Below are 65,568 nucleotides of genomic sequence, written 5' to 3'. Positions count from 1 at the left end.
CAATTATAGAGACAAGGAAATAAAGATGCCATAAAACAGCCAATAAAAAAGGCAATATGAGGTCAGGAAGGGGAGGATTGCCTAGGATTTTTCTGACAGAAAATTAAAACTGCTTTCCTAGTCTTATCAAACTGTTCTACACACAATTCTGTTTTACCACATCTCCATGGCCTTTATAAAAACATCCTCCTGAAACAGTTTTATTTTACACATTCTGGGGAACTATAGTACTGTGGACCAGGGCCACATTAAGACTTTGGTGGTCCTCTCCCACTATAAAAATATCAAAAATTATTTCTCATATAACTTTAAATAAATACATTTTTAAAATCTGTTTAAGGCAAAATTCAATATATTTTCATGGGTCCTAAACGTTTCATTTTTTTCTAATGTGAGGGGAGAAAAGTAAACATTTTATTCAACCTTAAAAAGTAATTTTTTTCCTTCTGATTTGAAAATAAATTAAAATATTTGGGGGGGGCTCTAAAAGTATAATGACCCTGGGCACTGTGCCTACTGGATGAGTCATCCCTGTGGGGGAGCCTTCCTGATCTCCTCAGGTAAGCCATTCCTCCACAACGGAGCCGCCATGGAGATGGGACATGTTGAAGCCAGGGCCTAAACCCAAAAGAAAAGTCTAATCCTGCACAGGGAAGAGTCTGGATGGAGAAAGAGGAGCCCATCTGTTTGTCAGACAGCCATCACCACAGGGAGATGACACATGGCAGCCCAAAAAGTCAGATTTTCCAAGGCCCACAGCCTTCCCTGAGGCGATCTTGGAGCAACAGAGCTCTGGCAGAGCTTCTGTCTGCAAGCTGCAGATGTTGTTATGAGGGAAAGTGCAAGGAGCTATATACAGTTTGCTTCTAGGGTTGACAGGTCCCTTCTGGCTGCTAGCAGGGGATAGGGAGTAGGGTTGCCAGATCCAGGCTGGGAAACTCTCTGAGATTTGGAGATGGAGCCTGGGGAGGACAGAGACCTCAGTGGGGTAGAATGTCACAGAACCCACCCTCCAAGGCATACATTTTCCCCAGGGGAAACGCTCCCTCTAGTCTCTAGATGAGCTGTAATTCCAGGGGATGCAGGAGATGAACTAGAATTCCGCCTGGAGTCTGCCATTCCTCTCTCCTTCACATTGTGTGTATATGAGAGAGAATTAAACATATCAACTGTGTCCCTAAGTCCATGTAAATTGAATGAACACATTTCCGCCTGTTTTTCTCCTCCTTCCCTTCCTCTGTGGTCTCTTCACAGCAAATTTTAGATTGTAAGTTTGTTGGGGCAGTGTCCTGTCTTCTAGCACTTTATCAAGCACCATGTGCAAAGGAACCACCGTATTAAAAAAAAAACCCTAATGAACAAGAATTAACAAAACACATAGCCATATACATTCAATATAAGGGAAGCACTCATTAACTGTTTATCATAATCTGTGTAGTTTTATGTAATAGAGACAGAAAAAGAGAGAACTGGGTTTTTTATACCAGTCTTCTCACGACCTGAAGGAGTCTCAGAGCAACTTACAATCGCCTTCCCTTCCTTTTCTTACAGCAGACACTCTGAGGTAGATGGGACGGAGAGAGCTCTGGAAGAACTGTTGTACGGGAACAGATTTAACAAGACTGCAACTAGCCCAAGGTCATCCAGCTGGCTACATGTGGAAGAGTGGGGAATCAAACCCAGCTCTACAGATTAAAGGCTGCCGCTCTTAACCACTACATCAAGCTGGCTCCCACCTTTAGTCCAAGTTAAAAAGGGAGACTTTCAAACATGTAAAAACAAATACCAATCTTACCCTGATATTCATATTTGTATTCTTGCTGGGTGCCCTTGTGCAAACCTAAGGTTTTTGCTTTCAGGACAGATGCAGAAAGTCTCAGCAAACATGTAGGAGACTTGGGGCCTTTTCGCACAGGGATCTTTGTTGCAAATTGTTTGCGGAATGAAAAATCGCCATTTAAAATAGTGGAATTCGTCGTTATGCATACCTGCCTTTGTAGTGGAATCAGTTGCGTTTTTTAGCGTTTCCCACAGGCTTCCGGTCTCGGCAGAAATCGCTAGAAAGGAAGCGCTATTGCCAAGCTCGTCCCGCCCCTGGCCGTCAAGCAGCCAATGGGCAGCCGTTAGCATGCTCCCAAACAGCCCCTTTCCCTTTAAGAAAGGTTTTTAAAAAAAAAAAACGACCCATAGCAACGAATCTAGGTAGATTCGTTGCTACGGAGAGACCCATCCAGCTGCCTAATGTGAGCTGTCGTTTGATTGTATGATTGTTTGCACGCTGCCTCGAGTGATAAAAAAAAAATCCCCCCCCCCTCTCACGGTCCTGATTTTCGGCTGAATTTATTTGTAAAAAATAAAGGGACTTTATTTCAGCAAACGGGCTTTTCAGTGGTTTGTGCTTAGTGACTAAAGGTGAAGGACTGAAGCCAGGGAAGCCTCTAAACAGAAAGAGGCTCGCCGGTGCGTTTATCCCCGCTCGCTCGGAGAAAAAAAAATGGCGATCGCTTCGCCGGAAGTTTGGAGGAGAGAGCCAGGGGGAGGGACTTTGAAGAACCAGCAACAATGGTAACGCACAGGTCTTTAGCGCTACTGTTGCAGATTGGTTGCAGGAGTGTATCGCTATCCGGAGGGTGAATCCACTTTTCTGGATTCCCCTGAAAGCGCCACAACGAAGCGCTTTTTGCTGATTGGTTTCAGGATTGTTGCAGATTGTCTACGACGTCGTGGGTTATGGCAAATTAGTAGCGTTTCCAAATAGCAACCATTCTGCTACTTTGAAGCCGTGCGAAATGGCCCTTGGTTTTTTTAAGAATTGTTCTCAAAGTTCTCTTCATTCATTCATTCGACTTATATCCTGCCACTCTCCATGGACTCATGGCGGGTTACACAAAAACAGATTAAAACCCCAGTAAAATCAATCATAAATCCCCAATACCATAAAAGCCCTAAAAACCCATAAATTGGCGGCATAATCCCCAGTCCTCCCTGATCTACAGTCAACCATCTCAGGTATAGGTTCTCAGTGGAATAGCGTTGGCCAGGGGAGGGGCCCCAGTTGTTCCTGAAACTGACCTCAACCAAATATCTGGCGTAGAGCTCCATTTTGCAGGTCCTGTGGAGCTTAAGACAGCTCTGTCAGCTCTTCTGGGAGCTCATTCCGCCAGGTCGGGGCCAGAACTGAAAAAGCCCTGGCTCGGGTCAAGGCTAGGCGTGCTTCTCTGGGGCCAGGGACCTCAAGCAGATTTGTACCCACAAAGCAAAGAACTCTGTGGGGTGCATAAGCAGACAAGCAGTCCCTCAGATAGGCAGGGCCCAAGCCATGGATGGCCTTAAAGGTTAATACTAGAACCTTGATCCCAATACAGGCCATAACTGGCAACCAATACAACTGCTTCAGGACAGGCTGAATCTGGGCCCTCCAAGATGTACCAGTGAGGACCCTAGCAGCTGCATTTTGTACCAGCTGTAATTTCCAGGTCAAAGACAAGGATAAGCCCGCTACCGTATAACAATGCAAAAAGTGGATGAGATAATCCTGGGTTGCATATCTCTATCTGCCTCTCTCCCTCTCCTTCCCATCTAACCGAGAGAAAGGGACTCTGGGAAGCAGCATGCTATGCAGACAGAATCATCCATGGAACAAAATCCTCCGGAGAGCTCTACGACCCATGCCCTGTTGAAATTTCCAGGCATTTCACAATAGAACAACAGTGCAGGAGAAATTTCCAACAGATTGTGAGTTGCTAGCATTTGTGTGTGTGTATGTGTGTGTGTGTCTGGGGTGTGTGTGTGGCTCTTTGGATTTTCCGCCTCAAGAACCAAAACATCAATAGCTGACCTATATGCTTAAACACATGTGCATGCGTGCTTGCATTCATGCAACATAATAAACACACCATGTGCTTATTCCTCGGATCACAAGAGACCCTATGTTTGTCTCTTGGTTCCTTTTAGATCAAAGCCCCATTTCTTATGAAAAGTTAATTTTTTAAAAAGCCAGCTGTTCTTTCTTCCACATTCTTTCCCCAACCTGTCTCAGCTCAGCCACAGTGATGACAGCTGGCAAACTTTATCAAACACTGCATGAAACTTTGGCCCTTTCTCCCCCCCCCCCCCCCCCAGCAAGTGCCAGTCGTTTAAGTGGGATCTGTGCAGCTCCCTGCGTAAATTGTGATGTTTGGGAGGGAACACCGCTTTGCTTTTGATGTGTGAAAATTGGAACCGGGTCACTGAATGTATATTGTTAAGCGCAACTATCTCTGCGAGGACCTGTTTGAAGGAAGATTGTAAGCTACCCTTTCAGGAAAGGGCAGAACATCAAAATAAAAGATTGCATTGTTTTTTAGAGTGTAGCATCAGGTGAATGTTGGGTTTCAGCCGTCATTTGGTGGAGCCAGGAAGAGAAACAATACAAGAACAGCATTTGTTTGTTGGTTTTATGATTCCCCTTTATCACTTGGACTCCAGAAGGATTATTATATAGAATAAATCAATACAATAAACAGGATGGAGCATCCTATATACAGTGCAATAGAATCCAACTTGCAGAAATCTGGGACCAATCAGAAATCTGAAACAGGTGAAGCAAAGCATAGCATGGTGCACTAAACAAAACAACAGCTACAGAGTAGAAACCTACCTACGGCCACAGATCCTATGAACCTTACACAGCAGCATACTCAATAATTTCTAACTCTTTACGCCATGGAATCTAAGAAAATAAATAGAGGTCCTTCTGAATTATTTTGTCACAGTACAGCCCTATTTCATCATTACTGTTAACATCAGAACAAAATTTGAGTCCAATGGCACCTTTAAAACCAATGAAGATTTATTCAAGATTCATTCTGTTGTTAACATCAGCGGCACTTTGCAAATCCTCTTTTTGGAAACACTACATGCATCAAATTTACATTATCACTAGATCACTTAAAATAAATTACACCTAACACGTTTTTATCTTCTCTCCTTCCTTCAAGGAACTCAGAGCTATATATATGTATATATAGTTCATCCCTCCTCCAGTTTACCCTTGCAACATCATTGTGAGGGAAGCTGGGCTGAGAGAGAGAGAGAAATAAGCTCAGGGTTACCCAGCAAGCTTCAAGGCAGAACAAGGAACTAAATGCACAGGGCTTCCCATTCTCTCTAACTGGTACATCACACTGGCTAATGTGGCACAAGGAGATTAATCCTGATGCAAACTTTGTATTGAACCAAATTAACGATTGGTGTCAGAATTATGAAAGGCATCACACTGCTCATACAAAGAAAAGAACTTTTCTTATTAGAAGTTCAGAAATTAAGTTTTGGAAATCAAGATGGGTTTGTCAAAGTCCTCTGATAGCCACAAGCGTTGAATGTTGCAAGTATTTAATGCAATAATGTCAGGGTTAAAGTCTGGGATGCTTCCCTTGTATCAAAACATATACGTTTGGATAAAATTATTAAATTTGTAATTCCAGCATTGTGTTGTGAACACACACACATACCAGCTCTTGTTATTTTCATTACAGCAGTAAAATGGGGATATGCCTAGGATTGCCAGCTCTAGGTTGGGAAATATCTGGAGACTTTGGGAGTGGAGCCGAGCCTGGGTGGGATTTGGAGCAGGAAGGGACCTAAGTGTTGTATAATGCTATGGAGTCCACCCTCCAAAGAAGCCATTATCTCCAGGGGATGTCTTTAGTCTGGAGTTGACTTGTAATTCCAGAGCATCACCAGGTGCCACCTGGAGACTGGCATCCCTACGTAGCCCCATAGTTTCCATTTCAGAGTTAGAAAGTTGAGGGGCTTTGCCTAAACTTCCAGGCTCCTGGACCTCCCAGACAGGAAGAGAGAAGATGGTTTTGAGCGAACTTTGGATGGAATGAGGATGGTGCAAGAACCTTTGATCTTGCAAGGACCTGTGTCCTCCCCCTCCCCCGCCCTGTTGCTCCAAGAGAGAAGCGGGAAGATGTGCAATGGGGAAAGTGGGTTGCTCCCCCAAGGACTAAAGCATTCAATGACAGCAGCAACGGCAAGATCTGTGCTTGGTCTACAGATTTTCTGCAGATTCACAGCAGACAACCTAATTAAACTACAAAGCACTCCTGGTATAATCTGAGGTGAAAACCAGCAAAAGAAATTCAATGCTGAATCCTAATTCAATTCAGTGTGCAGACTGGGGGGGAATAGATGTAAAAACAGCAATTGGAAGAAAAGAGGATAAACAGAATCCAGGTTCCAGCACTGCTATGGATCTCACCCTAAATGTAAGGATACAACTGGAGTACTGGGGCCAGGATAGCTTAACACAGGTCCTTGTTTCATGGGGCTATCCGAAAAGGAGCAACTGCTGGACAGAATGTCTCTTCCTCCCTCTTTCTGGGTACTCTCAGGGTGAATCACCGCCACTCTGTGTTGTGAGCCTGGGGACAAATTCTGGAGGGGGAAGTCATGTTAGTTGGCTGCAGCCAAAACAGCCATGATTCTTGTGACATTTTCAAGATGAGCAAATTGGTTGGGGATGTCTCTGCCTCCCTAGGTCAGTGCTCACTTCTTCAAATGCACAAGGGTAGCTGGGCAGCGGGCTCCCTGGTATAATCCTTGCCATGGCCAGGTCCTGGACCTAGCTGGCTGTTATTGTCCTGGCCAAGGCCCAGGTCCAAGTTAACCACTGTGCCAACACCACAGGGCTAGTTTGCTCTTGGTGCTCAGGGCAGCAGCCCATCTTTAAATTTCATAGGAAACTCAAAGGCCTTTCTGCCCCTGGCACCTGCTTTGCATGCAGGAGGTCCTGGACTAGGTTAACCAGCCTCCAGGTGAGGCCTGGAGATCTCCAGGAATTACAACTGAACTCCAGACAACACATACTAATTTCCTGAAGAACAGAGCTGCTTTGAAGGCTGGACTTCATGGCTGGACTTTGAAGTCTGGACTTGTGAAGACCCTTCCTACCTCTAGGAATTTCCCAACCTGGGAACTCTTTCCCAAATTCCATCACCAGCACCTCCAGTTAAAAGGATCATAGAACCATAGAATCATAGAGTTGGAAGGTGCCATACAGGCCATCTAGTCCAACCCCCTGCTCAACGCAGGATCAGCCCTAAGCATCCTAAAGCAACAGGACAGTCTGCAATCCAGCTACTCAGAGATGAGTAAAAAATCAACTGACCTTCCCCAGTCAGATGTGGCAGTTCACAAAGATGAGAACTCGCTCTCTAAGGTAGATGTGTGTTTCTATGTCCAAGAGCACAGATGTTGTGGACGAACGTCAAATGAATTTCCCTCCTAAAACACCCACTTAACTCAAGCGTGAAGTGCTGCACGAATGCAGGGAAGGCCAAGCATGGCTCCACTGCCCACGGGTAACACTGGTGATCTTTCTGATCCGCAGCAGAGAATATCTGTGTTTTCCCACTATTCTGAATTCTGCTTTCTAGCATCTTCAGTAGACAGTAACTGTCATGTTTCCTTCCAGAGGGTAGAGATGCTGCAAAGTAGGTCAAATGACATCTTATTTAACAGTTCCTCTGAAGCTGGCATGTTCCTACACCCGCTGAAATTGGCCTGGTAAAAAAAATACCATGATGTTGTGAGGCCAAAAAAGGCAAAAAAAAAAAAACCCCCACAACCCACCCCAAGCCTTCTCTTGTCTCCTCCATAACATATACATTACTGGAAAGGACATCAGTGATTAATATTTGTTTGCTTGTTTTTACGTGGTTTATAGTCTGCCTTTTTCACAGGGACTTCAAGCGGATTATACATAGCGAGTCAACACAATCAACAAAATGGAACGTTCAGTAGCCGATGCATTAGGGTTTTAGAAACCCCACGAAGAACTGAAGCATAGCAGAAGTATTCACATGACATGTTAAGTGGGACAGAAATTACATAAATAGAATCCTACTTACAATAAGCGGTCCACGTTAGCAGAGTCCACCATCTCTAACAGTTTATCTAAGCAAGGTTGGAAGATCATTTTGTACAGTGCCACCCTTTACCTGTGCAGACAAACCCTCCTGAATGGTTTTGTTTGGCATAGGAGAGTGAGAGCTTTCCAGACCTCCTTGGGCAGGCCATTCTACAGGGTGGGAGCTACAACAGGTTTATGGGCAGGTGTTGATTCTGTCCATTTGCAGGCTGGCACCTGACAGATGTCCTTGCTGACTTGAGTGAAGTTGTTGTGGTAGAACAGAAGAAAAAACACATTTTTGCCACTCCCTGCTTGGACTCACAAAGAGTGACCTCATGGCTGGGGTGTAGGCTGCCCATGGAGTTGTTCCTCAGAGGCTGCAGTATTGATGTCCAAAGCCTTGTTATTGACTTATTATTAATTAATTAAATGCATAGCCCACTTTCCTCTTCAAGACTAGTTATTTATTTATAATTATACTTGTATACCGCCCTTTCCTTGGCGGCTCAGGGCTGCTCACTTCAGATTAGAACAACATTAAAATACAGATAAATTAACCATACATTACGTAAACATTTCAATCAAAAGTACAATTTAAATTTAAGGTTTAAAATAATTTAAAAAGCCACTGCCTCTTCCCAGAATTAAGACTCACTGAAGGGGCTGATCAGATCTTGGTTTAGTTAATAGGGTGGATTCAAGCAGGGAGGCTGGCATTTCTTAATGTTATGGCCAGGCCTCAACCATAGGCATTCTGACTTGTGGGCTCTGTGGAACTGTAGAAAGTCCTGAGGGGCCCTGGTCTCATTAGGCAAAGTGTTCTACCAGGCTGGAGCCAGGACCAAAAAGGCCCTGATCCTGGCTGAGGCCAGTTTTACCTCTTTGGGGACGAGGATCCTGAGCCTGTTTTGATCACTTGATCTCAATACTTTTGGGGGGTATACTGGAAGAGGCAGTCCTGTAGATGTGAGGGCCCCAGTCCGTTTAGAGCGTTAAAGGTAGGAACCAGAACATTTAACCTGATCCAGTCTCCAATCTGAAGTCCATGCAGCTGGGAAACTACAGGCTGAATATGTGTTCTCCATTGTCAAGGGTACCCCTGCGTTACAGTAATTTAATCTGGAGGTTGCATTGATCACGGTGGCTAGGTTGGATGCTGACAGATAGGGTACAAGTTGTCATGCCTGGCAGAGATGGTCTCATAGGTAGGTATCCAGAATCACACCCAGGCTCTTCATTGGCCAAAGATGTCAATGGGACCCTGTCAAGGCTAGGAGTTGTACTACTTCACCTGTGGCATGCTGGCCCAGCCAGAAGACCTCCATCTCAGCTGGCTTTAACTTCAGCTGACTCCACTTGAGCCAGTCCACCATGGCCTCCAGACATCCAGCCAAAGAGTTTGGGAGTGTAGACGGATGGCTATCAGTTAGCAGGAATGACTGGGTACCATGAGTGTACTGATGGCAGCCCAGCCTGAAACTCCAGACCAGATAGGCAAAGGAGCAGATGTAGATGTTAAACATCAAGGAGAGAATAGCTTCCTGAGGGACCCCACATACCAGAGCTTGCCGCTAGGAGAGTCCCTCCCCCAGAGAGATTCTGGCTAGGAATTTAGGCTGGCTAGAAAAGGGCCTGACGAGGAAGCGCGCCTCCCCAATCTTGTCAGACTACATCTTACCACTGCACAGACTGCCAGGAATCTGGGAATGACCCTGAATTCCTCCTGTCTGGGAATGACCCTGGATTCCGCCAGGTCACGAAAGTAGCTCAGCTGACGTTTTTTCCTCTCTCAAGCCAACCTACTAGCCTCCTATCTGGCCCCAGACAGGCCTGTAACCAGAATTTTCTTCTTTTGGAGAAGCAGGTTTTTTGTTAAGAGGACAGTAAGGGGATTGACCCATATGGGGTTGACAAGCTCCAGGTGAAGGCTGGAGACCTCTGCCTGCATCTCGGCACACAGCCAGAGAAACTATGCCCCCAGGCACCTGGAGTTTCATCCTCCAGCATGGTGTGGCACGCTTTGCTTCAGCCTGGCTTCTGCCACGCATCTGCTGGCACCACTACTGGACCCCATTCTTGGCCTGGCCTCTATTGCTGCTTCTCAGGCCCCCCTGACCTCCCTGACTCCGCCCCTGCCTCAAACGCCATGTCTTTTTGCATCTTCCTTCGGCCACTCTCTGTCGGCCCTCAGCGCCCAGCACAGGTGGACCAGGGAGCCCTCACCGACTCAGAGGTGCCCATTGCAGCCCCTTGTCTAGCTTCAGGGCACTGCTGCCCAGTTGGATATGGGTCTGGCCCTGGAACAACTGGCCAGACATCCATGTCATGGTCTCCTCCAGACAGAACTTCTATAAGTCACTGTACACGGGCCTTCCCTTAGCTCTGATCCAGAAACAGCAACTGGGGCAAAATGCAGCAACCTGAGTTCTGACGAGGACTCTTGGAGGGCCCATACCCAACATGTTCTCCAGCAGCTACACTAGTTACCAATTGTATTCCGGGTCAAGTTGGACCTAGACCATATGTGGTCTAGGTCCTGCGTACCTATGGGAGCACCTCTCCCCAGAAGAATCTTGCCCTCAGCCAACACAAACAGGCTAGTGGTCCCCAGCCCCAACCTCAACCAGAACGAAGGCCTTTTCAGCCCTGGCTCCTGCCTGGTGGAATGAGACCCCAGAAAACATCAGGGCCCTGTTGGAGCTCACCAGTTCCGCAGGGCCTGCAAAAGAGAACTCTTCCACCAGGCCTACAGTTGAGGCCAGTAAAGCATTAAAACATCAACATCTATGTTCTATGTAAACCACCCTGAGCCTCAGGGGTAGGCAGAATATAAATATAATGAAAAAATAAATATAAGAATGAATGAATGAATGAATGAATGAATGAAACTGGCCTCCCCCCTGGTTTTTGCACCCAGAGAATATATATTAGAATTATAAAACTGTGCTTTTAATGTACTACGGACATACGTCGTTCAGCTCTGAGTCTGCTCAAGTGGAGAAGGTGGTTTATAAATTTAAATATCTTTAACCATTCCTAGCGGAGCGGATTAAATAAAGCAGTAAGGGCCCCGAGGGCGGGCCCTGTCCGGGATGAGGAAGGGTGCCAATAGGCCCCTTCCCCCAGACTGACAATCGAAGGGGCCAATCGGGAGGCGCAAAGCGCCTGCCGATTGGGTCCTTCGATTGTCAGTCCGGCTCACAATTGGTCCCTTGCCACCGGACTGACTAATCGGGAGGCGCAAAGCGCCTCCCGATCTGCCCCCTTCCACTCTCCCCACATTCGCCCGCCCGCCACCATTACTTCGCTCACCATCCCGACGGTGGCGGTGGGCCCAGCAGTGGCAGCAGCAGTGGAGACGGAGCCGCCGGAACCGACAGCAGCGGCGCCGGCGGCAGCGACAGGGACGGCAGTCGTGGCGGAGCTGGCTGTGATGGCAAAGGACGTGGCAGAAGAGCTGCCATCAGGGCCATGAACGGCGCCGGCGGCGGGGCCGCAATCGGCCGCACTCGCCAAGCCGCAATCGGCGGCGGCAGCCAGCTTGCGATCGGCGGCGGCGGCCAGCATGCGATCGGCCGAGCCAACAGAGCCGCGATCGGCGGCAGTGGTGGGGCCGCGATCGGTGGCGGCGGCAAAGCCGCGCTCAGCGTCCGCAGCGGGCCCGTGATCAGTGGCGGCAGCGCCAGAGCCACCAGCGTCCACCGCCCCGCCCCACCCTGCCCGCACACAGACCCGCTCGGACTCTGCTGGGTCAGGTAGGCCGCAGCGAGGGGGGGGCGCAGGACTAACAGCTAGCGCCCGCTGTATTAACACTACCGCAGGCTTATTTTCTAGTATATATATATTTAAAAATAGTACTTGGATGTGAAGCCACAGAGGTGCTGTACAGACCACCTCTGCATGTCTCCTGTGGGGACACCATAAGTCAGTTGTGACATGATGGTAGTTTCCAGCAGGGCTTTTGGGTTGAGGATAATTGATCATCCATTTGAATGAAAGGTGTGTAAAAATTACACTATTAATTTAATTGCATTATTAGTCATTATCGCACCACTGATGTTTTGAATGCTTTCAGATACTTGCGGTTTTCACTTTCGACTCTTTGTACTGACTGTCTCACTAATGGTTATTGTTTATTTTTAGGGAGTGTTTTACCTCCTGAGGATTGTTTTTGTATTGATTTATGTAAGATGTAACATTCCTCAGACGCCTTGAAAGTCATGTGGGAGAGAAATTATTTTAAATGAACAATAGGCAGATAACAGCACCGTTCTGTTCTCTATTAGGTCCAGGAGCGGTCGTTGTAATGCATGTGCCAGCACCCAGACTGCTATGAACTAGATAAGGGGGAATAACTGTCAGCTGGATGCAGATAAGATTCAGCCTAAAGAATATTTAATAAATCAAATCAAATAAGGATGGCTGAAGGATCCCTTTGATGTCAACTTGGCGAGTTCTTTTACCCTAGACGGGGTCACACTCCCTCCGAAGGATCAGATTCATCGCTTTAAGGATTTCTTGGCATCCCGCTTTGTAGAATGATCTGCGGTGACCAGCCGGGCTTTTCATCAACTTTGGCGGCTAGACTGACAAGCCAGTCAGCCGCCTTTTATGTTTTGATAATCTCATCTGGACCTCAGCCGATGGGCTGCCATTGAAGAGAACTTAGGAGCTGTAGTTGATGCTATCTTCTGTGACCTGCTTTTTGTTTAGAGAAATAATATGACTCATCTAAGCAAAGCCTTCCGAGCGTAATGGAAAAGACTGACACGTGTTGTGTTAGGGCTCCCACCGTGTGCAACGGCCTGCCTCAGGAGGTCAGGCTGCAAAATGTTCCAATGAGATTGCTTTTATAATGGAATGCGAGTCTATTGCAGTGTTTATTATAGGCAACTTATTTTCACTGCATTGCCTTCTACCTTTGAAACCAAGATTGTGTGTTGTGATGTGCCAGGCCTTAGACAGCTTTTTCTTTTTGTATTATTTTCCATATCTGTAATCCCAGTTCTGGAGAGAAGGCAGCATGATATAGCCCAGTCTTGTTGGATCTTGGAAGCTAAGCAGGGCCGGTCCATGGATGGGAGACCAAGGGAGGCTCTGCAGAGGACAGCAATGGCAAATCACCTTGGCATCTCACCTACCTCAAAAGTCCCTTGCTGAGGTTGCCATAGGTTGCCTGTGAGTTGACAGCACTTTACACATACAGTCTATTTCCTTGTACACTGGATGACTTATGCTGTCTGAACTACTTTTTGCAGTCTTTATTCTCCATTAGAAAAGCAAGCTATAAAGAAAGAATATATTCTTGCTCACCTGTACTGGATACCAGTTACCTTCCAGAACCAATCAAGGGCCTGTGTGGCCTGGGTCATATGTGTATCTAAAGAGCACCTGCTCTTGTACTATTCTCCCTGACCACTAAGGAGGAATCAGTTTTTATACCCTGCTTTTCACTACCTAAAGGCGTCTCAAAGCAGATTGCAATTGCCTTCCCTTCCACTCTCCATAACAGTGGATTCAAATGAGTAGCCGTGTTGGTCTGAAGTAGCACAATAAAATCTGACGAAGGGTGCTTGCACTCGAAAGCTCACACCTTGCATAAATCTTTGTTGGTCTTAAAGGTGCTACTGGACTCTGATTTTATTGTTCTCCCCATAACAGACGCCCTGTCTGACAGGACTGCTCTGTCGGCTGGCTGCATGTGGTGGAGCGGGGAATCAAACCCATCCTGCCAAGCTAGAGAGGCTGCAGTGCAGATTCCTTAGCTGTTCGAATTATGGCACTTTTCTCCTGCTCAAAGTGGCTCACCTAGCCAGGGGCGTAGACTATTTCCTTGGAGGGGGGATGGCGCTGAATCTGGACCAGGCTCACCCACAGTAATTTACATTATTTAAATATGACATTTTATTTTTTTTAAATGCCATCGACAATTTAAAAATATCATTTTTTTCACTCATACTCATTTGAATCTCAGACAAAGAAAACAGACTGAGAGAGGAAAGATGTCCAGAATTCCTTCACTGAGACAGTCTGAGTAAATATTCCATCCTTCCCCCCCACACACAAAATATGTTTTAATGGTCCATGTAAATGTATGAAATGTTCCATGTAAACTGCCCAGAACCATAAAGAATGGGTGGTATTTTAAAAAATCCAAATAATAGTCCAATGGCACATTCATGACCAACCAAGATTTATTCAAGGTGTGGGCTTTCATGTGCAGGCACATGAAAGTTCACGCCTTGAATAAAAATTCGTTGGTCTTAAAGGTGCCATTGAGTTGGTCTTAAAGGTGCCACAACTTTTGTTGTGCTACTTCAGACCAACACGGCTACCCACTTGACACCCCCCCCCCCCAGCCTATGCGCCAGGACATCGTGGCTAAGTGGGAAATTGCTCTCTGCAGATCTCCCCACTTGTTCTGGCCACTCCAAATGCACCTCCGACTGAGTCCACACTAAGTCCGTCCCGGCGCCTCAATACCCCTGCATCGTCCGCCGCCTCTAGAGGGTCAGGCAAGGAGTGCGCACAGCTTGCCCGGCAACCCTTTCCCCGGGGAAAAAAGCCTCTCCCACCCACAGGACCATCGCGCCACGCTTTCCTCTGCCAGCCAGGCGCACCACGCAGGCGCCCCGCGGGCCAGGAGAGCTCCAAGGCTTGGTCGGGCCGCAGGAAGGGCGGCGCTAATCTCCAGGGCGGGCGAAGGGGGCCCGCGGGCAGCGCCCGATGCGGCCAATGGGGCGGTGCTGAATGCGCGGTGCCAGGAGGAGCCAATCGGCGCCGGGCGAGGGCCGGAGCGGCGGGCGGCGTCTGGGGACCGTGAAAGCGGCGTGGGGCGCCGGGCGCTGCACACACAACCGCGCGGGCGTCGGCCTGCCTCCATGGCGGAGAAGCGAATCCTGTGCGTCGGCCTCGTGTGCCTGGATATCATCAGCGTGGTGGATCGCTACCCGGAGGAGGACACGGACACCAGGTCAGGCCACTGAGGGCTGGGGTGGTTGGGGGAACGGTGGAGGTCATCCAAACGGGCCTTAATCGGGACTGAACGCCCCCTCCTCCGGCAGTCCCGCGTTCGCCAAGGCTAATGCGGATTGGGCTTTTGCTCCTCTCCGCCTTCCCCGCCGCGTCCAGCCGGGACAGGGACAGGGGTGTGTGCAACGCCGGTGCTGCGGTCAGCAATCCGTGACGCAGGTGTCTCGCCCAGGAGGCCAAGAGCTTCTCCCAGTGTTCCCACAGTCCCAAATCTAGCGGTCGGTCCAGTTAGGGCTGCCTCTGCCCTGGAGGTGGCTTGGCTCGCCTCGCAAGTTGTGAGCTCTCCGTGTTTCCGGAAGTTTTGCCCCGACGGTTGCAGAGCTGGCCACTCCTCCTGTAGTCCCTACAACCAGAGCCTGTTGCTATAAATCAGATCCGACCAGATCGTTTCCCCATCGTTTAGCGCGGTGGTTCTCAACCTTCCTAATGCCGCGACCCTTTAATACGGTTCCTCATGTTGTGGGGATCCCCAACCATACAATGATGCAAGTGTCCTTTCACAGAAATTAAACCGACACTGACCAATGGTGGGAAGATCCATTGTTTATGATTGTATATCAATTGGCTTTTTTTCTGGGGTTTCTCAGTTCAGTTCTGCCTCTTGTCCCACCATGCCAATCTCTTTTTTCTGCTGCTCCAGACAGACGAGTGCACTATCTTGATCTACCCCGCAAGGCTGTTGTGTAGATGGCACCCCCCTAGCCAAGCTGCTTGCCCTGCTGTGGCCCCTGTGAAAAGGCCGTTAGACCCCCAAAGGGGTCCCAACTCCCAGGTTGAGAACCACTGGTTTAGCGTGACATGATAGTATTTATGCTTCAGTTCTGCTTTTGGATTTCCACGATCCAGTGCTATTGCATTATTTACTGGGCTGTCCCATCCTTTTGATTGTATCAACTTGCCTTTGGAGTCCTAGTGAGAAAGGTGTCAGAGGCACTGTTGGAAGCCATCAAGAACGTATGTTGTATTCAGCAAAATGTTTTGCTGGATTGATTGATTGCGCAAATGACTCTGACCTTTGGTGTGTTTCCAGGTGTCACTCACAGCGCTGGCAGCGAGGGGGGAATGCCTCCAACACCTGCACGGTCTTGTCTCTGCTGGGGGCACCCTGTGCTTTCATGGGCTCACTGGCTCCAGGCCATGCAGCCAAGTAAGTGCACGAGGGAAGGGGGGAGGCCTGCATCTTTTCTCCTTCAGGATGGGCAGTCCCTGGAGAAATAGGTCTCCTGTGGGACTTAACCAGTTTCCCAGCATATTTATGTCTGTACAAGAATACATGCACTGGGGGAAAGGGAGACACAACATTGATATGTGCTCCCTTGCCACAAACCTTTGTTCAACAGGAAGGGTGAATAGACCAGCTTGGGTTGGCAAAGCTGCTGCCATTTTGGAAGCAGCGAACTAGTTTGGGGTAGTAACTGCACTATCATGGATAGGGGGAAAAGGCCCCCATAGGTCTCCTCTGCCGTGAAGCACATGGAGGTTTCTGACACTTTTCTGGTTTCCTGCGGAATGGCCTCTCAGCACAGCCTCCAAGGTAATATTTAGGGTAGCGGCTGTGGAATGAATTTCCTTCAGGGGCCAGCTCTTCCCTTAAGAGCTGTCTTGAACCAAGAGGAAAGGAGGGATGCAGATACTTCAGTAAAGAAGTTAATAATGAATTGGATCCTCCTTTTTTTTAGCACCTTCCCCCCACCTCTGCTGTCCTGCCATAACCCTTGTCTCTTCTTCCTGGGGAAGCTCATGACTCTAGAACAGAAGCCTGCCTTGATCTGCAGCTGGGTCGGTTGGCAAACACGCCAAGCATAACACAAGGTTCAGGCGCCAGGGTCAGCTCCTCTCCCTCATTCTGGCCATGTTTACCATTTGCTGCTTAGCAGGGAAGAAGAGCTCTGTTGTGTTGCTGGGCTAGTGGGAAATGACAAGGCCTGGGACTCACCAGTCTCATGGATTCCAGATCTCGCTTTCGGTTTATCAGTGCATTCAGGAGCCCATTACATTAAACTATGTAAAAACAGAGCAAGCAGAAACGGTTAGGAGAGTGTCTGCACCTGTGCACAGTTTGTCTGAGCCATGCTCTTTTTTGGAAAAGTGGGAATGAACCCTGGAACAGGGGACTTAATGACGCCTGTGCCTCTGAACATGGACAGAATGCCTTCAGTCGCCACTAGGTAGATATAGCTTATTGGTTCTTTTATTTAATCTCCACTCTGCCTTTCACACTCCAGAAAATGTGAGTTAAGGAACGGGTAGGTGAAAGCATTCAAGCAGGTAGAGTCCAGGGCTCCTTTCACTTTTCAGTAACTAGCTGCAATTATTTGGGAGTGAAATTTCGCATCACTTAAACATTAAGAAATATCAAAGGATTCAAATTCACATTTTTTTGGTGTTCAAGACATGGACTCCTTTAAACCAGTGCAAACTGGCAAAGGAAGGGAAACAGACAGACTCTCGTTCCCTACCTTCAAAGCTGCCTACTTGCTTCATTTCCTGCTTAAAATAGAAGTCCTATCTGTTTATATCAGACTTGTTTGAGGAAGGGATGGAGGGAGGAGTATGACACCATTGCCTTCTATGGCAGTGGTTCTCAACCTTCCTAATGCCGCAACCCTTTACTACAGTTCTTCATGTTGTGGTGACCCCCAGCCATAAAAGTATGCCAGTGTTCTTTCACAGAAATTAAACCGAAACTGACCAATGGCGAGAAAATCCATTGTTCATGATTGTATATAAATTGTGTTTTTTTCCCCTGGGGTTTCTCAGTTCAGTTCTGCCTCTTGTGCCACCATGCCGATCTCGCTCTTTTTCGCCTGCAGGAGGAGTGGCAATAGGCTGGCGCCCCCCCCCCAGGGCCCAGATGCTCGCCCTACCGTGACCCCTGTGGAAGGATCGTTCGATCCCCAAAGGGGTCTCGATCTCCAGGTTGAGAACCACTGCTCTGTAGGGAGGACAATGGACTAGGTGGGAGCAAAGAGGCTGTTGAATCCCTGGGGAGATTTTAGCCCCCATGCCATGGAGACCACTGCATCCCATGAATGTTTGCTGTCGCTGTGTGCTTTCTTGGGGGGGGGGGGGCATTTCCTGTTGGCTACCTAGTCTGCTTGGGGACTAGGGCTCCTGGCTTCTGTTCCATCCCTACAGACAGACAGCGTTCTCCAAGACAACCCTGTTCTCTGCCCACCCAGCTTTGTCCGTGACGATTTCAAGCTCTACAAGGTGGACCTTGCCCACGTGGCCGAGCATCCGGCATGTGCGTTGCCCATCTCCGTGGTGATCAGCAACACGACAGCAGGCACGCGCACCATCTTGCACGCTGCGAGGTGCGTAGGCAGAGCGTTCCTTGTTTTCGTCTCTAACCCTCCTCTTTCTCTCCCCCTTCCCTGGCCCCAAGTTTCATCATGTCCGATTTCCAGCACCGCAACGTGAACGTGGCCCATGTGGTCTGGCAGAGCCAGGGGGACACACCGTGTGCCTGCTGCATCGTCAACAGCTCCAATGGTTCTCGGACAATCACTGTCTTTGACACGTAAGGCCCGGCCTGGCTGCTGCTTCTAACTCCCCCTGCCAGTGGGTGGCGCCAGAGGGAACCCTGCCATTTGCCTTAGGCCTGCTCTAGCAAGCCCCTTAGCTCTTTCAACCAGCCACTTCCTCACTTGGGACACTGGTGCCATGTGGGTGCTAGCAGTGATGTCACCAGTTAGATGCTTCCATTCCTTTTCCCACAAGGGAGAAGTTCACTCCCAAGCATATAATCAGCTTGCTCCTCCCATCCTTATGGAGAGATTCTCTGATGCAGAGGAGAACTCAGGTCTGCCTGAATGCTGAGTATTTTGCATCAAGAAGCACTAGGTAATGAGACCTGTGCTCCAAGTATATTTGCACTGCATTGCGCATTCAACGGCGTAGCTGAATCTGTTTTGTTTTTTTAGGGTTTTGCCATTTTTAAAGATGCTGCTGATCTTGAGGGAGCAGCAGGGAAATAAGCCAGCTGTTGAGAAAATCTTACTCAGCAATCCTATTTTCTTGCCCGATTCTACCAACGTTGCCTTTGCAGAAAGATCAAAACTCTGGAAGCAGAGGCTCTTGGGAATCGGAACTGTGAGGCCAAAATTATGTTTTGCTGATTTTTTGGTTCTTGTGTGGAACCACCACGTAGCTGGATATAAGAAGGTGTCATTGCCAAATCAGACTGATCAACAGGAATGTCTGCTCTGGCAGAAAGACAGACTTTTCTCAGCACCAGCTATCTGGACTCCCTTAGGTGGAGATGCTAGGGACCTTCTGCATGCCAAACATGTCTTTTCTCACTGAGCTCTGGTCCTCCCATTCAACAAGAGCAAAGCAGCCATTGGGCCCAGCATTGTCTGGTTTTCCTGGCAACCATTCTCTAGGGCATTTCCCAAGAGGCCTCGCAGCTAGAGATATGAGGGATTGACGGGCCATTCTGCCTGCAAAGCACATTCTCAGTCCTTGAGCTATGGAACCTCCAAAGGACAGGGGGTTGGAACCCACTCCTCACACAGCAGTTCCAACCACAGCCCCAGGAGCAAATGAATGCAGGTGGGACATTGGACTTTTCGTATTCTAGGATAACTGAAGCTCTAGTGGAGAGAAGTACAGGATAGGGCTGTCAGTGCTGCACCCCCCCCAGCTATGTTATGTTTTTAAGTATTGGGCAACATTAAGTGAAGCAAGGGTCAGAAGCCAAGCTAGAACTTTTGAGCCTTATTCCTGCACATGTGTTGCACTCTAGGGCCAGCTGCAAAGGAAGGCTGGACTCCTGCCCATCTGAAAGTTGTTTAAAAAAGAGAATTTTGGGAGGAACAGCCCTTCTTAGCTCTAAATAACAAAACCTGTATCTCCCAAAGAACAAGTGCATGTAAATCATTTTCAGAACCCTTTATACATCTAGTTTTAATCCACTCTTACAACATCCCTATAATGTAGAGCTCTGTTGTCATCATGCATTGCAGAGGAACTGAAAAGTGTGTCTTGCCTTTGTGGCAGAGGGGATATTTAAACCAGGATCTTCCTAGATAATGGGTTATTCGCTTAGCTGTTAGGTGAGATGCTTCGGCCTAACTATCAGGTTCTTTTGGTTATGTAAATGCTTGGAAGTGGGAACTAGATCCCTTCTCACCAGAACAAGCAGTAGCTAGAGTTTCTGGACTTTTGCCCTGAACAGGTAGGAGCTACTCTGGATTCCAACTTTTCTAATTTGTCCTGCCTTTGTGCAAATTATGGCAAATGACATGGAGAAAAGAGATCTGTAGGGTGTGTATTTATTCTCTCTCTCCATACCTCATATCAGCAATAACTAATATTAATTACCCAGCTAGTACACTTGATGTACAAAGTACCTTTTGACTGCTATCTTGTAGGTCATTGTACTGTTTTAAGGTTTCCACTTAGAATCATAGAATCATAGAGTTGGAAGGGCCATCTAGTCCAACCCCCTGCTCTACGCAGGATCAGCCCAGAGCATCCTAAAGCACTTCTGACAAACCCAAGTTCAGCATGGAAAACCTGGCATGCAGAAGATCTTTGCTGCATTTCTATTTACTGTGCAGCTATTAAAAGATGGTTGGCAACCTGACATGCTGCTCCCATTTTACAGCTTCAGACAACTGAGGCTCACGTGGCGGGATGCCACTCAGTAAGTCAAGTGATTCAGCAGCCAAGACATGCAAATTCAGATTCTGTCAGGGGTAGTCAACCTGTGGTCCTCCAGATGTCCATGGACTACAATTCCCATGAGCCCCTGCCAGCATTTGCTGGCAGGGGCTCATGGGAATTGTAGTCCATGGACATCTGGAGGACCACAGGTTGACTACCCCCAGACCATAGCCATGGCTGTGATGGAAGACACAAACCAAAAGATGCAGGGTTCCATAACCTCTAGCTGCTGATGCTAAGGCTCAAAGATAATGCTCTGAATCAGGATTTAAGTAGGATTTAACTTGCTTGAGAGAGAATCCCCACCAGCCAAGCAGGTTCCTACAGTGGCGCCACCCAGTGGGAAGGAAAATACCATGTGTGCATGGTCAAGAACGATCTGACTCCCTTAATTTTTGGTAGATTCACATGCTAATTCTACACAATGCAGCCAATCATCTTCACCAATGTTAATTCCTGATCATGCTTCTTGGTAATCGCACACCATTGTTTCTCTCTCCTTGTGATATTCTTCCCTCCTCACTGAGTGCCTCTGACTCATGGATTGAGAGTTGCAGGTGCAAGAGCCTCTAGAGCAGACCACACCTGGAATCTGGATCGTGGAAGGTGAGAGGCTGCAGGCTTACAAATAGGCTCATCTGGATCCCGTGATGTCAGCTGAAAAGGAAGGTTGCTATTGTTCAGGAGGAAGTGCTTTGGTGACTTCAGAAGGGCCTTTATGTGCCTCTTTATTTACTTGTGAGATTTTTAGGTCATCCTCTCCTGTACAGTCTCGGGGCAACTAACATAACTTAAAACTGTATACAGATTTGTCCAGAATTCAACAAAGCCTATAAAATTATTTTTAAATTCGTAGACACAACCACTCCATCATAAAACTCCCCATGATCAAGTAAGCCCAGAATTAGACTTGTAATCCCCAAGGTTCAGATGGAGGGGGTAAGGTGCAGGCAGGAGACCCATTTATTGATATCCAGTGCTGGCACTGGCCTCAACCATATGCCTGGTGGAAGAGTGCCATTTTACAGGCCCTTCGGAACTTTGACAGAGCCAAAAGGGCCCAGATCTCTGTGGGCAGCTCATTCCACTGGGCTGGAGCCGGGGCCAAGAAAGCCCTGGCTCTTGTCAACGCCAGCCAGGGTCCACTAGCAAATTGGTGAGTCAAGTCCTTTGGGGGAGATATTCAGCTATGTGGTCCCTCTTTCCCTACATGTGCTGAGACAGTGTCCCCCTTCTCTGATACTCTGCTGGAGGGCTTTTCACTCCTGTTCCTTAGGCAGCAAATGCTCAGGCTCACCCTTAAAATATGGGGCTGTGCTCAAGGGAACTCCTCCTGAGGGGGTTTCTTAATCTTTATAGGGGATGGGCTCCCCTCTTGATCCCAGTGGAGCGGCAAGCTCTGGTTAATGATTCGTAGGGGCCTGCACGGTCTGGGAATCTCTTCCAGGTAGCCTTTGTCCCAGGGGCAGGTTTGGAGGGTTAATAATTGAAATGGGGTAGAGTCCAGTTCCCCATCATGGGGGCTGTTAACCCTTGGCCTCCCAAACACCCCAGATGACAGCCCTTGAGACCTCCTTGGGGCATGATATTGTTCTCAAAAGTAGGGGCCCATGAATTAAAAAGATGATAGTTCTTCTATGCATGGGTGAAATTTCTTTTCCAATGCAATAGAATAACAGCAATTAGACCTAGAGATGCTAGACTCCAGGTGGGACCTGGGAAGCCCCTGGAACAAAAGCTCATCTCCAGACAACAAAAATCAGCTCCCTGGGAAAAAATGGCTGCCCAGGAGGGTGGACTCTCTGGCATTGCTGCTCACTGTCTTCCCCAGGCTCCACCCCCAAATCTGGATCTGACCACTCTACACCCCATCCCCCAATCACCTGCTGGCGGACAGATGAGATCTGGCAACCCTAGTTCTAACAAGAGGGACAGGAAATTTCTCCCATGCATAAAATTGCACTTTGATCAGCTTGGTCAAATTTTTTTAAAGGCAGCCATTAATGGAGTTTGTGATAGCAAGGATTAGAAAACCATATAATATAACATGCCAGTGGCCAAGTGGGCCTGGCAACCCTAATTAGGCCACGTATCTGGGTTTTGGACAGGCTTGCTCACTCAACATAAACCTCGGCCTATCTCTTATGGGAAACTGAACCTCTCTTGTACTTGAGGTCAGAGGTTTCCTTGCAGTCACCTCCAAAGCAGCCAAAGGCCAAGCAGATTCTGCAACAGCCAAAGTGGCTTACAGTTGCTTTCTCTTACCTCTCTTAGAATCATAGAGTTGGAAGGGGCCATACAGGCCATCTAGTCCAACCTCTTGCTCAACGCAGGATCAGCCCTAAGCATCCTAAAGCATCCAAGAAAAGTGTGTATCCAACCTTTGCTTGAAGACTGCCAGTGAGGAGGAGCTCACCACCTCCTTAGGCAGCCTATTCCACTGCTGAACTACTCTGACTGTGAAACATTTTTTCCTGATATCTAGCCTGTATCGTTGTAGTTTAAACCCATTACTGTGCGTCCTTTCCTCTGCAGCCAACGGAAACAGCATCCTGCCCTCCTCCAAGTGACAACCTTTCAAATACTTAAAGAGGGCTATCATGTCCCCTCTCAACCTCCTTTTCTCCAGGCTGAACATTCCCAAGTCCCTCAACCTATCTTCATAGGGCTTGGTCCCTTGTCCCCAGATCATCCTCGTCGCTCTCCTCTGTACCCTTTCAAATTTATCCACGTCCTTCTTGAAGTGAGGCCTCCAGAACTGCACACAGTACTCCAAGTGTGGTCTGACCAGTGCTGTATACAATGGGACTATGACATCTTGTGATTTTGATGTCATGCCCCTGTTGATACATCTCAAAATGGCATTTGCCTTTTTTACCGCTGCATCACACTGCCTGCTCATGTTTTAACTTACAATCCACAAGTACCCCAAGGTCTTACCTAGAAGCGTATCTCCCATCCAGTAGGCATGCTTTTCATCTTTCTGACTCAGGTGTAGAACTGTACACTTACCTTTATTAAATTGCATCTTGTTCTCATTTGCCCATTTTTCCATTGTATTCAGATCTTGTTGAACTCTATCTTCTGGAGTATTTGCCAGTCCTCCAAATTTGGTGTCATCTGCAAACTTAATGAGCAGTCCCTCCACCCCTTCATCTAGATCAGTGGTCCCCAACCCGTGGACCGCGGCCCAGAAGGCCATGGCGCCGGGCCGCGGCTCCCTCTTCCCGCCCCCCCCCCGCAGTAAAAAACTTCCTGGGCTGCAAGCTTGCAGCCCGGGAAGCTTCTTACTGCGGGAGGGGGGGAGAGGGAATCAGGACCGCGCCCGCGCATTGTGCAGGTGTGGCTGCACATGCGCACATGCGCCATGCGTGGCCAAAATCGCGCGTGCGCAAAAGTGCCACTCATGTGCGATTTCGGCCACGCATGTGCGCATGCCCGGCCATGCTTGTGCAATGCGCAGCCGCACTTGCACGGTGGGCGCAGGCAGTTGCCCTGCCGGTCCCCAGCCTCAAAAAGGTTGGTGACCACTGATCTAGATCATTAATAAATATGCTAAAAAGTACCTGGCCGAGCACCGAGCCCTGAGGTACCCCGCTACTCACCTCCCTCCAGTCTGATGAAGCACCATTGACAACAACTCTTTGAGTGCGGTTCTCTAACCAATTCCCTATCCACCTAACTATCTGAAAATCCAGATTGCAGTCCTTCAATTGCAGTCTTCTCCCCACAACAAACATCCAAACTGGCTCTCAAGCAGGTGATGATGCTGTTTGGTACTGCTTAAGGCCCATTCGGAGGTGTCTGGTCTGATGCATTGCATGCTGGGATGTCTAATAAGAGGGGGCTAGCCTCAGGCATCAAAGTTATTTAAATTTCTTATCCAGTACTGCTTCTTAAGTGGGCTCATAGCACAAGATTGGGAGTTATCGGTAGCTACTTTCTTACTAATGTTGTGTGCTGGCCCATTTCACCTTCCTTTCACGCTTGACTGCTCTCCTCTTTAGAGATTGCAAAGCGGAGAGTGAGGGGAATCTAGTCCTTGTTTTTGTTTTGGGGAGGGGGGCTGAAGCCTCTTCCAGTCATTCATATTTCTGTAGGCTACAGTTTCCTCTTCTGTGAGGTAAAAAACATGAAGAATTGCCTTACCCAGCCCAGCTCCTCTGCCAGGAACCTTGTCCAATTTATATCCTGCCTTTCTCCCCTCACAAAGACCAGCAAGGTGGCTAACTAAAACATACAGAAGAAGAGTTGGTTCTTATATGCCGCTTTTCTCTACCTGAAGGAGGCTCAAAGCGGCTTACAGTCACCTTCCTTTTCCTCTCCCCACAACAGACAGCCTGTGGGGTGGGTGAGGCTGAGAGAGTGCTGATATCACTGCTCGGTCAGAACAGTTTTATCAGTGCCGTGGCGAGCCCAAGGTCACCCAGCTGGTTGCATGTGGGGGAGCACAGAATCAAACCCAGCATGCCAGATTAGAAGTCTACACTCCTAACCACTACACCAAACTGGCTCTTGTGAAACCATTAAAACCGGCTAAAACCTCCCCACATAATTAAAACCAGAGCCAAAACACCAAGACATAAGGCAAGCAATTAAAACATGGGGCAGGAAGATGGGATCACTGAGAGAACACCAAACCAAACAGAAAAGGTCTCGCTGGAAAGAGAGTCCCAGGACTTGGTGCTATGACTGAGGCGGCTTTCTCCTGGGTAGTCAGGCAGTGAGGGCACCCACAGCGGGGCCTCTGAAGATGGCCATAGTGGTTGGGCAGCTTCATAAGGTAGGTATGGTGATCCCAAAACACGTCAGGCTTTAAAGGGCAAGCCCAGAATCTTATTTATTATTCATTAATTCCACTTCTACCCCGCCACTCCCATGACCAGCTCATGGCGGCTAACTATCCAGGTAAAACTACATTAAAACCTATAATAAAACACCTTAAAATAGCATCATATTCCTCCCCCCCCCCCCAAAATCCAGTTGGCAACCAATAACTCTCCCCGTCCCCTTGCTCATACAGGTAGATCCAGGGGGGATTAGAGGAGCCATCTGGGCCTTAATAAAATAGGGAAACAATAAGGAGGGAAGCCCAGATCTTATAGCCCCGGCCTCAACCAAAGACCTGGCGGAAGAGCTCCATGTTGCAGGCTCTGCAAAATTGCACCCAGAAACAACTCGGAAGCCAGAGCAGATGGGCCAAAATTGGGGTGCTATAGTTCCCATGATCCATTCCAGTCAAACTCCTAGCGGCAGCATTCGACACCAATTGAAGTTTCCGAACATTTCTTACCACAGCCCTGTGCAGAGCGCATTGCAAATGTCTAATATAGATGTAAACAGGGCATGCACCACATTGGCCAGATCTTTTCTGCCTAGGAAAGGCCACAGCTGTTCAATGCTGGCAAAATGCAGTCCTTGCCAGAACTGCCCCATGTTTATCCAGAGCTAGCCTGGGTCCAAGTGCCCTCCAGTAGTCTGTTCAGATTTTAAGCCATGTATTTCAGAGACCAGACTCCTTGGACACATGATGAGGACATCTTGAAAATGCCAGGAACAAACTCTTCAGGGTTCCCTAGATCAACACTTAGGAATGCTCTCTGCATACTGCTGGGGAGGGAAGCTGCTGCAGGGTTTTCCACAGGCAACGTGTAAACAGAACCCCCCTAATCAGAAAGAGTTGACCTCTGTGGACCGGCTTCTGAGGGCAAACTATAAGGATGGCTGCTGCTTAATGCCTTGGCTGCGAGCTGCCCAGAAGCACTGGATGGGTGCCATGGAAACACAAGCCGAGACCGACCAAACTCTTTGTGTTCAGTTGGCTTCCAGACAGGAAGGCAGAGTTGAAGAGGGCTGTTCCCTGTCAATTATTTTTCAATAGGTGTGCATCTTAATCATGGTTGCTTGCATTCCTGCCTTTTGAGAGCAGGCTGTTGATTTAAATGAATAATCTGGGGAGGGGACCCCGTAGCCTGCGTCCCCTGCTGTCTCACAGATTTTGTCCCCTCTACATCCCTCCCACCCCTCTCTGCAGCAACCTGCCAGATGTGACTGATGCCGATTTTGAAAAGGTTAACCTGTCTCAGTACAAGTGGATTCACTGGGAGGTGAGTTGAGGCTACAGTCCTTAAGCACAGTGAGTAGGACGGCCAGCTCTGGGCTGCGAAATAGCTGGAGATTTTTGTGGGCGGAGCCTGAGGACAGAATTTGGAGAGGGGAGAGAATTCAGTGGGAATTCTAGAGCCTCCATTTCCTCCAGGGGAACTGATCTCTGTTGGCTGGAGATCAGTTGTAATAGCAGGAGATCTCCAGCCACCACCTGGAGGGTGGCAACCCTAATGGTGAGCCAGATGTATGCCCCTTGAGTTGAATAGGACGTGCTCCCTAAGACTGCAGCCTGCTGACCTTTCCTGCCTCTATCTGCCTGTGGGACATGGGACGGCAGAGCTCCACTCGAGGAAGGCGTATCCTTCAGCTTGTCGGTGGGTGCTCCTTTGCAGCACTGAGTTGCCTGCTGCTGCTTAGGCCACCGAGTCTTGCGTCCCTCTCCAGATATCCTCCTCTGCTTCTCCAGAGCCAGTGTGGTGTAGTGGTTAAGAGTGGCAAGCTCTGATCTGGGAAACTGGTTTGATTCCCCAGACTTCCTCAGGCAGCCAATTGGGTGGCCCTGGGCCACTCACAGTCCCATTAGAGCTGTTCTCACAGAGCAGTTCTCTTAGAGCTCTCTCAGCCCCTCTTAGAGCTCTCCTCCAGCTGGTTTGCCTCTTTGTGCTTGCTGTTCCCGTTGCTGTTTCCCCTCCCTCCCCTTCTCTGTGGTTGGTGTTCCATCTCTCCTTTCAGGCTGGTTAAAATCCCCACTTAGGCAAGGTGGCTGCAGGCATGCTAAGGAGCAGCGTGGCTCAGGAGCTCTTCCTTTCTGCCATTCCTCCTTTCCAGCCCAAATGGGTATGCTGCCGTTGTGTCCCCAGGTGGCTCACCGTTAAAACGTCACAAACACCTGCCATAAAGCAGTTGCCAAAGCAATTGAAACCAAAAACTAAAGTAAACATTAAATATGGAGAAAACAATCCTTAAAGCATACAGCAGGAAGGAGGAATGCCAGATGAAGCAAAATAGTCTTCACTGACTGGTGGAAAACAGTGACAGCAGAGGACAGATGGATATCCCTGGGAGAGACCTTTTGTGAGTCACTGCTCACTACATTTTGGTCTCTTGCTTCTTTCTGTTGCTACAAATGGACTAACATGGCTACCCATCTTGATCTATCCTGAAGGAGAGTTGGTACGTTTTGTTTATTTAACCATTTGTTAGCCGCTTTCCTATCTTGTGGAACTCAGGACGGCTTACGACGTCAATGAAACGGCGATGATCAAAACACATTAAAACTCATATTCTGTCGTTTCAGTGCCATGGCCAGAAAGGCCCTCTCTGGGTTGTCACGTGCCTAATTGATTGATTGACTTTGTGGGGGGATGACCCAAAGCAGGGCCTTGTAAGATAATTTCAGCTGTTGGGTAGGTTCATATAGGACTCCGTGGTTCTTTTAAATGCAGAAAGTCTAGGTTTTAACCCCTTGGGAAGAGCCCTGCCTAAGCCCCTGCCAATGAGGGTTCAACCTTGGACCAACAGTTCAGTGGCCAGGCAGTATAAGGCAGCGTCATGTAAGCAGCTGTTGCCTCCAACTTGGCCGCAGGGCTGGTTTCCCAGGATGGTCAGGTTGGGCATTTGCCAGAGCCTCAAGACTAGAGAAAAGCTTAATGCCCTGATACTTTGCAGGGGAGACCTGAGGAAAGTTTTAAAAACTTGGGGGTGATAATATTGGCCTGCATTACAGGACTGTTATCTTGTAATGTTATCCTGGGGGTGTTAATATTGGCCTGCATTACAAGACCTTTATCTTGTAATGAAGGGGTAGTCAACCTGTGGTCCTCCAGATGTCCATGGACTACAATTCCCATGAGCCCCTGCCAGCAAATGCTGGCAGGGGGTCATGGGAATTGTAGTCCACGGACATCTGGAGGACCACAGGTTGACTACCCCTGCTGTAATGTTATCCTGAGATTACAAAAGTGCCAAGTGTCAGCCATGGGCAGGGTGGTTGCAGCCACTGCTAGAGAACTGGGAAGAGGCAGGCCCTCCCCTGCAGTTCTCAACAGCTGTTCAAATAAATGAGCTGGGCAGTGGGGTCTGAGCAGCCTGCCCCACTGAGCACAACTCTCTTCCCAGGGCAGGAACGCCTCTGAACAGGTGAAGATGATACGACGGGTAGAGGAACATAACCAAACCCGCTTGGAATCTCAGCGCATAGGCACATCCGTGGAGGTGGAGAAGCCACGGCCAGAATTATACCAGCTCTTTGGCTACGGAGATGTGGTAGGGAGCCCCAAAAGGTGGGAGCCGTCAAGAATCTAAGGGGCTGCCTTGGTGGAACTTGGGACAGGTGTGGCTAGTTAAGGGACAAGCCAAAAACAGGCATCCCAATCTGGATTAGGGCCTGCCCAACAGCTGTTGCCCCATTAATGGTGATATTGCAAAGCCAATGGTTGAGTCCCCAAAACTATAAAGCTATAGAGACCTGCCATCCTCCTAGGAAGAAGCCTAATGCTCAAGCTGCTTGGAATGCCAAAACACATTTCAGTGGCCCATTTGACTTTTTGCTGTTAACTGGTGGATCCAATTATTCAGCTACAAGTCAGGGCAACCAGCATGTTCAGATACCTGCTAGGTAATTCTAACAATAGTAGAAAAGAACCAGGGGTGGGGGATGGAGGTTGTGGCTCAATGGTAAAGCAGGCAGATCCCAGGTTGAGTGCCCAGCATCTCCACCTAAAAAGGATTCAGAGATGTGGAAGACCTCTAGCGCAGAGGTAGTCAACCTGTGGCCCTCCAGATGTCCATGGACTACAATTCCCATGAGCCCCTGCCAGTGTTTGCTGGCTGGGGCTCATGGGAATTGTAGTCCATGAACTTCTGGAGGACCACAGGTTGACTACCTCTGCTCAAGCGGAGGAGCCCCAATCAGTCCCAATGGGCAAGGCTGACCTTGGTGGAGCAATAGTACAAGAATCTAAGGGTAACTTGCTCTACGCGGGCCTACCCTTGTCCTTGATCCGGAAACTTCAGCTAGTGCAAAATGCAGCTGCTAGGGTCCTCACTGGCACATCTTAGAGGGCCCACATCCAGCCGCGGCTGAGGCAGTTGCATTGGCTGCCAATTGTTGCCTGGATCCAGTTCAAGGTTTTGGTTTTAAACTTTAAGGCCTTACACGGGTTGGGACCCACAGACCTGAGGGACTGCCTATCGCCCTATAATGCCCCGCCCCCCCAGGCAGGGCCTTACGCTCTGTGGGGGGAAATCTACTTGTCATTCTTGGCTCTAGGGAAGCGCGCCTGGCCTCAACCAGGGCCAGGGCTTTTTCCATCTTGACACCTACCTGGTGGAATGAGCTCCTGGGTGAGCTGCGGGCCCTGTGGGATCTGTCAACGTTCCGCAGGGCCTGCTAAACGGAGCTCTTCCACCAGGTCTATGGTTGAGGCTGGGGTCGGCGAGATAGATCTATTGTGTCCCCCCCCCCCCCGGTGTTTGAAGTGTACATTGTTCCTCCTCCATTACTCCGTTGCCTCAGTAGTGGGGGTGGGAGTGGGATATTTTTTCTGCCATGTTGGGAGTTTTAAGGTCTTTTAGTGGGAGTTTGAATGGGGTTTTAAGACTATTGTTACCCGCCACGAGCCTGTCAGGGAGTGGCGGGAAATAAATCAAATAAATAAACAAACAGTACAAAGCAGCTTCCTGTGTGTCCCCCATGCCCTTCGTGGCCTGCTTATGAAGCCCCTGCGCCCCCCAACAGTCATCTGAGCTGGGCTAGGCAAAGTAGCTTGAAGCAATGGTGATCTTGCCCCTCTTCTCTTTCTTCCAGGTGTTTGTCAGCAAGGACGTGGCTAAAGATCTGGGCTTCTGTTCTGCCTCTGAAGCGGTGAAGGGGCTGTACAGGCGTGTGAAGCCAGGGTAGGCAGAGGCCCACGTCAGGCCGGGTAGTTAGACTGGACTTGCTTCGTAGAGAGCCTTGGCCAGAAGGGAGTGTAGGGAATGGAGTCGGAGTGCAGAGGGGCCTCACAGCACCCGTCAGCAGCAGGAGAAAGTCCCCGACTTGACCTGTGGTCAACAGCTGTCCGGAGGAAAGTCAGTGTGGTGTCATGGTTACGGGCAACAATCCAGTCTGGAGAACTGGGCTTGATTCCCGACTCTTCCAACTGAGGCCTACTAGGTGACCTTGGGCTAGTCACAGTTCTCTCAGAGCTCTCTCAGTCCTACCTACCTCACAAGGTACCTAATGTGGGGAGAATAAGAAGGCTACTGTCAGCTCTTTGGAAACTCCATAAGGCCGAGAAAAGCAAGGTGTAAAAGCCTACACTTCTCTTTAACACTCTTCAGTGAGCATGCCAGAGAATGCAACTCAGTGGCCCTCTGTGGCAGTTCCCCCCACCCCCAGTTTGTCTGACTGGTTTGGAAATCTCTCTTGATCCCAACCTCAATATGCTCCCTTGGCTTCTGCCTGAATTGGTGGTGTGAGGGCACGTGCGTTTGCCCTGCAAAGGGCTTCCCCTGCAAAGACTGCCGTTGGAATACCTAAACCACTCCCTTCAGTTCCACGCTGCCAGTCTAGCTCAGGGCACCCCATTTTGTGACGCCCACCCACACTCATACTGCAGCGGGGTTCTCCATCCTACCTGAATGGCCAGGCACCTGGCTTCTGCTCTGCCCCTTTCGGTAGGAGGCAATGCTCACAGGTGGAGAGGGGCCCCTGCGTCCTCACCCCGCCAACTCCCTGCTTCCCTGCCCAGGGCCACCGTGATCTGTGCTTGGGCTGAGCACGGGGCCGATGCGATGGGGCCAGATGGGACACTGGTGCACTCAGATGCCTGCCCCCCTGACGACGTCGTGGACACTCTGGGGGCCGGGGACACCTTCAACGCGTCTGTTATCCTGGCCCTAAGCAGGGGTGAGTACAGCAGCCCTCCCCTCCTCCCACACGTCTGTCCTGTCCAGTTCCTCAGGCCTTGTCAAATAGCAGCACCAGGGCACAGGGCCAGATGCTCCAGACGCCTCCCTCTGCCCATTTCCCCTTCAAGTCTTCCCAGCAGATCCAAACAGGCTGCTGGCCGTGCCTCTGCCTCGTGGAGAGAGTTGACGCTCTGCTTTCTGCGGCAGGGAGACCGCTTCACGAGGCCATCGCTTATGGGTGCCAGGTGGCTGGCCGGAAGTGCGGGGTGCACGGCTATGATGGGATCGTGTGAGCTGCACTCCGGGAGCCGTGGCTGCTGAGTCTGGGACCCTTCTCCAAGCCAAGGACCAAATCTCCCGCTGCTGCACTGCGCCCACGCCATAGGATGCTGGTGCTGCCTCGATGCAACTCACAGCTAGCGGGAGGGGGATAGGCTGAGCATTTCTAGGCAGCCTGTATGCACTGTGCCCCGTGCGCTGGCTGGCCCTGGTGCTCTTGTCCCCAGTGGGGACTCGCTTGTGTTTCCACTTCCTGAGAACAGATCCATAATAAAAGTGCTCAGATTTGGAGATCATGGCTGGCTCTGTGTGCAAGTTCCATACAAGCTTGACTCTCCATGAGCGAGATCATGGAGCGAGATCAAGAGCTCACAGCCTTGACTCTCCATGATACAGGAGCATTTGCCTCATTATATTCAAATATTAACAAGGACGGACTCATTGCCACTGACAAAAGCCAGACTGAAAACGGAAAACAAATGAATCTAGAAACCGTTTTGACAGAGTCAACGTCTAAATAAAGAACAAGAGACTTTTTATCTTCTTATGCTTAATTAAGCCACTGGATAGATTCTGTCTCTCCTTCATCAGGAAAAGTTGGAAGGCAGCAGGAAGAAAGGGGAGACCCAACATGAGATGGGCTGACCACAGCAAAGCCCTCAGTGTGCCAGGCCTGAGCACGGCTGCTAACGATAGGCTGTTTCGGCAGTCATTAATTCTTAGGCTCGCTGTAAGTTGGATGCATCTTAATGGCACTTAGCACAAACATGAACACATGGAGAATAGGTGGTGGCTAACCCTAAGGCTACATCCAGAAAATGGTGGGGACTCACTTGGGCTACTTGTTGCCACTAGGGGCAGGATTGGGGAGAGAGTAAAGTGAAGAGCAAGAGAGCCAAGCTGCATGATCCGTTGATCAGATCTGGTACGGCAAGAGTTGAAATCCAGAGCTCTGCTGGTTCTATTCTGCTTAATGCTAGCCTAGATTTACTGTGAACTGGGCTGGCATCAAACATGATCCAGGCTGTCCTTGTGATCTGGACAGCTCCCTCCGAGATGTAGGGCCGTTTGTTTCTCCCTTCTGCAACAAACACATCAAGAAACCTGGAAGTTCCTTCCAACTCTATGATTCTAAGTTCAAAGACACTTTATTGGCAGGGTGAAAAAGAGAGCTGACCAAAGTATAGGAGACTGAGTTGTTAACCAGGGGTGATGCCATCAGCACCTTTCCTCTTATGGAACGTACCAGGAAGGAGTGAGTAGACAGCAGCTGCCCACTTGGGAGAGATGCCGTGGCTCAGTGGTAGACCATCTGCTCTGCATGATTAAAGATCCCAGGTTCAATTCCAGGCACCTCCAGTTCAAAGGATCAGTTGGTAGGTAACGTGAAAGACTTCCACTGGAGACCCAGGAGAATCGCGGCCAGTCGGCGTGGACAAGGCTGACCTTGACAGACCAAGGATGGACTAGAGAGAAGGCAGCTTCATGTGTTGGGAGGAGCCAAGGTGGATGCTGACCAATTCCCTAATATGGATTGAGTGGGAGGCATTGTGCTTCTTTACTTCACATCCTGAGAGTCTCCAGGGTAGGAGATGGGAAATGGGTCTTTGCCTCCTTGGCAGGGGGGGGTGGCGCTCAGGGGTGGAGAGCACTGCTGGCAATAGCAGCCCCAGAGCTGCCTGTGTGGTGCCCAGAGAGCTGGATAAAGCCACCTATGCAAAGAGCTGTTCTAAAAAGCATACCAAGCTCTGGTCCTGGGCACCTGATCCAGGCTGAGCCAAATGACATCCATCCAGGGGACAATACGATTGGAATTCTCAGCTGCACGTTGAAGGGAATGGTATGAGGAGCAGGCCAGGTAAGCAAGAATTTCTGCAGAGCCCTACAGCTGCACAGATGTCTGAAAAGATGAGAAACCTTGGTGGTTCCGGGAACATGGGCACAACAGGAAATGGTAGCAAGTGTGAAATGAGGGGATGCAGGGGGATTTTTCAGTTCAGGCATACCACCACCTTGTAGCCCCATCTAGGAATAGTTCTGTTCATCCTTAGGGCCAAGCTGCCCATCAGGCTTCTTCCTCTCCTGTATCAGTTTCCGGGAGCAGGAGGCATCTCGCCCCCTTGTCCTTGTGTGTGCAGTGATGCTTCCTGGGCAAGATCCCCTTTATGCATTTGTGCTCCAGGACTCAGGGAAGGGGCCTCCATGACTCCCTGCTCCTCCTGAAAAGTCTCTGGGGCAGACGGGGTATCTGCTGTATTTTGCTGGACTGGGAGGTCTGAGAGCCCAGCGCTTTGTCCGTCCAATCCCGGAGGGGCCCACAACACTGCCCCATCTTCTCTGCTGGGGGCAGCAAGCAGGGCTGGGGCCTGGTCCTGCCAGGGGCCACGAAACAGCTCAGAAAGCTCCAGCAACCCGTCTTGGTTCAAGTCCTGTGTCTCCAGGATACTGTCCACCATCAGCACCAACTGCAGAGGCAGATGAAGAGACCAAGTCCACGGTTGGCTCACCAGCAAATAAAACACCCAAAGACACTCTGTTCCCCCTGCCCCCCTGAATTGCATTTCTTTAGCCTTATAAAAATAACGGGATTTTATTTATTTATTTAGATTTAAATTTTTATACCGCCCTTCCCTACGGCTCTGGGTGGTTTACATAAAACATTTTGGAACATTTACATAGAACACTATCAATATAATAACAACAATAACATAACAACTAGAACAGTATTTCAACAATAACTGACACACCCTCAGTAGGTTCGATCTCTCAGTCTGGGGGGGTACCTGTAGATGTTATGGGTCAGTCAGCCTCACCAAATGCCTGGTGGAAGAGCTCCTTTTTGCAGGCCTTGTGGAATTGTGGAAGTTCTGGCAGGGCCCTGATCTCTTCGGGGAGCTCATTCCACCAGGTGGGGGCCAGGACTGAAAAGGCCCTGGCCTTTGTTGAGGTCCAGCGTGCCTCTTTGGATCCACAGCCTGTTGGAAGTGGCGGAGCTTAATGCTCTTCTGGGGGTATAGGCAGGGAGGCGGTCTCTCAGATACACTGGGCCCAGACCACGTATGACCCTAAAGGTGATTACCAAAACCTTAAGCTTAATTGATTTAAACTATACCTAACAGATGTCTTGGGTGCCTTCTAAGTATGCCCAACTCTGCATCTTTCTTGTAAGCCTTAAAGTATCAACATGTTCCACAACAATTTTGGGCACCCCTAGGCCCAACAAAGTTTTAATCAAGGCTTTTGCCAGAGTATAGCCTTATATGGGAGATCATGTGATGAGCGGCTGGATCAGACCAGTGGTCCATCTACTCCAGCATACTGCTTCACACAGTGGACAGCCAGGTGTCCTGGAGGGCCACACAAACAGGGCATAGAAGTTAAGGTCAGTGAAGCTGCTTTCTCTCTAGGCATATAATTTCGATGGTCCAGGCAAGATCGATCCCGCCAGATCTCAGAAGCTATGCAGAGCCAGGCCTGGCTAGTATTTAGAGGGGAGACCTCAGAGGGGCTTTGGGTGGTAGTTCCTCCAAAGAACACGAGGGGTCTTGATGCAGAGGCAGGCAATGGCAAACTGCCTCCGAATGCCCCTTGCCTGGCTGCCAGACAGTCCTTGGATCTCATGGCTATGCTACACACGTCATACGATAAATGAAGACAATAGTTTTGAAGAACAGATTTAGATCTCAAAGTGGAGTGATTATGTCACATGAAGGCCCCACTGTGTCCGCTTTTTGGATGATTTAAAATAAGGAAACTTGTCAGCTAAGAAGCTCTAGGGAGAGGGATTCTAAAACATCCAGAAGAAGTTCCTGACAGCAATTTCTCAGTGGAACAGGCTTCCTCGGGAGGTGGTGGGTTCTCCATCTTTGGAAATTTAAGCAGAGGCTACATAGCCATCTGACGGAGAGGCTGATTCTGTGAAGGTTCAAGGGGCTGGCAGTGGATGAGCAGTGGTTCAAGGGGCTGGCAGTGGATGGGTTGTGAGTGTCCTGCACAGTGCAGGGGGTTGGACTAGATGACCCTGGATGTCCCTTCCAACTCTGTTATTAAATGATTCTATAAAGTGTTTCAATATCCGTGACCTTTGTATGAGAAAACTGGCAACCAGCCTTTGAGGCTAAAGGGAGGCAAGAGAAAACATCCCAAGACCTGTTCTGGTGGTACAGTCTTTTGGGAACCAAGATTACTTAGCAAGGTTGTTGCTTAGAGGAGGGCAGGGAATGGTTCTTGGCAGCAGAGGAGAAGACCCACAGTCATGGCTTTAAACTACATGCAGAATGGTACTGACTAGATATCAGGAAAAACTTTCAGTACTTCAGCAGTGGAATCGGTTGCCTAAAGAGGCAATGAGCTCCCCCTCATTGGCAGTCTGTATGCAGCATGGACGCTTTAGGCTGATCCTGCATTGAACGGGGGTTGGACTAGATGGCCTCTATGGTCCCTTCCAATTCTAAGATTTCAATGTGCCCTCAAATGGGGAAGGAAAGCCACAAAAACTTGCCCAGCAGGGCGAAATGCTCAACACTCTTGCCTCTTGCTTGCTGTGGTGGCTTTCTATTTGCCAGTTTTTAAAACAAAGGGAAACATGCTAAATTGTAATCATTTACTGGCAGTGGTGCAGTCCACGCTGCATGTCTGTTCTAGGCCTCATTGTAGCCATCCCCGAAACTCAAGGGAGTTTCACTGAGGAAGAGAAAAATGAAAAACAGCAGGGACAGGAGATGAAAGATTTTAAGCAATTAGAGCTTTGTCAGGAGACTGTCACAAAAATGTGTAGGCAGTAAAACTGCTGCATTCACATGAACTAAAAGAAAAATAAACACGCTGTGTTCTTGAATTACTGCTATACAGCCAGTTTTTTCTGCCTGCTAATGGAGTCTAGTATAACGGCTTACAGGTTTTGTGGCAGTCAGTGGATGAAAGCCTAATGGCTCAACAAAGCTGCTTCCATCATAGTTGCTTCTTTGGTCTCTCCTCATGTTTTGTGAAGCATTTTTAACATTTTGCGATTGACCTCAGGCCGCCATTTTGTGACTTGAGTCCAATCTCCACAATAGCTGTTTCGCCATTGGTTCCAATTCCATGGCAGCCATTTTGTTGTAGTGGCCACTACCTGTTCTTTAAAAATTCCAGAGTGCTCACAGGTTCAACTAGGTTGGGAGCCGCTGCTCTTGAGAGTCACATTATGATAGGGAGCCCAGAGTGGCAGCCTCAGGGGAGCAACAAGGAATGGGATCCAGTGGTCCTAGCAAAGCAATTGAGGCAACAACCTGGGACAGAATGACAGAGTGTATTGCAGCGCTGGCAGAGGTGACGAAACACATGACACGAAAGTGTCCAAGGAATAAAACAGCACTTACTGAGTCAGGCAAAGGCTGCCTTTTGGCCTGTTCTTCCACCAGCTCAGTAAGCAGCCGCAGGAATTCAAGGCCGTCCAGTCGACCGCTCTTGTCATAGTCATGAAGAGCAAAGAGAAGCAGGAGAGCTGCAAAGACAGGGAGAAGACTGGGTCGGCCAAAGGGAAATCAAGAGGGAGTAATTATGGTGCAGATGGATTTTCATTTATAGTCCCCCTTTGTCATTGGGGTTCAGGGCAGATGGCATGGGATGATGCTTCCTTCTAGCTCAACACACCAATCGTACTTGCCATCTGACCCGAGTCCCAATGAGGCAGGCAGACTATTAAAGAAAATGCATAAAAACTTGGACTGCCCATAGAGACTACCAAGAGATTACAATAGCCAAGGTATTATGTTTTAATGGAATGGAGCTATCTTTTCCCATGTGGAATGCAGGGGCCTGCTGGCTAAAGGAAACACACACAGGTCAGTTTAGTGAGGGGGCCTGAACCGAACATGGCAAAGCAATGACATAAGCCTAACCACTAAATGTCATATTTCCAATAGCCAATGGACAATGAAAAAACTGGACAAGATAATCGATTAATTTGAACTCTGGTGTTGCAGAAAGCTTCTGCAGGTTCCATGGACGGCAAAAGTCACAAACAAGGAAATGCTACAGTGCATAAAGTCTGATATATCATTGATAAGCAAAATCACAAACACACTGGCTCACCTACTTTGGCCACGTCATGCGATCCAACTCAATGGAGAAAGCAATTATGCTAGGATTGGTCAGTGGAAAAAGGAAACCAGGCCAGCAAAGGGTGAGGTGGTTAGATGTGGTCAGGACAGACACTAGCCAGAGCATTGCATGACTGAGGCAGGCAGTGTAGGATCGAGGATCATGGCAGCAGCTGTGCCATGGGATCGCCAAGAGTCGAACACAACTGGATGGCTGACAACAACTATCATGACCTTCATGATAGGTCAAATGCAAAGGTGGCAGATTTGAACTGGGGTCAGGAAGCACACATGCGCATCTGGCTGTAGAATTGCTGATGTTGCAGCTGAACACAAGCAGCTGGATGGTATGCACGGAGCTTGCTGGGCCTGGGGTCTATGGGTTGCTTCCAGCAAATGGAATGGAAATTTACTCAGCACAGATCCACTTGCACAAGGGATAACATGTGGGTGCCTCCAACACAAACCAATTTAATTTTACGGAGGGGTTGTAGCTGAGCAGTAGAGCAGCTGCCTGGTATACAGAAGGGGAATGTTTTTTGACTGACATTCCCCACAATTCTTTACAGAGCCAGTGGCCTATTTATATATAAAAATTGGTTGGTAAGAGTATAAGGAATCAACCACTGAAGAAAAAATGTGAAAACGGAGTATATCTAGAAACCGTTTTGGTTGGTCCTTAAAAAATTATTGATATATAGAATTTATTGTACCAATTGCCTTGGAAAGGTTCTGTTTTTCTCTGTATATGTTTTGAACCTTTCTTCCTTTTTTGGTATACAGAAGGTCCCCGGTCCAGTCCTTGGCATCTTCAGTTAATTGATCTGGCTGATGCGAAAGATCTCTGCCCAGAACAGTCAAAATCGGCTGCCAGTCTGAGTAGACAGCACTGACCTTGATGAACGAATGGTCTTATTCTGCACAGGGCAGCTTCCATGTTCAAGGAGCAACCAAATGTACAACACGCGCTTTGCACGGTTTAGTTTGCTTTTGAAATTGTATCAGAAGAAATAGTTTATGTTATGGATGTCTTGCTCTCCCCCCAAAGGCGAAAGGTGTTCTGGCTGCCGGATTCAGGTGTCAGGTTACGGCTTTCCAAAGATAACAAAGACAGAGATTTCAGAAGTCTACTGTAATTCAGTCCAAGGTCAGGCTTCCAGGAATCGATCAGGCAGTGTCGGCAGTTCAATATTTGACGTACAAGTTGTGTTCATGCCCAGAAGTGCCTCTTGGGAGACTCTACTGGCGCATTCTCAGGAATTGTCCTGCAAAGACTTATCTTCCCTCTGAATAGACAGCTGAACTTTGCCGCCTCGCCAATAAATCTGTTCTCAGCCATCTCCTGCCACGTTCCATCGATGCAGGTGATCCTGGAGGGCTGGGGACAGCCAACTGACTCACCTGCTGAATGAGAGCTGGAGGGTGGAGGTGATTCTGAACCAGCTCTTGGCTGCAAGTCCTTTCATGCCTGCACCTAACTTCCAGCCTGGTCAAATTCTGCCAGCTCTCGGCTGGCTACACAGGGTCCCTCTTGTTACTGAACCCTGGCTGGTCCAGGGCCCAAAGACTGCTGCATATGTGGAAGTTTTCCTTGAGATACCACCCAACATCTCTTCATGGGGTCTGTTCCTAGGGGAGGATCTCTGCTAGATGCGCTGCTTGCCACAGCTGGGGATTTCTTGCAAATGGCATTTGTCAAGAGAGAGATTCCCCCGCCCCCTTCATAAATGTCAGAATTGTCCTTAGTTACCATTAAAGACCACCCTAAAGTGGGGGTGGGGGAGCAGAAGAATATGCTGCATACTAGCCAGACGTACAGCAGCATCCTCAGCCTCCACAGGGCAAGGCACCGCATGCTGCGGCTGGCTAGTTTCTTATTTTAGGTCTCAGTTATACTGTATAATTTTATGCCTGGCTTCTGTTGATCAAAGCTGACCACAAGGCAGCAGGCTGGAGACAGAGATGGGCCACGTCAAATCAGTCCACGTCTCAAGGCAGAGGAGGAACGGACCACTTTTTGTCTGGAGTTGTTGCCAACTTGAATGCATCTAGATCGGTTGTGTTGGCATCACTGGACCTTTGTCCTTTCCTCTGCAGCCAACGGAAACAGCATCCTGCCCTCCTCCATGTGACAACCTTTCAGAGGGCTATCATGTCCCCTCTCAACCTCCTTTTCTCCAGGCTGAACATTCCCAAATCCCTCAACCTACCTTCATAGGGCGTGGTCCCTTGGCCCCAGATCATTCTCGACGCTCTCCTCAATTTTATCCACGTCCTTCTTGAAGTGAGGCCTCCAGAACTGCACACAGTACTCCAGGTGTGGTCTGACCAGTGCCGTATACAATGGGACTATGACATCTTGTGATTTTGATGTGATCAACGCTTTAGAATAATCAATGAAGCATAGATAGATGGCCTTTTGATATTCATGTTTTTTTTCAAGAATCCAGCACAAATTTGCAATGTGGTCTCAGGTGCTACAACCATCTGGTTGCTGAGCATCAATGGTTGATTTGAGACGGTTCTGAATTATCTTCAATAAGATTTTATTTGCGTGGGAGATCAGGGCTATAGTTCGATAGTTTGAGCAGATGCGAGCATCACCTTCCTTTCGTAATGGGACAAAAATGGACCTTTTCCAGCCTATTGGTCATGTGCCAGTTTCCCAGACTTTTTGGCATAATGCTGTGATTGCTGCTGGTGGAACAGACCTGAGTAGTTCTAATGGAATGGTATCTATGCCAGAAGCCTTATTATTTGGGAGCTGTTTCAGGGCTTAGATCACTTATCCTCTATCCAAGCACCGGGTCATGTCTGACCCTTGGGGTGACGCCCTCTAGCGTTTTCATGGCAGACTCAATACGGGGTGGTTTGCCAGTGCCTTCCCCAGTCATTATCGTTTACCCCCCAGCAAGCTGGGTACTCATTTTACCGACCTCGGAAGGATGGAAGGCTGAGTCAACCTTGAGCCGGGATCAAACTCCCAGCCTCATGGTCAGAGCTTCAGACTGCATGTCTGCTGCCTTACCACTCTGCGCCACAAGAGGCTCTTCTTGCAGTATAGGCAGTTCCAATGCGTCTCAGGTGTTTTTGGATGGTGACTGAGGCACCTTGGTGTTTGCATATGATTCTTCTGCATATTGTCACCATCAATCCTTGATGTTGGCTTGGTCAGTCAAGTCTTTTCCATTCTTGTTTTTGATGGTCACTTTATGAGCAGTGAAGGTGCTCCAGACTTGTTTCACCTGAGCAAAGAGGCTTCTGGTGTGGTACATATACACACTCATATATGCTTGCATACTGCCTGCTGAGGTTTCACTTTGTGTACCTGATGAAGCGAGCTCCAGTTTATAGGAGCAAATATTTACAAGGGGCCACAAAACTCCTTGTGTTCACGTTGGATAGTATACAAAACAAAACAACCCCCACCCAGCAGAAGGGAGTGAAAAATGTTCTCAGACAATATTGGACAAGCAAACTTTGGTGTGATCTCTTCTGTACCCAGCACGGACTAGCTTAATTAAATCTGAAAAAACCCATCCTTTATTATGTTTGGGAACATCCGCCCCCCTTTCCCCTCCATTATGTTTTTGTTCTCACTTAACAAGCAGACCAAAGAAGAGTTCCAGGGAAATCAAAGACTGGCTCATTGCTTTAGCTGATCCTAATTTAGGGTATGTACTCTAATGTTGCTTTGGGGGAGTGTCCTTAATGGATCAGCAGAGCTAACTATGCTCCTACATACCTCTACATTGTTATTATTCTGTTTGCATTTTTATTTTTTTATTTATTTATAATTCAGCTTCTATCCCTCCACTCCCATTAACAGGCTCATGGCGGCTAACAATTTTTAAACACCCCACGTTAAAACCCACCATAAAACCATAAACCCCTTACATATTTTAAAATTCCATCAGAAACAATTTCCGCTGTTGATTTGGAATGCTTGATTCTGAATGTTGGTGCATTCCAGTTCCCTCCCCCTCCCTCATATCATTCAGTAAAGTTTGTTCTAGTCTATTAGTTGTATCTTTCTGTTGTGGGACTAGAGAGCCAAGGAATAAAATCCCAGATTTGGGATTCCCTAACTACTGATACGCTCAAAACAGCACCAAGCACTGAAGACAGACCACCCACTCACTCTGCCTCACCTAAGAGCAATCAACTAGACCCCAGACCAGCCTTTCTCAGCTTTTTTACCATTAAGAAGCCCCTGAAACATTCTTCAAGCTTCCATAAAGTGGCGCGGTGCAGAATATGGTTGGGAAGCACAGCTGTGTACACACCCATTCAGGCCCCCTCCCCTTCCCATTCCTCCAGGCCCAGCATTGGCTATGTGGAGAGGAGGACAGGTTGAGATGACCACATATGGTCATCTCAACCAATAAAAGTTTAATACTTTTTAAAATATATATACAAAATGTATTAACTCCCACCCATTCAGGAAACCCTTCCAGAAACCCCTGGGTTTCACAAAACCCTAGTTGAGAAAGCCTGCATCCAACCTTTTAGATGTGAGATCAGGGGCTGCCACCTACTGCCAGACTCTGGCATCAAACAGGAATGAAGCTCTTACCCTGTTCCCTTGTCATGGTGTCGGCATCCTTCTCAACCTGACCGACATTCTTCAAATAGTCCTGGAGCATCCTATGACAAATGGAACCACCAGTTGGTCCAGCCAAGGCTGGGACAATCCGGAGCACAGGTAAAGGATGAGGGGGGCTGGAATGAAAAGGGCCCTAGCACTGAGCCTCCCCACCTGGACAATGGGCCCAGCTGCCAGGAATGAGCTGTGTAACACGAAAAAAAATAGGAAAAAGACATCTCGGGACTCGGGTTTGCCTAGAATGGGAACAATGTGCTGGGAACTTTATCTTTAAATCCTATACATACGCAAGAGTCACTCATTGCCACACAGCAGTGAAGAAATAGCATTCTGCATATGTTCGGAGGGATGCATGGAGTGAATCCAAGCTCTAGACATGGGCTGTGCGGCCAGCAACTGGCTGAGTTATCCATTGGATTGCCACCAAATGCAATTGGGAACTTCCTGTCTGCTTTTAGGGCGGGAAGAGGTGTCGTCCCCACTTGGGGAGGAATCAGGGCTGAAGGGCTCCTCTCAGGGACTGGAGGGAAGGAGGTTCTGAACTTTATTATTTATTTACTTATTTATTGTATTAATATACCGCCCTCCCCAAAGGCTCAGGGCGGTTTACATGAAACAACAAAATAGTACAGGTAACATCATTCAAGTAACAGTAAGGTGGTAACAACAACAATAACATTTACATAATAACAATAACAACAATAACATTAAAGGAAGGTGAAACTGCAAGAGCCTTAGCTCAACTCGTACTGAGACCCAGGGGTTGGGTGGATTTGTTATCAGTCATGATAGGAGGGGAGGGCTTGGGGGCCAATTGGAAGTGATGGACAGGTCAACCTCAACCAAATGCCTGGTTGAAGAGCTCCCTTTTGCAGGCCCTGTGGAACTGCTTTAGTTCTGTCAGACTTCTTGTTTAGTTCAACTTCAGACTCCTTGTTTAGTTACACTAGTTAAAGATGGGCATGATTTTGTGGGAATAAGAGCAGGATGGGAAAGAACTTTTACCTCTCCATCTCTTCTCTCTTCCCCTGCATCTCTGGCCTCCCTCTGCCCTCCAGTCAAAAAGTGAAGCAAACCTGGTGTTGGCGAGGGGGGGGGGTAAGTGTGCGCACATGCATGCAAGGAACAATCACTCACCTCACATTCTCCTTCCCTGGATGCAGAGGGTTAAGAATGGGATGATCCCTGGAATCACTGAGGGACTCTGGCCTGAAGAGCACAAAAGCAAGGAAGGGGGTGAGATGCCGCATGGCCATTTACTTCACAGGGAAATTCCCATGGGCCACTACCCTAGATGGTCATTGGCAGCCAGAAGGAGGCAGAGTCAAGACCCAGCAATTCTAGGGACACTCAGCTCAGATCCAGCGATCTCTCTTTGACCCAGGAAGCCCCCTTAGCAGCAACCTGGAGCGACGCAGGGCCTTGTACTGCCCATCAACCATTTTTAGGTAACAGCAGTTATATTCAGCTCAGGATGTGAAGTGCTCTGCTCAGAAGGGGGGGGGACTTGGAGGAGACACTGCTTGACCCTTCATCAGTATCAGGTCACCTGTGGTCTCCTGCACTGCTGCCAGTTTGGGGGAGCCGGTGCCCTGAGCAACCCTTGCAGCCCTGGCTCACAGCAGAGCCATTTCCACTTCCCCGTCCAACCAGAGAAGGTCGCTCTTGTGAGCACTGGACATGGAGCAATACAGAAGCTGCCACCTCCACCCACCCACTGGGCTTGAGAGGACCACACACACACACCTGCAGCATCCCTGGTTGAAAGAAGCAGTTCAAGCCCCCCCCCCCATCATTTCCCTCCTTGGTACCTCTTACTGTCATCCTTTGGTGCTGCCCAGCTGACTGGCAGAATGAGGAGCAGGGTGGCTAAAAGGATCCCCTCTTTCATCCTGGCACCATTCAGGGGGTCGCCTGCAAGGAAAATGAAGGACCGGCATCCGCGAGGGCCCGGTTTGGGGCTGGTAGCACGGCAGGGAGACCTCTAGCGGCGGCTGCCTGCAGTGAGAGATGCGCTATACTGTACTCCAGCAGTGCTCACATGCTGCCCTGGCTCGGGTAGCTCCGTTCAGCATCTGACCTTATCAGATCTGGGGAGCTGAACTGGGCGGGCTCTGGACAGTCTTTGGATGGGAAGCCATCGAGGAAGCCCATGCAGAGGCAGGAAACGGCAAACCGCCTTTGCCTTGCAAACCCCTCGGGGTCTCCGCTGCAACTGGACAAGGAACCCAAGAAGGCGTAGAAAGGGGAACATTCCACAACAAGTGGCCTTGGCTCAATAAAAAAATGCAACCCCCCCCGAGCCCCCGCCCCTGGGAGGCACCACATTATCAGGCGTCTTTCTGCCCCCCCCCCGCCCGACCCCCTTTTGTTTCCAAGAGGGGACGGGCCGAGTCCCGCGCGCACAGGGGTGCCGCCTGATGGGTGCCCAGGCAGGCAGCCCGGCCTCGGTGCGTAAAGCCACACGACAGCCAGCCACGCAAACCCCGCGACTCATTCACACGGCCTTCTTCGACACGCAGCGAGGAGGCGCTCAGGAGGCTCCTGCCCATTCACGCCACGGACGGGCACGGAGGCGCGCTGCGCTCCGCCAAGGAAGCCCAGCCTCCTCCCTCGCGCGCAGGGCCCGATCCACGCCCGCCCGTGCCGCAGGTGCCGGCGCCCCCTGCCCTCCCCTCTCCTCGGCACTGCAGTGCGGCGCCCTCTCCGGCCGCTGCCCACCGGACTGGCTGCGCCCGCCGCTGCTCAGCTGCTGGATCGGCGGGGAGAGACGCGGAGGACGCCCGCCGAGCCGGCCTGCTTCTCCGCGCGCTTCTCCTGGCCGCCCACCCAGTCCCCGGGGCCACGTGGCGGGGCGGGGAAGGCGGGCGCCAACAGTCCCCAGCCCGGGCCCGCCCTGCCCCCCCCCCGCCCTTCGGTGGCGTCGCGTGCCAGAGGGCGCTCCCTGCCGCGGCTCTTCCCAGCCTTTGTTCCCACCCAGTCGCGCAGGCGGCGACACAAGGCAGGGATCGAACCGGCGCACACTTGGTGCATTCGACGCAGGAGACTTGGGTGGGGGGGGAGAGTCCCCGCTTCATGCCACAGCCCAGTGCGGACAACGACCCCGCAAGGAACCTCTAATCAAAGAGGCAGGATGGGGGGGGGGCGGGGGATGTGAGCGCCTTTTTGGCTTGGTTAGGGCAGCGCTCTAGGGCCGCCGTGAGCTTTCGGCTTCCCGGGATCTCTTCCGACTGTCGCCTCGGGCAGCGGCTGCTGCTGCTTTCGGCTCCGTCCTCCGCCTTTGAGCCCGGCCCCTCCGGAGACGCGGCCCTCCCTCCCTCCGACAGGCAGGCAAGCGGCCGCCCGGCGAGCATCAGAGGACTGCACGAGGGACTGCTAGGGGCGTTTATAGGCGTTTGATCTCAAACATGCCCTTAAAGGAGAGGGTCGGGGTCTGTGTTGATGCTTCTGAGACAGAAAGGATTTTTAAACATTGAAATAAAATGTCTGTCATGATTTGAAAAACAGGTAGTGGTGAGAGGAAAGCAAGAGTCCTAGGTTCGAATGTCCACTTTGCCAAGGATGCTCCCTGGGTAATGACATGAGTCAGTCATGTACTTTCTGTCCGGTCTACCTCACAGGGCTGCTGTGAAGATAAAATTGAGGCCAAAATAATGATATCAGCAGCTTTGGGTCCCCATTGGAAGGAAAGATGAGATATGAATGACATAATAATAAATGAATAAACTTTGCCCTTTGTTTTTTTTTCCACAACAAAATTTAGAGCCTGAGGGAAGGGTTGATGAGATGGCTGGTGACTCCTCAACCCTGAGGCTCTTGGATTGATGCTACAAGACAGGCAACTGTCAAAATCCCTTGCAAGATCTCAGTTGTCCAGCAACTCAGGCTCAGCACAGTTTCCTTGTTAAAAAGGACTTTCTAGCTATAAACGGGACTGAAACACCTGACCCCTTAAAACATGGACTCTGATTCTTAAAAGGGAAAGGAATACCGTTGCTAGTAGTGGTTTTATTTTTCAAAATGCTGTGGAAAGGGAGGGGATTAGGGAAGATTTGGGGTTGCTAACTCCAGATGGGGTAATTCCTGGATATTTGGGGGCAAAGTCTGAGGAAGGACAGAGTTTGGGGCAGGGATGTGAGGCCATAGAGTCTCAAAGTGGCCCAAAATTTTCTAGGGGGGGGATTCATCTCTGTGGTCTAGAGAGGGCATAATTTCAGGAGGGCTCCGCCATGGTTGGCGTGCTACCCATTTACACCTGGTAATAGCAATGCGCAGAAACTGGAGGCTCGCCAGGGACAATTTGTGTTGGAACCTCCACAGGTTCTCTGCTCTTTGAAGGAAGCGGTGGATGTAAATGCCCTGATTGGTTCAGGGACTCAAATTAGCAGGCCAGCCCCAGAAATGGGAGCAAAGGTTGCTTATTAGTGTGAGGAAAAATATTTTATTCATGCTCAGAGACACTTTCTGCTCGCCAGAGCCTCGGCATTCCCTCGAGCTTTGAACATTTCAATTCTTACCCGCCAGGGAAATAAAGAGCAAAAGTCTTCCGGATTCTCATGGCTGATTCCCCTCCTGGGTTCCAGATCACAGCTGGCAGGTTCCTGAGCTGCCTCAAGCCCAGGGCAAAGGCGTGGTCGAAATATGGAGACAAAGGAATCACAAAAGAGGCCAGAGTCCACGGGAATCTAGATTCCGTGTAAGAGGCTGGAAACAAGAAACTGGGATGTGTGTTTGTTTTTAAAGAAAGAAAAGGGTCTTTGGGCTGTTGGGGAAGGCAGAGGAGTCAATGCTTACAGAGAGCAAGTCTTAGCAAAAAGTGCCTTGAATCATGGTGCCAGAAGCTTTCTGGGCAACAGTCCCACTGGGTCAGCCGCCCAGCATGCATTTCCCCCCTTTAGCTGGAGCGGCCTTTAGCCAATAAAAGAGTCTGACGGTGGCAGTAAATCTGTTAACCGCTCCAGGGGGACAGCCGTTTAAGCAAAGAGAAAATAATGTGGGATGCTGTAGTGCCTAAAAAGCTAACCACATTTTATTTCAGTGTAAGCTTCTCTGGACTAAAAGCTTGCTTCTGAAGATGCTATGAATGGATATTTTAAGGTTGCCAAGCGCTCCAGGTGAGACCTGCAGATATCCCGGTATCCTGACCTCTGGAGGGCAGAGATTGGTTCCCCTGATGGAAATGGCTGTTTTGGAGGCTTGAGGGAAGCATTGTACCCTGCTGAGGTCCCAATCTGCCCAAATCCTGCCTTTCTCAACCTCCACCCCCCCACCCGACAAAATCTTCAGGAATTTCTCATCCCAGAGCTGGTTTTAGGTAGCTGTCAGTCTGCCACCAGAAAGACAGACTTTTGTAGCTCCTTGGAGATCAACAAGATTACCAGAACATACACTTTTTGTTGTGCTACTTCAGACCAACACGGCTAACTACTTGAATCATGCACTTTCTGGTATCTGGCAAGGGGAGCTTTGACCTTTGAAAGTTTATAGCACCCTGAATAATCTTACTTGTCTTTAACTCATTTCTGGATTCAAATCTTGCTTAGTAATCCATGAATCTGTTTGGCAGAAATCTTTAGTGGGTCTACCCAGAAATAACTCTCAACATTATTTAACAGAAAGAATGAATAGTTGAGTGGCACCTTTAAGACCAACAAAGCTTTATTTGAGGTATGAGCTTTCATGTGCCCACGCCCTTCCTCAGGTGCAATATCATGGAATGGAAGCAATCAGTTCATACTTGCAGTCAAAGTGGGAGAGCAAATTAACATACAGCATAATGAAAACAGCAGATTCCAGAGATGAATATGAATAACAAGGTATTAGGATTGGTTTGGATTCGGTTGCAAGAAACTGGATTTCATGGGAAATGTTTTGAGTTCCATAAATATGTCTAAATAGGAGTCCTGAGCAATTAGTTGACAGGAATGAACAGAGGCCTTGCCCTCAGGCTCCCTTCCTCCGCTCTCAAGCATGGGCTTGAGCACTTAGGGCAGGCTTTCTCAACCAGGGTTTCGTGATGACCCTGGAAGGGTTTAACACTGAATGGGTGGGAGTTTTTAAAAAACTTTTCAACATTTAAACAGTTAAACATTTATTGGGGGATATGTGGTCATATTGACCTACTTCCATTTCCCAAAATGGCCAGTGACTTGGAGGGGGTGGGGAGGGAGAGGGGGCGGGGGCCGAGGTGGACGCGTGCACAGCTTTGCTTCCCAACCGTATTCTGCACGATTTTGTCATTTCTGGGATTGCACAAAAGTTGAGAAAGGCTGGCTTAGGGCTAGCAGCGCTTCCTCTCAGGAAAGAGCCCTGCGTAAGGGCTGCAGCCTCCGCAAGACTCCTGCAGCAGCTGCTTGGGCAATGACGGCGCTACGACTCCGGTCCTGCCGCCACCCGGCTGTCCGCAGCGCCTTCGGCCGCCTTGGTCCTGCCCCTCCGGTGCCCGTTACAAAGATGGCCGCGGGTGGGCGGGGATTCGCGTCAGTCCGGCGTGGGAGGTGGGAGGTGGGCGGCGTTCGCTCCTGCCCGGGCGAGGCAGTGATTGGTGCCGGCCGCGGGCCGCGCTACTTGCCTGGCCCGGCGGACGAGCGCGGCTGGACGGAAGATGCTGGGGCTGTCTCTGCTGGTGGGCTTCAGCACCGGGCTGCTCGCCTACTACTGGGCTCGCGTCCCCAAGGTCAGCGCTGCCTCTCCGGGGACCGGGACCGGGCGGGCGGGCAGGCGGGAGGGAGGGAGGAAGCCGGCAAGGGCGCCTTCGGGGGGAAGCGGAGGGCTGGGAGGGAGAGGGCTCTTCTGCCCCGGAGCCCCTCCGGCTGCTGCCCGCAAGCTCCCGGGGAAAACGAGACGTGTGGCTCAGCTGCTGTCCCTCTCTGTCGCTTTTGCTTCCTGTGCCTTCATTCATCCCTTGGTCTGCTGAGCATGTGCAGAGTGTCTTCCTCTTGCCCCTGACGAACGGCAACCGTGCATGCCTCCCGTTCAGAGAGTTTTCCAAGGCCGACGGAGCGGGTTTAGGCAGGGGAGAAATTGCGGGGCCTTCCCGTTTAGAGACCGAGCCCTGCCCGGCACCTTCCTCTTTCGACTCGCTTCCTTGATCGGGATCCTGAGGCCACCCCTGGCCGGGGTGCTTGCGCCAGCTCCCTCCGGCTGCTTGCGCCAGCTCCCTCCTCCTCCTGTGCCCGTCTGTGGGTAATTATTTGCAGCGGCAGGGCTTTCCATAAAGTTTGAAATTCTGCCTTAGATTTTCCCAGATGTTTTCACGGGGTGGCTGTGTTGGTCTGCGGTAAAAGTTAGACTTGACTTCACTAGCACTTTGGAGACCAACAAGTGTTCCAGGGTAAAGGCTGAGTCCAATGACAGCTTTAAGAGGAGTCAAAGCTGTATACAAAACACAAGCATATGGCTTCAGGCAGAGATTTAGGGCAGAAGCTTCCAAGAGTCAACAGCTTTCTTTGCCAGATGTGTTTTTTCTTGTAAAGGAAAAAGATGCTTTGTACATACTGGGATATAGTATTTCCTTTATTCTTAAATCACATGTTGAAGGCTAATCCCTGCTACCACATACAGGTCTTGGAGCTCTCGCTGGCAATCGGATAGGCTGCTGGTTTCCATTTCCACCATTGGCTGTGTTTCTCTTGTGTTCTCTTCTGTGCTAATGCCTTTCCGTACAGGTGTTGTTTTCCACTCCCCTCTAAGCCATGCAGGTCCCTTTGCTCTGATGCCTCCCTGTGACTACACCCTTCCAATGAAACAAACAAATCCAGGGTGTTTTAGCATAAACGCTTTAGCACTGGAGGCAGGTCTGACTGTGGGTGGGGTCAGGAAGTGCCTGCATCCGAGGGCACCTGATTCAAAGAATAATAGAGCTGGAAGGGACCTCCTGGGTCATCTAGTCCAACCCCTGCACTATGCAGGACACTCTCAACCCTATCGCTCATCCACTGTAACCAGCTACCCCCTTGACTCTTCACTGGGCTGGCCGAACTGTGGCTCCCCCAGATGTCCACAGACTACAATTACCATGAACCCCTGCAAATTGGCCATGCTGGCAGGGGCTCATGATAATTGTAGTCCATGGACATGTGAAGAGCCATAGGTTGGCCATCCCTGGCATAGGCTCTGCTACTGTCCATCCAAGCAAAGATGCCTACTTTGAGGGGACATGTCACATAAGGAGAAGCACATGCAAGGCAGTGCCTGTGTTGGGGGGGGGTTGCCTGTTAACAGTTTCCTGCCTATTACTCATCCCAGGTGCTGCCATTTCTGGCAAGCCTGTGGATTTGGGTGCGTAATCTGGAACTGAAGCCGACTGACCCCTTCTCTCTACACAGCGCCCCCTGCTGGTGGCTTGTCAACCCCTCCGTTCCTTCCTGGAGAAGCACTGCCCCATTGTGGATGAGACGTTCTACCCCACCCCGTGGTGCTTCGATGGCCGGCTCCAGACCATTGTTCGGGTCTTCCTCAAGTCCAGCCCGCCTGTCCTCTACCGCAGGTAGGACTGGGAATGGCTTGGGGGCAATTATTCTTCCCTAGGTTGCATGAACAGCCGTTGGCACCTGCTTCGGCCGGTGAGCACCAAGGCGTGATGCCTTGCATTGTGTTCATCCATGCTGTGCCACGTTATCCTGCTTTTTAGTTCATCTCGCCTCTGAGTAGGTCACTGGTAATGGTAAATTTCATGCGTTGAATAGAGCAGGGGTAGTCAACCTGTGGTCCTCCAGATGTCCATGGACTACAATTCCCATGAGCCCCTGCCAGCAAATGCTGGCAGGGGCTCATGGGAATTGTAGTCCATGGACATCTGGAGGACCACAGGTTGACTACCCCTGGTATAGAGGGTTGGACTAGACGCCTCTTGGGATCCTTTCCAGCTCTGTGTTTCTACCCTATTCCCTCGTTCATTTCCCATTCAGCGAGGTGCTGCGGACTAGAGATGGAGGGCAGCTGGTGCTGGATTGGGCTGCCGATGGAGTCAGGAATACAGGCCGCCCTGACCCAGAGAGCTGCCCCATTGTGTTGTTCCTGCCGGGCCTGACAGGCAACAGTGAAGAGACCTACATTCTGCACATGGTGCGCACCACCCTGCAACAAGGCTACAGGTGAGAAAGCTTCCCTTGGCAGCCTGATCCAGTCTCCGCAAGTGTGAAGCAGGGATCAAGGACTCTGTGCGGAGCAGATTCCTCTTGCCAGGTGTACATTTCAAATAGTCCCATCCTTCCTCCGCGATCTGTGTACTTGGGGAGGGGACGGATACAGCGGGATGCTGTGCCATAGAGTCCACATTCCAGAGTAGCCGTTTTCTCCCCGGGAAACAGATCTGTCGTCTAGAGACGACTTGTAGTTGTGGGAGGCCTCCAGGACCCACCAGGAGGTGGGCAGCCTTTGGCTGGAGCCTCTTGGGCAGGCCAATATCAGAGTGGAGGGAGAGGCTCTTGTCAGTCAGCTCATCGTCCTCCTCTTTCCCTGCCAGGGCAGTCGTGTTCAATAACCGAGGTTGCAAAGGAGAGGAGCTCCTGGTGCGTACTACTGCGGCCTGTACCTGCGGTCCCTTTCCCCCCGCCCTTGGCTTGTCTGTTGCCAGGTATGGCGGATATTTCCGGTGCCATGGCAGGCGGAGGTGTTTATCGTGCCCCTTCCAGACTGGGCAGGGTGCTTCTCTCTCCAGAAGGGGGTGACTTTTCATCTGTTCCCTGCCCGCGGGCCAAAATCTCCCAGGGCCACTTCCCTCTTTCACACCTTCTTCTCCTCCTCAGACCTACCGGGCGTTCTGCGCCAACAACACGGAAGACTTGGAGCTGGTGGTGGCCCACATCAGGAGCCAGTTCCCTCGGGCACCACTGATGGCAGTGGGCGTTTCGCTGGGCGGGTGAGTCTCGGCTGGGGCAACCAGTTTGTGGGGGAAGATGCGATTGCTCAAGGGAACAGGGGTGAATGTTTGCAAACAGCCTTAAGCTGCTGGCGAACAAGGTCAGCATGGCCTTGCTTTGAGGGCAGCAGCTTCCTTCGCAGCCTGCAGGACTTTCACAACACCTCCTACCCGATACATTTTACTGGGGATTTGAACTGGCGGCCTTCTGCATGCCAAACAGAGGCTCCTCGCTGTGCCCTCGACCAAAAATGTCACACAAACACAGCAAACAAATCCCTGGACTTCACTCCTGTTCGCCTTCCAGCTTTATTTGGCCCAATCAGGAGCTCCCTTAGAGTTGTAAAATCCAGAAACCTTCCACGGGTCACATGACTTGCTAGTGTTAGTAGGGCAGCTCTGTGAACAGCCCCACCTCTGCTCCTTCCTGCTCTGCCAGGGCCCAGTTGCAGGGTGCGGTTCACAAGATAACTTCCCCTTTGTTTCCTTAATCTTGTTTCGGTTGTCTGTTGCCTCAGGCAGGTTTTCATGTTGACAAATAGGATGCAGACAAATAGTTTTTCTAAAACCCTCGAAGCTTTTGCCACAGTCATATCCTCCCCCCCCCCCCCAGCCAAACCCAGCAAGGTCAGCCCACTGTTTTTGCATCCTTTCCCAGTGATCTCAGTCCACTGTGTTTCCACCCCTCTTATGGGGCTGCCTGTAATTACTTCCCTTATTTACGCAGGTTGAGAAAGTGGAAGGAAAGGCAGCAGGTAGAATCAGTGTGAGGGTTTGCAATGTCACTCCGGGTCTCTATTTCGTTTGATGGAGGCAAAGGATGAACAGAAATGTAGGAGTGGCACCTGGATAACCCCACAGAACTGCAGCATGATTCAAGTGCAGAGTTCAGAGGACAGAACAGGCACACCCAGGAGGTCCTTTTAATAGCTCTTTACAATCATCAGGACTGTCCAGGTCAAATGTACAAAAGTGTCTGACCTGCTTTTGGGCTGTAGATACAGCATTTCCTGAGCATTAGAAGAAGGCTCAGGTCTTCAGGGATTTTTCCAGTTATAGTTACAGACGCCAGCTCCTTCCATCCACCCCAGTACCCCTCTGTGTTCAGAGTCTCCTCCAAAAACTCTTATCCATGTCTTATTCCCCTCTCTTTTTTTCCCCTACAGCAACCTCTGGAAGTTTTCAAAGCAAAAGATGTTCAGGGTAGTTTCCCATTGCTTGCCTCTGCATCATGCCCCTGGGCTTCCTTGGTGGTCTCCCCTCCAAATGCCAACCAGGGCTGACCCTGCTTAGCTTCTGAGATCTAAGAGATCGGGCTAGCTGGAGCGCTCCAGGTCGGATCCTTGAAATGTGCAACTGGCCACTGAATGGGCCACTTCCCTGTCAACACTCTAGCCCCTCCCCTCAGCCTTCGGTGTGAATGAACACGCCTGAGCTCCCGGATCACATTGCCTGCTTAGGAGGGTGACTCAGCACCACCAGGCTGCCTGACGGCATACATGACAGATGTCCGGAGTGACTCAGCAGAAGCTTGCTGTCAGTAGTATCAATGCACCAAGCTGAACCAGCTGGGATTTCCTTGCTTGGCGCTTTGTGGGGGTGAGGAAATCAGGGAAAAGTTGCAGGTCTTGTCAGAACCCCCCTCCCAGGTTAATTTGAGCAGCCATCCCTTGTATTTTGGGGCCATGTGGGGTCATGGCTAGAGGAGCGGACTCGGGGAGACTCGAGTTCAAATCTCCACTTGGAGACATGAAGCTACCTGATCTAGAATCAAGCCACTGGTCCATCAGGGTCATGGTTGTCTATTCAAACTGGCAGCAGTGGTCCAGGGTGTCAGGTGGAGGTCTGCCACATCACCAACAACCTGACCCTTTTCACTGGAGATGCTGGGGCCTGCACCTCAGACCCTTCTGCCATAAAACCTACCTGGGCCAGTCATTCTGCCTCAGGTTGACTTCCCCCACTGGCTTGTTATGAGGATGACGGGAAAACCTGCCAGTCCAGCCTCTTTGAAGGAGCTGTGGGATTTGAAACACTAAATAAGCAGAGGCGGGAATTGCAGTGACAACCGAAGGACGGGATGACATTAGAGTCTTTGTATGGGGAAGGCTGTACGGGGCCTTGGCTGTCTTTCACCACCAGAATCAGCCTCCTTGCACAAAACAAAGCAAGAGGGGGGCTGGCATCTCAGTAAGCAGCTCCACGTGACCTGCTGCATCTCGGCATCTCCTGCGACAGGGTAAGGATGCTACGGCTGCACTTGTTTTGGGAGGTGCAGCTTGGCTAGGGTAGCCAGATGCAGTGGGCTTGCCTTGTTAGCTCCTTTACCCTGGCCTGGCCTGGCCTCTGGCCTCCCTGAGCCAGGCTACTGTTGCCTGCACTGAAAACCAGCACCAAGAGTGGGGGATAGGATCAGGAAATGGACAGGAGCAGATTGACGCCCTGATCTGGATGGTCCAGGCTAGCCCGATTCTGTCCAGTCTTGGAAGCTAAGCAGGGTCGGCCCCAGTCAGTGCTTGGGTTGGAGACCACCAGGGAAGTCTGGGGTCGCTAGGCAGAGGCAGCCACTTCTGAACACCTCTTGCCTTGAAATCCCTCAAGGGTTGCGAAAAGTCCACTGCAACCTGACGGCCCTTTCCACGCCCACCAGGTCAAAGGGGATGGTGGGGCTGCGGCCAGGCTGGCAAAGGGGAGGCGTAGGTCAGACACACGCCCCCTTCCCTCCCACCAATGCTCCACTTTCTCTCTGGCAGGATTCTGGTGCTCAACTACCTGGGGCGGAAAGGCCGGGAGTCTGGGCTGGTGGCCGCAATGACCTGCTCGGTGAGCTGGGATTCCTTCGAGACCACCCACTCGCTCGAGAGGCCCCTCAACCTGCTGCTCTTCAACCAGCGGCTCACGGCCAACTTGCGGAACCTCATCCAACGGTGCGTGTTTTGGACAGAGCTTATCAGAGGGAGGGAGAGGATCTGTGGGTCTCCCGAGCAGGGAGGGCCCCTAGACGACCCTCCCCCAGAGCAAACGGGATCCTTCTCCCCCTCCTGCCACAAGATCCCAAAGAAAGTCTTCCCTATTTTCCTTCTGGCTCTGCCCCTCACCCTGACACTGACTTCCCCTCCAATTCCAGGCACAGAAGAGTGATTGCTGAGAAACTGGATGTGGACCATGTGCTGAAGGTACCATCCTCCCCCCATCCCCTCTTCCATCTCCCCTTGCAGTGCCTGATGCTCAGGTGCAATCTCGTCCTCTCACTCCTTCTCTTCCTCCCCCCCCCCCTTGCACCAGGCTCGCAGCATTCGGGAGTTCGATGAGCGCTACACCGCCATTGCCTTTGGTTACAACTCGTGCGAGGAGTACTACCAAGCGGCCAGCCCGCGTCACAAGGTGCACCGCTTCCACGTGCCGGTGTTGTGCCTTAACGCCTCCGATGACCCCTTCTCCCCTCAGCACGGTGAGTCCCGGGCTGCCCCCTGCCCTGCCCTCCCAGGCTGCTCTCCTTCCGGCGGGAAGCTGTCTGGATTTGACTGGGCTGCTGTTGTGGTTGTTGTTGTTGCAGCATTTCCTCTGGACGAAGCTCAGTGCGTGCCCACATTGGCCTTGCTGGTGACATCCCACGGGGGCCACATCGGCTTCCTGGAGGGCCTCTATCCACGCCACACGAGCTACATGGACCGTGTCTTTGCCCAGTTTGTGAGCGCCGTCTTTGAGCATCAGGAAGAACTGCAGGCTGCCGTAGCCACCGAGGGCGGCCGAGAACTTGAACAGGACCCGAGTCCTCCACGGCTGGATGAGTAAGACCCTGCTGAGGACTGGGCCAGGAGGCTGCAGGCCTGGCTTGCCCGCCTGTGGCTCTGATCCTACACGCCCTCCTGGGTAGAGGGCCGGAATTTACCTCCGCTTTTAGGGAGGTGGCCAGCTTACAGCCAAGACATGTGCTTCCATATTACAGACCCATCTGCCCTTGTTTCCAAGTATGATCCGTCCTACGTGAAAGGCTGTGCCTTGACGGGATGTCCCAGGGCGCCCTCAGCCGCATCAGCTGCTGGCACCGGAGACTTCAAGCGTTTGGGGAGCAAACAGTGGGACGCTGAGCCAAATACAGAGCTACGTTTTTTTCAGCGCTGTGGAATGACATCGCTTTTCGCTTCCGCTGATGGAGGCAGGTGAGGGCATGCCCACCGCAGTGGCATCGTTGCACCTTGTAGGGATGCTGATGAACCTTCTCCCGCCTCCCACTTCCTTGCCTGAGAGCTCTGGCTCCTCTTAATTAAACTTCCAATCTCCTTCAATTAACCAGTGCCACTGGCTTCAGCCCAAGAGGACTGTGTGCCAAGTTTGCAGTGAGAGTCGCCCCGAAGCGAAGGGTAGGTACAGGGCAAATATGCTGTTAGGGAGATGTGTTTCCCCATAAGGCCAAGGAGAGCCTCAAAATCTCTCAGTCCTGCACAACCAAGAGTCAGCAAGCTAGTTCCTTCCAGGCAGCCGAGCACGACAGCCGCCTGAAGCCTGTTCCGCTCCTGCACAGAATCCTGCTGTGCTGTGACCGTGTGTGTAATTGTGAATGGAGAAGGTGCAGCACCTTCTGCCTCCTACACTGAGAACCACCACTGGTACTTTGCCTCGTTTGCAGCAGGGACGACGCCAGGGAAGTTTTCCTGCAGAGGATTTCGCCTTAAGGTCAGAGGCTTCGAGTGCAAATTTATACACCAAACATCTCATTAGAAAGTCTCGGCTCCGTAGGCTGTCTTTCCGTGGGAGGAAGGCAGCTGCTTGGAATATTTCGCGGCTCTGTGCTGCTGCTGGATCAGGGAGGGGCAACAGCAAATGAATCACACGTTACTGTTGGCCGTTCGGAGTTTCACACGGCAAATGGCGGCTGAACAAAAAACATTCACGTTCCACTTCCTTTCCTAAATGCACTTTTGAGATGGCACCGGTGTGGTATTTCCCTCTCCAGCAATGACTCACGTGCATTGGCTTTCAGACATTCATTGCTACTGGACATGCGGGACCCCCCTCTTATCTTGGGGAGCCCCCTGCAGAGAAAAGAGTGGGGCAGCAGATACGGATACTGACCCTTCATGCACCTCTGCGTGATTTGATTTCCTTCTACGCTTGCCAGCTTGGGGCAGGACCAAGGACACCTGCAATCCTCCTGGGCTGATGGGAGGCCACAGACCCCCAACCCTTGAAACAGAAGTTGGGAGGAGGATGGCCTCCAGGGGAAAAGGAGGGCCCGTTCGGAAGCTGCGCCTGCTGCCGGGTGAAGGAATCAGGCTAGGCAAGCAGAGGCATTCCTTCTTCACTCACCTCTCTCGCACCCAGAAGCGCTCGGGTAATTAGGTGCAGGTAATTCGGAGTGGCACAACAAAGACATATCTAAATGACCTCAGGGAGCTCCTTGTGTCCCTTCTTCAACTGGGCAAAGGCTGCCATAACAGCTGCACTGATGGGATGAGGAGCAGGTGAAGGTGCAGGCAACCACGTACCCATACCCTTACTTGGGACACATGAAACTACCTTTTACTGAGCCAGGCTACTAGACAGTGTCGCCTACCCCAGGGGGTCCCCAATTGTTTTGAAGAGTTGGTTTTTGTATCCCGCTATTCGCTACCCGAAAGAATCTCAAAGCAGCTTACAATCATCTTCCTTTCCCCACAACAGACACCCTATGAGGCAGGAGGGGCTGAGAGAGCTCTGACAGAACTCTGTAGGAACAGCTCTAACAGAACTGACTGGTCCAAAGTTGCCCGGCTGGCTGCACGTGGAGGAGTGGGGAATCAAATCCGGCTCCCTAGAGGCTGCTGCTTTTAACCACGACACCCAGCTGAGCCTGTGGGCCCCTTTGGGATTCCAAGATAGCAGGGTGGGCACAGCCACAGAACGGCTGACATGCAGTTGACTGCCGCAGGAGGCAAAGTGAGCCGCAGAATGGCTGGGGCTGCTTACCTCCAGTAACTCAGGGAGGATCCTAGTGCTGTAGTAGCAGCTGCTATGCAAAGGACATTTTAAATCCTAGCTGTCAGTCAGAAGCCTTGCTGGGCAGAAGCCCCAATGGGCGCTACCTACTGTCTAAAAATATCACGCAGGCATCCGGAAAGGTGCCAGAAGAAGTCATGGTGCCAACAGGCAGCAACCGGGGGACCCCTGGTCTATCCCACTGAGCTCTCAGGTAGAGTTGCCACAGCACCTGCAACTTGCTCCTTTCCTGTGGATCTGCTGGGCCTGGCGCTTGGGAACTTATCTGTGCACAGTGAGTGACTGACAACCGAAGCACAGTCCCAACCTTTCCCCCCACAACAGCAAAGGCAGAGCAGGAAGCAGGGGCTCAGCTCCCCCTTTCCAAGCCCTGGAGGATGCGCGGCTGTTTGTGATGCCACAGCACCAGCAATGGTCCTGCTCAGGTAGTTCCCCTTCCTTCAAAGGCAGCCCTGCACAAGCTCCCAAAGGAGAGGCGACAGACAACCAGGGAAGAAGGCAGGGAGAAGAGATTTTACTCCATCATCCTGTTTAATTGCAGCTGAGAGACTTTGTTTGTCAGAGGGAATGGGACTGACCCACTCAGAGCCTGGAATGTTTCAACTGAACAGTCGAGGAAAACAGAGGGGGGGGGCGTCCTCCCCCAGGGGACGAGATCAAGAGGACCAAAGTTCATGCCTGGGACTTGATCCAAGCGAGGCCCTGCCTCCCTTTCTCGGGGCAAGCAGCTCAGTCAAGCGCCGCTGAGCCCACATTCACAAGGAGCGACATTCTCTGAATCCTTCTCTAGTCTGTGAGCCCAGAAATGGGGTCAGCACGGCCCCCCAGGGAGGCCAGAGTAGAGTTCAAGTTTTCCCAGCGCTCGATCCTAGAGGAAGCCAGGGAAGGCCAGCTGTAGCAGCAGGACTGTGCCCACCAGCAGTCCAGCACACAAGAGCAGCACCAGCCACACTGGGAAACTCCCTGTAAAGAAACATGAGCATTTGAGTTGTGAGCACTGTGCACATGTGCATTATCCCAACGCTCCACTCTGAAACACAGAGTTTTCCTCTATGCCTCACTCCCCTAGAAGACCTGCTGCCAAAAGACCTCACTGGCAGGGTGAAATCTCCAACCCAGGCAGCGGTGTGCTTCAGCCCTGGTGCCCCCCATTTCCACCCTCCCATCCCCGGACATACGCCGGCAGGGGATCCGGTGCAGACGGCAGCGGCTGTCCACGGCCACGCTCAGCAGGGCCGCCTCGTTGTCCTTCAGCAGCTCAGGGGTCTCAGGCAGGAAGGCCACAGCAGTGACCACAATGCCGTGCGCCTCCCGCACATAGTACAACCTCTGTGGATGCAGACAAGGCGTTCTTTAGTGGAGGCTCGGCAGGATCCCAGTGTTCCCACGCAGGGGCTAGATCCAAGACTTTTAACCTTGCTGAGCCCCCGGAAGGAAAATGCATTGGTCTACCAACCCTATATTTGGTCCATAGGGACCTTTGCTTGCCCGCTGGCTAGTCCAGCCCCACACAGCAGGCTCCATGCACTTGCTCCAAAACACAGCTGCCTTGGGATCTCAAAGCACTGAGGCCTCTCTACTCCCAGGAAGTCCCACCTGGAGGGTTATCTGAAGATCACCTACCTGCAAAGAGAAGGCAACAAAGATGGCAACGGAGCCTGTCACGGTGCCCAGACCCAGGAACGTGCCAGTGTCACTGGAAGACACAAACAGACAACAGCTGTGAGTTTCAGAGCCATGCAGACCGGAGCTACAGCAGACTGGAATTGCTTTGTGGACTGCTTCTAAGACAGACAGTGCCTCTGAGTACATGGAGAGTACCTTTTTTTCATCAATAATTACATCTGGGAGGAATAAAGGTGCCTGACACAGGACGGGGCTTACAGGTTAGCAGGAGATGGTTCAGAAATAAAATACAAGCACATGCCAGTTACCCAGTTGGTCTTCTGTCCTGTTCCAATCTTTCAGAGGGAGGGGGCACAGAAACATAACGGAACTGGTAGGCCTACCTGACGGAGAGGCAGGAGATGACCTCGTTGCCACAAGGCTGGGTGAGCAAGGGCAGGAAGCTGTGCCCGTCCCACTTGGTGATGTAGCAAGGGGGTGGTCGTCGCTCCCGCTTGTAAGGGATCTGCACCGTGTACAGCCGCAGCGCCTTGGCTTGGTCCTCCACTGTCCCAAACCTGTGCGAGGAGGAGGAAGCATCATAGGAAGAGATCCCCCCCCACGAAGCATAACAAAGCTCACGCAAAGCCCAGATCACTGACCCAACCATGCTTCTTACCTGCAAGCCTGGTAGCGGTAGGCCTTGTCCGGGATGCCCGGAAGGTTCTCGTTCCAGTGCAGCCCAGTCACGAGCTGGTCCCTCTGCCACACGCAACACTGGAAGTCCCGGCCCACCGTCACTACCTGCAGAGCCACGAGAGGGCAGTGCTGAATGCAGCGTAAGGACACTCACCACCTCCCCACACAATCCCAGCCAGAGGCAAGCACAGGTCTCGGCTGCTCAGTCCTTTCCGGCTTCTAGCAGTACGGCAGTGCTGGAAGTCCTTTCCAATTCTACGATTCTGTGAGTTACAGACAGGCCCAAACTTCTACAGGGCATGGATATTTCACTAAGCTAATAAAATGTGCCATCAAGTCACTACCAATTCATGGTGACACCACCAAGTTACAGCTCATGGGGTCTCCCAAGACGAGAGAGGAGCCAAGGTGGTTTGCTGCTGCCTTTCTTGTTCCCCCAATCCCATCCCAGTCTTGTCCTTTCTTGGCTCCTGAACTCTGATGAGATCCAGCTTGTCTAGGCTGTCAGGGCTCTGTATATATTTTTCTGCTCGTCAAATTATCTCAGAGAGAACATAGGAATCCTAAGCCTGCCCCTCCCGTCTTCTTCATCTGGAACTAAACAAGGGCTAGGGAATCCCTAGCTATTGGACTCTGGGGTGAGGAGATTTGGAATGGTGCATATCCTCAAGTACAGCATATGCTCAAGGGTAAAGCAGATTCTCTGATCCTGTTTTTAAAATGCTTCTTCCCTGGACACCTGGCCTGAGAAAGAGCTCAGTGTTAATGCTAAACCTTCAGGTGTAATAAAGCCACCTTGGCCCAGAGTTAGAAAAGTGTTCTTTGCTCTCCCTGCCTCCAAAAAAAATGCTGGTGTTTTGCAGGACTCAAGTTGCTCCACATGACCCAGAGTCAGATTCTGTAACCCAGTCTGCCTTGGCTGGGACCAGAAAGGCACATGGTTCCCACACGGTTCTCCCTGGACCGGAGACTCTCCAGTAGAAATTATTTTTTATTGTTCGTGTCAATAAATCACTGTTCCTCACTGGACCAGGGAGGGGGAAGAAAGGTGCCCTTGTTGGATAAGGCAGTGGGAAACCTAGTAATGAACTTGTCTTCTCCAAAAGATGTAGCCTTTTGTAGCAGAAACACACCCGACAAATCCGGACTTGGCCAAGACACCCCTCTCACCTTATTATCTGGACTCAGCGCTATGTCCTCAATCTCCCCATTGTGGGCCTGGAACTCGAGAGTTTTCTTCATGCTGGGAAACTGCAGAAAGGGAAAGTGAAAAGGACTTTGGCATTGCTTCGCCCCCAGGAGGGCTAATTTGGGGAACAGGGAGGGAGCCCTCTCTTTACTTTCAGGTACAAGAAGCCCATCTTTGCTGTACATAATCACAACACCCTTTTATTTATTGTATTTATATACGGCCCTCCCCAAAGGCTTTAGAACCCATTCCCAGTTGTAGGGTGTCTCCCCCAGCTCTCACCCCTAGACCAGAGCTGCCTGTACCTCCCAGACCCGTAGGAATCCATCCACGCCACCCGTGGCCAGGAGGGTGTGGTCACCACTAAAGCACACAGCCTTCTGCAGGGCATCAGGGCTGGTATCCGTCTGGACACAGTGCAGGGTTTCCACGGTCACTTCTTTCGTCTCCTTCCGGGTGTCACTGGTACTACTTGCCCCGCTGGCTGGGGGAGCCTTACGCCTCCGGGGACCCTTCTCATTGCCACCTGCAAGCAGAATGAAATTGAGAGCTCTGAGCACATGTAACTGCTCCCTGACAAACTAGTGAGCCAGACCACCGTGCTAGGCTTTTCACCCCCACTTCCTTTGCCCATAGCAACCTGTTCAGAGACCACTGAACTAAGCCAAGAGGGCCCTTCGGACTCTACCAGCTGTGCCTTATAGGCATTTGGTAAGTCAACTTTCCGGTCCTGCAGTTCTGTAAAATCTGAACAAACTGGAGCATCTTCAAGAAACACTGCAGGTTCTTCCCCTCTGGGGTGATGTTTAATCACTGTGGGAAATACTTATCTATCTCAGTATACTGTATATTTTAACAGGCATTCTGTACATGACGGTGGACAGTGCCATCAAGTCATAGCCAACTTACGATAAACCTGTAGAGCAGGGGTTCCCAACCAGGGGTCCATGAACCCCAGGGGGTTGTGGGAGCTGGCATGGTATGGGGGAGGCCTGGGGTGTCTTCTCAGCTCCTGCTTTTCTTTCCGGCAGAGCCGGAAAGGCAGAGCCAGCATAGTAGTAGTAAAAGCAGGGGGAGGGAGCAAAAGGAGGGCTAGGGGTGTGGGTAGTGATGTCATTTCTGGATGTGTGGTAGGGGTCATAGGGAGCTGACATCACTTCCAAGGCTCCTCAAAGTCTGAAAAATTATTTCAGGGACTCCTCCATGGTCAAACATTTGAAAAAGGCTGCCGTAGGGTTTTCAAGGTGAGAGATGTTCAGAGCTGGTTTACCATTGCCTCCCTCGGTGTTGCAACCCTGGACTTTCTTGATGGTCTCCCACCCAAATACTGATCAGGACCAACCCTGCTTAGCTTCCAATATGTGGCCATCCACATCAGGGCATTTTATTATATATACAGGCCTTTTCTTCAACCTACGGCTCCCTGGGTAGGATGAGTTTTATAATAAAATTGCTTTTTAAAAGGTAACTGCTAAGCTCTCACTTGCTCTATTGGGGGCAGAATCGCCACTACCCCCTTTCTGGCTTGGTTTCTGCAGGTGGAAGTTTAGGATGTGGCAGGTGGCATCCTGCCCTGCGGCAATTATGTTCCCTGCCAATGCCATGGTCATGGTGGCCCGGGTCTCTGTGTCGTGTGCATGCAACAGTGAAGCACACAGGTCGCCTCCCCTCCAGTCCAGTTGCAAGAAATGCTGGGAAAGAAAGATGGAGAAGTTTAGGGGAACAGCTTGCAAAATTCACCATAGTAACTTCCATAATCAACACCTTTGTTTCCAGGGCTTTCCAATTTCATCCCTGTCCATCCAGTCATAATAGGGAAGACTTGTACCACACAATTGCCAGCCCCCTCCCCATACACCACTAGGGCACAATCCTTGACACTAGAAGGGCAGTAGCAGGGAATTCACCAGACTTTGGGGAGAACACCAGAGCTCCAGAGCATCGCAGTCAGAATCTCCCAAACTGCCTAAGGCAACCTTTTTCTTTCCCCATCCCAGACCACAAAAAGGCAAGGTAACTTGTGTGGAACACCTGTTCCAGACAGGCAGCAGCCTTAGACCACAGCAGCAAAAGAAAACAGGTGGCACTCCAAGAGACTGAAATATATATTCCGACATAATGGTACATGTATCAGAGGTCACTTCAAGAGATCCATGAAGTGTCCACCCATAAAATGTCCATCCAGCAATGAGGGACCCCATGATCAACCCAACAGCCAGGAAACTAACCCCAATGCTCAATACATCCCTATTCATCTGTTACATGCTGTTCATTTGTTATAGGCTACTCATCAAGATAGATTCAAGTGGGTAGCCGTGTTGGTCTGAAGCAGCACAACAAAACAAAATGTTGGTCTTAAAGGTGCCACTGGAATCTTGATTTTGTTTTTAGGCTATTCATCAGTTATCTATGACAGTTATATTTCTTTGTTTTCAAATGGTTGCAAATGTTTAACGTAGTTTCTTGTTCTCTCTGTTCTATGTGCACCACCCTGAGATGTCACAGTGAGGGGCGGCAAAGAAGCTGAATGAATACCTAAATAATAAACAAATCCTTTTAAAACCCCTGCCTCTGATGAATGCTAGCAAATGAAAGCTTAGGCTAGGTCAATCTTCCATCCCCGAGCTACCACCAGACTCCATTTTCCTCCCCTGAAAAGTGCCAGGGGAATCCGGTGCAACTAGCCCGTTCCCTGAACCGAGGCCAGCTGCCTCCAGCGCTGCCCGTTCCCGGCCCCCCAGCCAGCGCTGCCCCTGTCTCAGGCCGCAGCAGGGATGCTGCTTCTGCCCGATGGCCGTGTGACAGGCCCAGATCGGGCGGCCCGGGGCTCATGGGCGTGCTGGCGGGTGCGGTGCCGGCCCGAGTGCCGGGTGATGGGCGCCCCGTCCCTTACCAGGCCGTTCTTGATGCCGGTCTTGGCAGCTCCGCCGCCACCCCCGAGGACAGCCAGGCCCGCCTCGGGGTGCACGCGCAGGGCGTAGAGGGGAAAGGGGGCCCGGTAGAGCTCCGGGGGCCGCCGGGGGGCCATGGCCTGGGCGACAGAGGGGCCAAAGGTCAACTCATGCCAACCTCAGGGAAGCCTCCCCGCCACTTAACCCTCCCTCTGGCACGACCTCTGACCCCTTTCTCGCCCGCCCCGCGCCGCTCTCCCCTCCTCTTCCTCCTCCGCTCCAGCCCGTTCCCGGTAGCGGCGGCTCTCAGGCTCCTACTAGGCATGCGCACACGTCTCACTCGCCCTCGGTGCGCAAGCGCGAGCGTGTCGGTACACGTCAGCACAAAAACTTAGCCGGCCGGTACGACATGCCTCTGATCACGTGACCCCCTCACGGACTTCATGTATTTGAACGCGCCATTTTTCAGAAGGGCAGAAGAAGGGCGGTGTAGAGCCCCTTTAAAGAGGCGCGGCAGTCAGGCGCTGCCTCGTTCAGTCTGAGGAGGGCGACGGGCAGCGCCCGGTGGATATGTCAATGCACATTTATAGAGGCTTGATTGGAGGGAGGGAGGATCGCAATGTATACCGTGTGCTCTCTAAATGTTTTGTCAAGACTCGGTCAGGAGTTACATTCCCACATCTGGGAAAACAAAATCAGAGTCCAGTGACACCTTTAAGACCAACAAAGATTTATTCAAGACATGAGTTTGAGTGCTGTTGTGCTGCTT

At 50.6% G+C, this 65,568-nt stretch overlaps 4 protein-coding genes across 8 annotated transcripts; 2 read left to right on the top strand and 2 right to left on the bottom strand.

Annotated features, from left to right (window-relative positions):
- Window positions 1-14,660: 14,660 nt before the first annotated feature.
- On the top strand, window positions 14,661-32,181 carry KHK (ketohexokinase). Of its 2 annotated transcripts, none has more exons than XM_077330308.1 (8): window positions 14,661-14,873; window positions 15,963-16,079; window positions 18,115-18,249; window positions 26,640-26,712; window positions 28,832-28,978; window positions 30,522-30,610; window positions 31,447-31,604; window positions 31,814-32,181. In XM_077330308.1, exons 1-8 carry the CDS (start codon window positions 14,782-14,784, stop codon window positions 31,897-31,899), a joined length of 897 nt encoding a protein of 298 aa, XP_077186423.1. In that variant the 5' UTR covers window positions 14,661-14,781; the 3' UTR covers window positions 31,900-32,181. The 2 variants fall into 2 exon arrangements, with proteins under 2 accessions (XP_077186423.1, XP_077186414.1); XM_077330299.1 differs by lacking the exon at window positions 18,115-18,249 and adding an exon at window positions 18,321-18,455 and having other exon boundaries at window positions 14,668-14,873.
- An 833-nt stretch (window positions 32,182-33,014) lies between these two features.
- CGREF1 (cell growth regulator with EF-hand domain 1) lies at window positions 33,015-45,433 on the bottom strand. Of its 3 annotated transcripts, none has more exons than XM_077330322.1 (6): window positions 45,296-45,433; window positions 44,386-44,572; window positions 43,712-43,783; window positions 42,545-42,615; window positions 37,246-37,370; window positions 33,015-34,350 (listed from the first exon to the last, which is right to left on the bottom strand). In XM_077330322.1, exons 2-6 carry the CDS (start codon window positions 44,463-44,465, stop codon window positions 33,973-33,975), a joined length of 726 nt encoding a protein of 241 aa, XP_077186437.1. In that variant the 5' UTR covers window positions 44,466-44,572; window positions 45,296-45,433; the 3' UTR covers window positions 33,015-33,972. The 3 variants fall into 3 exon arrangements, with proteins under 3 accessions (XP_077186437.1, XP_077186456.1, XP_077186446.1); XM_077330341.1 differs by having other exon boundaries at window positions 44,386-44,488; window positions 45,296-45,429; XM_077330331.1 differs by lacking the exon at window positions 45,296-45,433 and adding an exon at window positions 44,655-44,872.
- A 2,861-nt stretch (window positions 45,434-48,294) lies between these two features.
- ABHD1 (abhydrolase domain containing 1) lies at window positions 48,295-57,285 on the top strand. 2 transcript variants are annotated; one of them, XM_077330284.1, is made up of 10 exons: window positions 48,295-48,390; window positions 50,902-51,062; window positions 51,484-51,669; window positions 52,041-52,086; window positions 52,324-52,436; window positions 55,190-55,363; window positions 55,564-55,612; window positions 55,722-55,887; window positions 55,993-56,227; window positions 56,386-57,285. In XM_077330284.1, the coding sequence occupies exons 1-10, from the start codon at window positions 48,373-48,375 to the stop codon at window positions 56,411-56,413; spliced, it is 1,176 nt and encodes a 391-aa protein (XP_077186399.1). In that variant the 5' UTR covers window positions 48,295-48,372; the 3' UTR covers window positions 56,414-57,285. The 2 variants fall into 2 exon arrangements, with proteins under 2 accessions (XP_077186399.1, XP_077186390.1); XM_077330275.1 differs by lacking the exon at window positions 48,295-48,390 and adding an exon at window positions 49,091-49,250.
- A 1,642-nt stretch (window positions 57,286-58,927) lies between these two features.
- PREB (prolactin regulatory element binding) lies at window positions 58,928-65,122 on the bottom strand. Its single transcript, XM_077330261.1, has 9 exons — window positions 64,802-65,122; window positions 63,392-63,599; window positions 62,214-62,434; window positions 61,890-61,970; window positions 60,700-60,824; window positions 60,425-60,598; window positions 60,039-60,111; window positions 59,594-59,744; window positions 58,928-59,378 (listed from the first exon to the last, which is right to left on the bottom strand). The coding sequence occupies exons 1-9, from the start codon at window positions 64,934-64,936 to the stop codon at window positions 59,284-59,286; spliced, it is 1,263 nt and encodes a 420-aa protein (XP_077186376.1). The 5' UTR covers window positions 64,937-65,122; the 3' UTR covers window positions 58,928-59,283.
- Between the last annotated feature and the right edge of the window lie 446 nt (window positions 65,123-65,568).

This window comes from Paroedura picta, chromosome 1 (genome assembly GCF_049243985.1).
Source record: "Paroedura picta isolate Pp20150507F chromosome 1, Ppicta_v3.0, whole genome shotgun sequence".
In the NCBI taxonomy this organism is placed as follows: domain Eukaryota; kingdom Metazoa; phylum Chordata; class Lepidosauria; order Squamata; family Gekkonidae; genus Paroedura; species Paroedura picta.
This window is presented reverse-complemented; position numbering and strand designations above follow the sequence as displayed.

What these genes read in the sequence shown, in the direction of transcription:
- ABHD1 (XM_077330275.1), top strand. Translation starts at nt 49,179, where the DNA reads ATGCTGGGGCTGTCTCTGCTGGTGGGCTTCAGCACCGGGCTGCTCGCC. An exon ending in ACCCTGCAACAAGGCTACAG is followed by an intron (nt 51,670 to 52,040) that starts GTGAGAAAGCTT and finishes TTTCCCTGCCAG; the next exon opens with GGCAGTCGTGTTCAATAACC. An exon ending in GTGGGCGTTTCGCTGGGCGG is followed by an intron (nt 52,437 to 55,189) that starts GTGAGTCTCGGC and finishes TCTCTCTGGCAG; the next exon opens with GATTCTGGTGCTCAACTACC.
- PREB (XM_077330261.1), bottom strand. Translation starts at nt 64,936, where the DNA reads ATGGCCCCCCGGCGGCCCCCGGAGCTCTACCGGGCCCCCTTTCCCCTC. An exon ending in CCGGCATCAAGAACGGCCTG is followed by an intron (nt 63,600 to 64,801) that starts GTAAGGGACGGG and finishes TTTCTTTCCCAG; the next exon opens with CATTTCTTGCAACTGGACTG. An exon ending in GCACCGGATCCCCTGCCGGC is followed by an intron (nt 59,379 to 59,593) that starts GTATGTCCGGGG and finishes GTTTCTTTACAG; the next exon opens with GGAGTTTCCCAGTGTGGCTG.
- KHK (XM_077330308.1), top strand. Translation starts at nt 14,782, where the DNA reads ATGGCGGAGAAGCGAATCCTGTGCGTCGGCCTCGTGTGCCTGGATATC. An exon ending in ACAAGTGGATTCACTGGGAG is followed by an intron (nt 26,713 to 28,831) that starts GTGAGTTGAGGC and finishes CTCTCTTCCCAG; the next exon opens with GGCAGGAACGCCTCTGAACA. An exon ending in TCTTTGGCTACGGAGATGTG is followed by an intron (nt 28,979 to 30,521) that starts GTAGGGAGCCCC and finishes TCTTTCTTCCAG; the next exon opens with GTGTTTGTCAGCAAGGACGT.
- CGREF1 (XM_077330322.1), bottom strand. Translation starts at nt 44,465, where the DNA reads ATGAAAGAGGGGATCCTTTTAGCCACCCTGCTCCTCATTCTGCCAGTC. An exon ending in CCAAAGGATGACAGTAAGAG is followed by an intron (nt 43,784 to 44,385) that starts GTACCAAGGAGG and finishes TGTGCTCTTCAG; the next exon opens with GCCAGAGTCCCTCAGTGATT. An exon ending in CACCATGACAAGGGAACAGG is followed by an intron (nt 37,371 to 42,544) that starts GTAAGAGCTTCA and finishes CTGTCTTTGCAG; the next exon opens with CTCTCCTGCTTCTCTTTGCT.